The sequence below is a fragment of the Chenopodium album genome, chromosome 13, assembly GCF_948465745.1.
Source record: "Chenopodium album chromosome 13, dcCheAlbu1.1, whole genome shotgun sequence".
NCBI lineage: Eukaryota > Viridiplantae > Streptophyta > Magnoliopsida > Caryophyllales > Amaranthaceae > Chenopodium > Chenopodium album.
Genome location: NC_137846.1, coordinates 16,865,527 through 16,937,615, shown reverse-complemented (window position 1 = coordinate 16,937,615; position 72,089 = coordinate 16,865,527). Strand labels below are relative to the sequence as shown.

The following is a 72,089-nucleotide window of genomic DNA, read 5'->3' as shown; positions in this document are numbered from 1 at the left end:
GCTACGTCGACCCATTTTGTAAAGTAATCGATTTCTACTAGGATGTATTCGTGGCCTCCTGTCCCAGGAGGAATGATTTTTCCAATGATATCTATTCCCCATGTTGAGAATGGCCATGGTGATGTGTAGGTGTAAAGGAGAGATGGAGGAACATGTTGTAAATTAGCATATATTTGACATTTGGGGCATCTTTTTACATAATGATGGCAATCCCTATTCATGGTAGTCCAATAATATCCTTCGCGCATTATCTTTTGAACTAGCATTTTGCCATTCACGTGAGTTCCACATACTACCCTTTGGGCTTCTTTTTTGCCTACACATAAAAGAGCTCGACCTCTAGGTACCCTTTTGTGTAGCTCATTGTCTATGACCACATATTGGGAAGCCAAAAGTCTTAATGCTTGTTTTTCTCTTTTGTCAGCGTGGAGTGGATATTCCCCTTTGGCGACATAGTTGAGGATGTCCGTATACCAAGGTTCTTCTTCCTCTTCTTCTTCTTAGACTGCTTCATCGTCTTCTATAGCTTGAATGTAAGCGGGTTTATGTCTCTTTTTTATTGTCAAAGGCATTTTCTCAATTTCCGTGGGAATTCTAACCATTGAGGCTAGTCTTGCCAAGGCATCGATGAATTGATTTTCCTCTCTTGGTAATATGTGTATTCTACCTTTTCTAACTGATTAGTGAGAGTTTCCAGATATGTTTGGTAAGGGGCCAAGCTTTCACTCCTTACTTTCCATCTTTTGGAAATTTGGTTAATGATCAAAGAAGAGTATCCGAATATTCGAAATTTCTTTACTCCCAATGCCAAAGCTGTTTCGAGGCCTGCCACACATGCTTCGTATTCCGCAGCGTTGTTGGTAACGTCAAAATCTAACTTTATGGAGATCGGGATATGTTCCTCTTTTGGTGATACTAATAATACTCCTACACCACAACCCTTTTGGTTGGATGCTCCATCGAAGTATAATGTCCAATTATCATCCTCTGTAAGCATTAAGTCTTCGTCTGGAAACTCATTTTCATGTATTGGCGTCGGATCTTCTATTGGGAAATCTGGCAAGAAGTCCGAGACCACTGATCCTTTGATAGCATTTTGAGGTATAAACCTTACGTCAAATTGGGCTAAGTTGACTATCCATCTCGATATTCGCCCATTAAGTGTAGATTTTTTGAAGAGATACTTTAGTGGATCCATCCGAGATACTACATAGACTGTATGAACAAGCATGTAATGTCTTAACTTGGTTGTGGCCCACACTAATGCGAGGCACAATTTCTCAAGTGGTGTATAGCGTACTTCATACTCGAGCATCTTTTTACTTAAATAGTAGATGACATTTTCTTTTCCTTCTACTTCTTGTGCAAGCATAGCCCCCATTGTTTCGTTTGTGACTGTTAGGTACAATCGAAGAGGGATTCCTGGAAGTGCTGGTGCTAATATGGGAGGATTAGCAAGATAGACTTTGATTTTCTCAAAGGCTTTTTGACACTCATCGTCCCATATTACCGGCACATTCTTTTTAAGCTTCTTGAATATTTGTTCACATATGGTGGTTAGCTTGGATATGAACCTACTTATGTATTGCAACCGGCTAATAAATCCTCGAATCTGTTTCTCGGTCTTGGGCTGCGACATTGACATGATTGCCTTAACCTTGGTTGGGTCTATCTCTATTCCTCTAGAGCTAATGACATACCCCAAGAGTTTTCCTAAGGTGACTCCAAAAGCACACTTAGATGGATTTAACCTCATGTTGTATTTCCTTAGTCTTTCGAAGAATTTTCTTAAGGCTACTTGATGTCCTGGGCGGTCTTTTGATTTTACAATCATATCATCCACATAGACTTCAACTTCTTTATGCATCATGTAATGTAGTAAGGCAGTCGTTGCTCTTTGGTAAGTGGCACTAGCGTTTTTCAACCCGAATGACATCACCGTGTAACAGTAAGTGCCCCAAGGTGTTATGAATGTAGTCTTTTCCATGTCTTCTTCAGGCATGAGAATCTGGTTATACCCTGCGTATCCATCCATAAACGAGAGAAGTGCATGATTCGCTGTATTATCTACTAGAATGTCGATGTGCGGTAAAGGGAAGTTGTCCTTTGGACTTGCCTTATTTAGATCTCGATAGTCGACACACATTCTTACCCTTCCATCTTTCTTTGGAACTAGGACCACATTTGCAACCCATTCGGGGTATTTGGATACCTTGATAAAACTTGCAGTTATTTGTTTTTGAACTTCTTTTATTTTAAGAGCCACGTCGGGTTTCATTCGACGTAACTTCTGTTTTACAGGTTTCATTCCTGGAATTAGTGGTATTGTGTGTTGAGCTATTTCTCTATTTATTCCTGGCATATATTCATATGACCAAGCGAATACATCGATGAATTCTTTTAGTTGATTAATTAAATCGGTTCTTTCTTCTTTATTAAGAGTAAGTCCGATTTTAACTTCTCTTTTATTATCCGGATCCTTTGAGATATCAACCATTTCAGTGTCCTCAATTACTGGTGTTTTATTCTCAAGTGTTTCCATTGCTTTAATTATTTCTTTGTCACTTTCATTGTTAGTTAAGCAATGCTTGTCATCTTGGGTTAGAGAATGACACGAGGAGTAAGCGGAAGAAGACATATTATTGAACTCATAAACCATTACATCAAATAAAGAAACGTCCGTTCGGACTTGACTACTACCTATTCTAGGAGTAGATGCTAAAATAGAGGAACTAGGGAGAGGTACTACAGCTTTAGAAGACTCGATAGGGGAAGACTCAGATTTGGACTCCTCGAACATAGGTCCTTGTCCTGTTGTTATAGAGATCTTACTTCCGCTGGGAGTAGTTACTTTCACGGTCTTTTGCCATCCTCGGAATAATCCCTCTGCTGGAGTGATAAGTTTGAGGGGTCAAAACTTTCACTTTGTCATGGATAGGAGTTGGGATGTTGTCTAAAAAGTTGCAATCCAGGAAGATTTTGAACCCAGGTTGTCTTATCCCATTTTTGACAAAGGGCTCGGGAAATTCATAACATGGATAATCTTCACCCTTTCTTATGAACTGTCCATTTAGAGTAAGAGGATAGTGATCCATTGGGATTGATTTCTTTTGGTTACGAGAATTTCTCCGCGCATTAGCCTTTTCCCGGACTTGCTTATAGTCTTTCGGAGTTGGTTCAAAACCAAGTCCAAAAGTATCTAATTTAGGAAGGCCAGGTAGTCCAATTCGTTTCGCTATCTCATTCTTCTTTCCTAGGGTCATTCCGGGAAAGTGCCCCTGTTTTCGGAGTATAATATTAACTATCATATTTGAATTGAGGTCTTAGCAAAGAGGGGTCCTTTCATCTTCCTCGATTAAGGAGACCTCTTCTGCGTTAAAGCCCCATAGGTCTTCATCATTTTCATCATGCTCCACAGTTATGATTGGTTTATCAATTGTCTTGATCCTCATTGAGGAAGCATCAATGGTAATAGGAATTCCTCCAACTATAGCCTTCACTTGCTGATGAAGGGACGGCCTTAAGGTCATGAAGCCAAGGGCGTCCCAACAATAAGTTGAAAGAAGCTTTGATGTCTACCACTTGGAAAGTAGTAGCATGTTCAATAACTCCTTCAGTGACATTCATAGTAATAGTCATAAGAGCTTGGCTATGAGTGTTGTCATAAGCTCTTATTCCTTGTATAGATGGAGACAAGTCTTCATCCCTTATTCCTAACATCCTCGCAGTTCGAAGTGGGCAAACATTAATTGTTGATCCGTTATCTACAAGAGTCATTGGGACATTCATTCTCTTGAAGATTACTGTGAGGTTTAAGGCCTTGTTGTGTTTATCACCTTCTGGAGGTAGATCTTTGTCAGAAAAGGTGATTAGGTTGATGGGACTAGGAAGATCACTCGTGAGAAAGTTAGTCAACCCCTCAGGAGTGGTTTCAGAATCTATTCCTACTTTAGCTAAAGCATTTATTACTGCAACTCTATGCTCATGGGAACTTGTTAGGTAGTAGGAATAGGTTGTGATGTGGTGATGGAAGGTTGTATTCTCCCTAATCTTGTGAGATCATCTATGGGTGAGTCCTCTTCATCCCAAATGTCATCTACTGGGTATATCGTGGAAAGGGGAGTTTCTTCCACATCTTTGAGGTAGACGTCCTCATCATCACTTTCCCAAACTCCGTCGATGCTAACATCCTTTTCCGGTGGAATTTGGACCAACTTTTTACTATCAATCAATCCTTGGATTAGATCCTTGAATTTGAAACAGTGTTCTATGGTATGTCCTCTTGATTGACGATATGTACAGTAGAACCTATCTGTCCTTTTCAACGATTCAAATGATCTTGGCTCGAGAGGTTTGATCTTCCCACTCTCGAAGAGCATTTTGAACATATTTGCATAAGAGGTCCCAATTGGAGTGTAAGGCTTGTTGATCCTTTTGGGTGTTTCCACTACTTGGAGAGGAAACGATTTTCTCTTAGTAGTCTCCATGGGTGTTGTTTGCTTGTTTTGAGCCATTTTTGCGTGGTCAAGAGCCTCGCGACACAAGTCTATTCATTATTTGTATGAGGACCCATACTTATTCTTTAGTGGCCAGTTGTTGACCTGTAGGGAAATCACTCATGGCATCGAAAAAGGTTTTTTCCACTTCTTCGATAGCATGGGCTTCTTCGATTGGTTTGATGAGGGTTGATGGGTCAATGTGACTTTCCTCATCAGAAATAGCCAAAGAATCTGAGAGTGGGGCGTTATTGATGCTTGGCTTCTTGCTTGCAGGAGGTAATGGAAGTTTGTTGCTATCAATTAGATCTTGAATAGCTTCCTTTAGTTTCCAGCAATCTTCAGTAAGATAGCCCCTGCCTTGATGGTATTTGCAATGTGAATTGGGATTCCAACTAGCCTTCCTCCTTTCGACTGGTGGATCTCCAAATGGTCTAATAGGAGTTATAAGACCTTTTGCATGAAGACGATCAAATGCGGTGTCATAACTCATGCCAATAGGAGTAAAGTTTCTCCTAAATGGTTTTTTTTGTCCTTGATTATTCATGGCTAGGACCTCATTCAGATTAAAGGTGTTAACGTTATTTGAGTGGGTGGTTTTGGAAGAAGAAGGATTGTCGTTCTTCTTTCCTTTCCAGCCACTGTTGGTATTGTTAGCAACTTTTTTGTTTGGCAAGGTCGTCTTCAATGTTAATTTCTACGTCATATACGGCCTTGAAAGTTCTCAAATTGCTTTGATATTTGAGATGGTTAGAATATTTTTTCTTGGAGGTTCTTAATGAACATCCTTACAGATTCTTTCTCAGTAGGCACCTCAACCATCTTAGCGGAAGTTTCCCTCCACTTATTAAAGAAAGAAGTAAAACCCTCATTCTCTTTTTGTTTTAACATTTCAAGTTCTCTATGGTCAGTTTCAACTTGAATATTACATTTGTATCTATCAATGAAAGCGTTTGTTATTCCATCCCAAGTAGAGATTTTCTCTTTATCAAGAGAAAAGAACCATTGTTGACACACGGTTTCAAGAGATAGTGAGAACAATGAATGAAAAACTTTTCTATCAATCCCCTTAATGTTCATTATAGTTTCAAAAGCCCTTAAGTGGAAGTAAGGATTGTCAGTTGGTTTGAACCTAGGGATGTCATTGGCATTGAACTTTTGCAGAATAAGCTCTTTGTCCACTGAGACCCCTTGTGAGCTAATGCCCTGGAACTTATAGTCACTGGAGAGCTTGCTCAAGCTTTCCTCCATTCGCTCCATCTTCTTGAGTTGTCATTATTGCTTTTCTCTTTTGTCGAACCGGTTTATCAAAAAGTAAGACTTGAACAAAGGTGTTGTCCTTGATTAGCCGCCCTTCCTTTCTTGACCAAGTGCTGTAAATTAAACCATTTTTGTTTTAATGACTTGACTCAAATTGACTTTTACTTTATTGGTTTTTAAAAAGAAAAAATAGGGTGCATATTTTTGGGAATCAAGTATAGGGTTCAAACAAGTATGGTTTAATTGGAGGATTAATATCCGACTTACCCCCCTAAAAAAATGACGGAAAACACGCGCACACAAGACTCTCTAGACATGGTCAAGGTGAAACATATATACAAAGTGTGTGCTTTAATAGTGAGTGATGTTGACATGCTTTGACACTTGTGTAAGACCATGGGACTTATGTGCTTTAGACTCAATTAAGGACTAAATATAGCTTCTTTCGTTAATAAACTGATTAATAAGACTCGGCGTGAGGACTCGAGCAGAAAATTGGACCGTCGCCGAAGCAACAGGACTGTTGCAAAACGCTAGGACCAGCGCGATGCGACAGAGCTGTCGCATAACGCTGGACACTAGGGTGTCGCGCCACAGATCAAACTTTTGCGCCATAGCTGGAACATTAGTTTGGGTCTGTTTCCAGTGTTTTACTCTAAAAGGACAAGCCTATAGTCGTACTAAGTCAGGTATGATCAATTTATTTAGACTTTAATTACTCATATTAATTAATTAAGAAAAGTCCTTTAGTCATTAATTAGTTATATTTAGACTTAATCACAAGTAAAACAAACGGTTAGTGTAAACACATATAGGTTATGCACAAGCAAAGAATGCACAAGTAGTCAAGTAAGCACAATATGATGCAATGAGTTTGCAACCTAACCATGGCTCTAGTTCTCTAAAGTTCAAGGATAACGGTTAGTCAAAGAGGGTCCATGTTTATGAGTCCGGATGCATCGTGCGAAAGCCTTACCTTTAGAAGGGTTGGCGTGTATGGATGGAAACCACGGGAGTTAAACTCGCTTCCACGGTTTGGTGAATTCACAAACTCGGATGTACCCGTTGTTGCAATGAGCGTTCGATTGGGTAGATGGAGCGTGAATTCCCAGAGGGTTATAGCCATATGTAGAACACATATGGGTTCAGGAAAGTGAGAAAAACTCAATTAGGAAGTTGAATCGAGCGAACGGTACTAGAATTGGTCGAAACAAAGAAGGTAGATTTCTGGCTCGGTATTGGAAGAACATAGCGCGAGATTGTTGGGTTTCGGTGAGTCCGACCCACCGCGGAAGGAAACCCAACCCCAAAACCAAACTCACAATAATTATAACCATAAGCATAATTAACATAAACACAAGACTAAGTAAGAGATTATTACCTTTGAAGCGTGCTTCGCTCAACAAAACGAGCTCTTACTTGAAGCGCTCAAGTCCCACTCACACGGCGACCTCCTTCGAAGTCCACCCGCAACGCGAGCACCGAATTGGTCTAATGCCTTGGAGTTAGCAAGGCCCGACCTCAAAACCCGAGTAATTAGTGTTTAAAGGTTTTCACATTGTGATGCCTTTTTCAACACTTACTCAAGCAAAGAATTCCCAACTCTGTAGGTTGGTATTTATAGGCAAAGGCTCTCAAAATTCCCATCATCTTTCCATGTGGGAGATTTTGATTTTATTCATTTTATTTTAAATATAAAATAAAATAAATAAACAAGCTACTAATAAATCAACAAGTGTCAAGCTCATATGAGGAGTTAAGTGAGGACCATTTGGAGAAGGGGGGGACCAAACTTGCTCCCCACTCCTCTCCTAAAAAACCGCCACCTCACACCACTCACTCTCCCTTGCTAGCCGCCACATGGAAGCCCCACTTGGGCACCAAGGCACCCCAAGTGGGCTGCCATGCTGCCCCATTTGCTCGTGGCTACCCACGACCAGCAGGCCCAACACGAGCGTGCGGGCTGCTGCAGCCGTGGGCTGTTGCTAGCTCCCTCGGCCAGCATGCCTAGCACCATATGTGTGAGCTGCTGTCGAGGGCTACTACTGGCCATATGCGCACATGGCCGCGACAGCCATGCTAGCTCAGGTGCGTTAGCACGCACCAGCCAGCCTTAGGCTCGGCTTGGTGCGTTTGCTAGCCACCATGCCCCTAGCACTCGGTTTGCTTGGGGCATTCCGATGCTAGGGGTATTTTTGGAAATATGTTGATTTATTAGTTTTTCTCATCTCGTCTTTTATTATTTTTGACTCGACTTCCGGCGCTCGATCGGTTTCGACGCTCTAAGCTCGAATTTCCGACGTCTAAATATTAATTACTCGGGCGACTCATTAATTCCTTCCGAATTAATTCATCGCTCCGGTTCGCTAGTTTCTTGGGTGTGACCCGAAGGGTTCAGTCAAGATTAAGCTGTAATATTAATTATTCATTAATATTACTGATTGGAAGCGGCCTCCACCCAGGAATTCCGATCACTTGACCTCACTGAATAATTAGCTTTCTAATAATTTCGAACCCTCTATCAGAATTATACACTTGTTCGAAGAACACCATTCCTTTCAATCTCCCACTTGTCCTTCCGGACAAGTGCACATTTAGTGTATAGCCTTTTTCCTATGTCGCTTAATGTCTCTTCATGACTTATAAGGTAAGATTTATTCGTCATCCTTATTATGTCCAGAAGTGTTTCTCGATCCTGAGTCCGACTGTCAATAAACAGATGATTTTTAAAATCCATCCAAGCACGGCCATGCATTTTACAGTCTCGCTCTTCGAGAGGCCTTGTAAACAACAAAGACATGTTCCCTTTTTTTTAATAGGGGGACATTCCCAGTCTTGTAATGTAGCTTCTATTACTGAGAGGACCTAGCCGCCCGAGTGTTGCCGTTATAATCCCCTATTACGGCAGACGTTTGACAACATCAAAGCGGACTAGTACTCAAACAAGAAAGCTCACAATACTCATGGTCGAGGAAATAGATTCCGATAGCCATAACGAGAGGTATACTTATGACGATTTTTAATCTCTTAAAGTATTCTCATAGGTTGATCCAATATGGTTCTAAACCAATACATGTGCAAATGATTTATGACGATCATGTCCTTGTAGCACAAGAAACGGTGCTATACATCAAACTACACACTAATCTCAAAAGGTCATTAATCGTCCATCGTTTAAATGACCTTAATTAGGGATAATTCTCGATTATAATATTCAATGTTCACTTAATAGGTGTTTCCTTACCAAGACTGGTCTTGATACCCTATTTTGAATATTCTCATAATCAAATGGACTCATTATTTAATCCTAAACCATAATTAAATAGCAAGTGGAGTGATAAAATTGCATGAAATTTAAATTACTCCAAAACCAGAATGGTTCATCTTATGATAAATGGTTTTTCCAAATGTTTTAAGAGTAATACTCTTTATAAAACATTTATAGAAATCACACCCATATCTAATATGCTTGATTTCTTTTGTGCAATTGTGAATGTTGTCGTTCACTTATTGCACAGGTTTAGTTATGATTACTTTGCAAATCTTAACATCTTCATTATTGACCATTTTCATAATAAGACGATAAAATTTTAGAGTGTTTATGGATTATATGTGATTTAGGATTTATTGTCCAAGTGATAACTCCCACTCATTTTCATGATTTGAGATCTTCAACTTGACAACCTACAATCATCAACGTTCAACAACGAATTTTCCATTCAACATCTTCCTTATTATTGCCTTTAAGGCAACAATATTCTCAACATATATTTTAGTACACTTCCCTGATGATGCTTTGCTTGGGTTTCACTCTAAATGGCTCACAATGATTTGGGATACCCTAATCACTTGTGATCATGGAAATTTACCTTAAATTTCCGCACATTACACATGGATGCACATCCATGCTACCATTCTAAAGCCACGACGCTTCTTAGCTCGTGCTTACAAATGGCATCCTTGTCAAGGATCTGATCCTTGTTAAGGTTTGTGCTTGCAACATCAATTCTCAAATTGTATTTGTTTCCACAAGTCAATAACTCATCCTCTTACTTATCCAAGTACTTTGGATGTTCTTGATCATAATCTAACGATCTATTACATAGAATCAGGTTGATTGGTATTATATACACCACATGCTCTAAGCAAGTAAGTCGAGTGACGATTTCATATCATAGCATACATGATGGATTTAATTGTAGAATGATTCTCAATCCTTTCCATCCACGTTAAATTTTAGCTCATCTAGTTTCACTGAGTCTTGCTAAACTGTTTGCTATGTGATACGTTTGAAAGTCTTTACTAGAGTCTTTCTTGTTTGACTTAGTATTTAGCCTAGCTCATACTTAGTTCAAACAATTACTTAGTTTTATACATACGGGTCTAAAGCCTTTCAAAGTCCTTCAATTCATGTTTAACACGGTAAATTCCTTTACTCGTTTAAACATTTTATTAAGTCTGTACAATAGATCTTAATTCCCAATATGTACTAAGTATCGTCATTAGCTTGGTCCATTGTCGAAATACTTTCAAATCTAAGCATTTAGCATTTGATAATTAATTTACAACAGAGTTCGTAAACTTCTTGTTGGACCTTATGAGATTGACTCTTGCTCCCACTAAACTTTGTATTCATAAGAATTTCTATGTTTCTTCATAAGTCAATCCTTTTATTGACTTTATGAGAAAACACGTTCCAATTCCTTTATGCAATGCTTCCTTCAATCCCATAATGGATTTCTTGAGCTTGCTTTCAAATCTAGCATTATTTAGATTTTCAAAACCCTTAAACCATTTTCATTGTCACTTCCAAAATCCTATTTTAGGAAGGCGGTTTTGGTTTCTATTTTTCCATATTTCATATGTGCAATTTTTCTAGAATAACCACGAAATGACTTGAGCATTCCGATTGGTGAATAGGTTTTTATTAAAATCAACTCCGTGAATTTAATTATATCCTTTTCAACCAATCTAGCTATGTATGTATATACATTTCCATATTTGTTAGTTTTCTCCTTGAAAACTTATTTGCAATCGATGGGTCTTTCACCCTTCATGCAAATTAATCAAGTTTTAAACATGATTTTCAAACATGGAGTCTATTTCGGATTTTATGGCCTCTAACCATTATTTGGAATTTGGATTTGTCGTAGCTATCTTACAAGGCATTATTCCCTTACTATCTAATAGTAAATAGTATGCTTGTAAGTCTTAGGTTTATTTCTAACTTAATAGAAAATTTATAGGATTCAACCCAAACCTTTGGTGAATTTTATACCTATACGGGGTTATTGCATCAAACATTGAGTTTCAAGGCACTTCCAAAGCCCTTTGATTATCTTGATCTTACTCCAACTTTTTCAGAAGTTTTGTGAGTAATGAATTCTCTTTTAAGGCACTTGTAAAGTCCTTTTGAGTATTCTTGATTAAGTATTCTCACGAAGCCCTTTTAAGGTCTTCCGAGATTCTCATTTCTAGTTTGTTGCTAATCTCGATGGTCATCGAGTTCATTGTTCTCCCACTTGTCGTTTTGGAAATGTGTTACTTTCCAGAAAGACACCACTTCGAGCAACAAACATTATGTTCTCAATTAGGTTGTGGAGGTAATGCCCGTAGTCTCACTTGAATGCTTACAAAGAGACCTGTATATTGTCTTTAGGTAAAAGTTCGTTGTGAAACAAACAGTTAAATTAGCTCCTACTTGAGCTATCTTAGCCTTTAATGAGCCATTAAGCTCCCACTGAGTCACCTACACTAGTAGAAAAAACAAATTGGCAAGCGGTTCAAACCCCCCAATGGCAAGCGGTTTTGAACCGCTCCCTAATGGGGGGCTTGCCAATGGCCATTCAAATGGCAAGCGGTTCAGAACCGCTTGCCATTCCTTTTTTTTTTCCAAAATTATTATTAATTTGTAATAATATAATTAGTGACCTGTTTTAATATAAATAGTCATGTCTTAATTATAATAGGGACCTGTCACAATAATATTAATATTATTAATAATAATATTATTATTATTAATAATAATATTAATATTAATATTATTAATAATAATACAATAATAACATGAAATAAAAATTACATATATATATATCATATCAAAAGTAACATCATTGTAATATTGAATTAACAATAATATGTAAGTACACCAAAATGTGTAAAGATATATAACACCATCAATAGCTACGTACTAATCATAATTAATGTTAATATAAAAAAAAAACATATACTAACTAAAATAATGTTCATCATACTAATAACTAAACTCAAGCTCACTAATTAATTTGGTGTGTGTGCACCCACTCCGACAATACTAATAGATGCCATCAAATGTCACGAAATAAGCCCACATGTCGCGAATTTCATCGATTTCTTTGCTTGTTAACGGGCCTTCCCTTTGAATCGCGCAAACCTTTAGGAAAAAAAAACAAACATTATATATATAACACTTGACTATTATAAAAAAATTCAAATAATTAGCTAGCTAGGACTAATTGATGCCATTTACAAATCACATCAAAAGAGCATTATGCCATTTACAAATCACATCAAAAGAGCATTACGCATTTTACCCATTGATGCCCCACATAAGTCCTATATGACTTGTACTTTTTCCATTTTCTACATTTCATATCATATGCACTAATTCTCTATAAAAACAAGTCAATATTACCTAGTATTAGGTGTCTAAGGCTTGAAATCACATCAAAAGAACATTTTACTAAGTTTTAGGACGCATTTTATACAAGATGCCCCAAATAAGGCCTATATGACTTCTACTTTGCCCATTTTTTATATTTTTTATCAAATGCACTTATTATTTATCATAACATGTCAATATTACCTAGTACTTGGTTTCTAAGACTTGAAATCACATCAAAAAAACATTTTACTAAGTTTTAGGGTCTATTTTATCCAAGGATGCCCCAAATAAGGCCTATTAGACTTCTACTTTGCCCATTTTCTACTATTCTAGTCAAATGCACTAATTCTTTCTCATAACATGTCAATATTACCTAGTCTTAGGTGTCTAAGGCTTGAAATCACATCAAAAGAACATTTTACTAAGTTTTAGGACGCATTTTATACAAGATGCCCCAAATAAGGCCTATATGACTTCTACTTTGCCCATTTTCTACATTTTTTATCAAACGCACTAATTCTTTATCATAACATGTCAATATTACCTATTACTTGGTGTCTAAGACTTGAAATCACATCAAAAAAATATTTTACTAAGTTTTAGGGCCTATTTTATCTAAGGATGCCCCAAATAACGCCTATTGGACTTCTACTTTGCCCATTTTCTACTATTCTAGTCAAATGCACTAATTCTTTCTCATAAAATGTCAATATTACCTAGTCTTAGGTGTCTCATGTTTGAAATCACATCAAAAGAACATTTTACTAAGTTTTAGGACGCATTTTATACAAGATGCCCCAAAAAAGGCCTATATGACTTATACTTTGCCCATTTTCTACATTTTTTTATCAAATGCACTAATTCTTTATCATAAAATGTCAATATTACCTAGTATTTGGTGTCTAAGACTTGAAATCACATCAAAATAACATTTTACTAAGTTTTAGGACACATTTTATCCATGGATGCCCCAAATAAGGCCTATATGACTTCTACTTTGCCCATTTTCTACATTTTGTATCAAATGCACTAATTCTTTATCATAACATGTCAATATTATCTAGTACTTGGTGTATAAGACTTGAAATCACATCAAAAGAACATTTTATTAAGTTTTAGGACGCATTTTATCCATGATGCCCCAAATAAGGCCTATATGACTTCTACTTTGCCTATTTTCTACATTTCTTATCAAATGAATTAATTCTTTCTCATAACATGTCAATATTACCTAGTCTTAGGTGTTTAAGGCTTGGAATCACATAAAAATGCATTTTACTAAGTTTAAGGACGGATTTCATCCAAAATGGCCCAAATAAGGCCTATTTGACTACTACTTTGCCCAATTTCTACATTTCTTATCAAATGGACTATTTCTTTCTCATAATATGCCACTATTACCTCGTCTTAGGTGTTTAAGGCTTGGAATCACATCAAAATGCATTTTACTAAGTTTTAGGACAGATTTTATCCAAAATGGCCCAAATAAGGCCTAGTTGACTACTACTTTGCCCAATTTCTACATTTCTTATCAAATGGACTATTTCTTTATCATAACATGTCACTATTACCTAGTCTCAGGTGTTTAAGGCTTGGAATCACATCAAAATGCATTTTACTAAGTTTTAGGATGGATTTTATCCAAAATGGCCCAAATAAGGCCTAGTTGACTACTACTTTGCCCAATTTCTACATTTCTTATCAAATGGACTATTTCTTTCTTATAACATGTCACTATTACCTAGTCTTAGGTGTATAAGGTTCGAAATCACATCAAAATAACAATTTACTAAGTTTTAGGACGCAATTTACCCAAAATGGCCCAAATATGACATGTATGACTTCATTACCAAATTCCCTATCAATTACGCAACAAGTTCAAAAAATTTTACCACAATGGCCAAATTCACTTTTAATTACGCACCAAGTTCATAAAATACTACCACATTCCCCGGGCTGCTACCAAGGCTGCTGCCATATGGCTGCTGCAGCTGCCTGGGCACCTGCCTGGGCTGCTGCTGCTGCTGCCAAGGCTACTGCCGTGGCTGCTGCAGCGGCCTGGGCACCTGCCTGGGCTGCTGCTGCTGCTGCCATGGCTGCTGCAGCTGCCTGGTCTGCTGCCATGGCTGCAGCAGCTGCCTGGGCACCTGCCTGGGCTGCTGCTGCTGCTGCCGTGGCTGCTGCAGCTGCCATGTAAGCAATTATTGATAGGGAAAAAAAACCCAGGCAACTGCCCAGGCAGGCAGCAGCAGCCCAGGCAACTGCAGCAGCAGGGATGTGCAATCTAAACCTCAAATGATGGTGGAAGATGTATCCCAAGGATCGAGGTCATATATATAATGCTTTTTGGAATGATATATGCCTATTAATTGGTCATGACACGAAAATAGATAAACTCATGAATGCATAATTTATGTAAATATATGTATTATATATTTAGTATATAATATATACAAAGTATATGTTTAAAAAAGATTAACTCACTAAAATGTATGTTAAGTAAAAGATTAGCACATGAATGCATTATTTATCTACTATTTTAGTATTTTACAGCCCTAAAAGATTAGCATCAGCAGCCCAGCCCAGGCAAGATTAGCATCAGCATTTATCTACTATTGTAAGTAAATAAAAAAAACAAAAAAAAAAGGAGAAGCAGGCCCAGCAGCCCAGGCAACTGCCCAGGCAGCAGCAGCAGCCCTGGCAGGCCCAGGCAGCTGCCCAGGTAGCTGCAGAAGCCAAGGCAGCTTGTAGGCAGAAGCAACAGGCCATGGAAATTGCCGAGGGGAATTGCGGGTTTTGCCTCTTTCTTGTACTACATGATTTGTAAGCCAAAATAAAACAGCAAATTCAAAAGACTTACCATTGTATCGTCCCAAGCCGTTTGAAGCAACCCGGGTGGTACCTTGGCCCAATCAAGTGTAATAGGTATTTTACGAGTTAGTATGCCAACGTGTTGGGAATATTTGCATTTATATGACATTCAACTAACAATACACAAGTTCATTCATTCATATATTGCTAATTAAATTACCTAAAATCAAACTAAGGTTAACAATCCATTCATTCATTCATAGCAATCCATTCAAACATTATAATTTACTAACCAAATTTAACAAACTAACATGTTAACTAATAACTATTCTCTTCAAAAAATTAACTTTAAAGCTACTCATATTCAAACAACATATATATATATATATATATATATATATAACATTTAAACAATTAAAGTAACAATTAACATTATGGAATAAAAAAACAATTAATAAACACAATTAAGATAAATGTGCTCACTAAATTTGAAACCCTAACTTTAAAGTTTGGAATAAACAAACAATTAATACATATTTAAGTAAAGTTTAGCAAGAGCTCACCCTAATTTGAGAGTGTGAAAGAGAAGGATTGATATTGTGGGGTGAGAGTTAGACTTGTGGTGGCTTTGAAAGAAGTAGTAGCTTCAATTAGGGCAGGGAGAGAGAGAGGTGTGGTGGTGGGGCGAAAAATCAGAACACACACCACCAGCCACCCATGAATTGGCAGCCGCACCCCCACGAAAACAGCAGCATGCAGCCACGAACACCACCAGCGACCTTGAGCAACACCTCCCCACGAACGCTGCAAATTTTCGCACAGGAGCAGCTACAAACAAACCCACGAAAATTAAAAAAAAAAAGAGAGAGAAAAGGGAGTGAAAGGAGTGGTGGTGGCGGCGGCGGCGGCGGTGGTGGAGTATGCTTGAGAGTGGAGTTGGAAGCAAGGAGTGAGAAAGAGAGGGGAAGTGAATTAGAGAGTACTGTTCGAATTTTTGGGGAAAAATTCGACTAAGTGCCACTAACTGCTGAGTTTCAATTCCCGCAAATTTTTTTTTTGAATTGGCAAGCGGTTCGGGGTTGAACCGCTTACCATTATACCAAATGGCAAGCAGTTCAATCCCGAACCGCTTGCCAATACATGTAATGGGAAGCGGTTCGCGCCAAAACCGCTTGCCATTCTAAAAAAGAGTTTTTTTTTTTCTTTTTTTTTAAATAGGGTCTTTCGAAGCGGATTTGAAAAACCGCTTGCCAATTGGGGCTTCCCATTTAGTTTTTTCTACTAGTGCTAGCTCTTACTAAGCCGGTGAGCTCCCACTGAGTCACTTAGTTCCCACTGAGCCAGTGAGCTCCCATTGAGGCTAAGAGCCTTAGACATATACTTGAAAAGACGTTTAGAAGTTAATTCTATCCATAACTGAATATGGTGTCCTTTCTTAGCTTCGACATCTTGTTTAGTGTAACATTAGTCATTTGAGCAAATCTTTAAGAACTTTATAGGAAGGGATGTGATCCATCATCGTTTGAGTCATTTTTAAATGGCATCGAGGTCTCCGTGAAGACGCACTATGTTCTTTGTGGAGTTATTTATGAAAATTTCAATTTCATAATTTTGAGATGGTCACGCTTGGCTCAAGCAAACATCGCTCGATCTAATCTAGACGTTTTGATATCTTGCCAAGTCGATTCTGTACTTCATTGAACTCTAGAGCTACTCAAGGTCAAGTTTTGTTCACATTTGATGAATACAGCCATATTCTTTCAAATTCTTCGTGAAACATTAAAGTAATTGAATCCTCTTTAGCTTTCGGAGTCAATTGTCTATACTAAGAACAATAGCTCTTTACTTTGTCGTTTTCAACAAGTAAGACTTGCTTGTCTCAGAACGATTCCGAACCGATCAACTATCAAGAGCCTATCTAATAGAGCCTTGAGTACGTTCTTGTCGATGTGACATCGCTAAAGATGTTTGGAACACAAATCATGCCCATGACTTGTACTTTGTGAGTCTTCATGTTAAGAACATGTTTGTTTATAATCAAACATTCTTGACTCATGGTTTTGATAACCATGCCATTCAAATAAATTCGCAACTATTGCTTTTTACTTTGAATGTGAGTCTTTCCTTGTGTTAACGGATTGTTTGCTGATTATGGAACACAATAACCACTTATTTGTTCCAGCCTTAGCTTAAAAGGTCTTTAAACAAAGCATACGACCTTACAACTAATGTAGCCCGTCTTGCTTCATTCTAAGCTTGTAAGTCAGTATCTTAGCTTTTCTTCAATGGTTTGAGGTCACTTTCAAAGTGGAATTCTCAAGCAGTATCTGATACTTGTGAAGAAAATGACTTGCTAAGTTAACTATAATAACATGAACTCATTGGTAGAAATGGAATTTTATTCCTTTTCTTTGTTCCTCGTTTCCTATATTTCTTATCATATTACATCTCATAAACTTTAAGAACCATTTCTTTAAGAGTCTTTGACTTTTATACTTTGTTAGGCATAATTAAGCATCTAATGCGCCGTATAACAAAGTTCCATCTTTTCCTTTAATTCGTACTTGAATTAATACATCAATGAGTTGTACTCACTAGTGTATAAAGCGAAAAGATATGTTGATTGTCAAGCTCTGACAATTTTGAGTTTCCAACTCAATACTTCATGTTTATCAAAACTACCTAGTATTTTGAATACATGATGTCCAACCGTCCTTAAGGACTTAGTTACAAAAGTCATTTATGAGAATTGTATTTTAGAAATGTGTTTCCTTTCTTTGAGAACTATTCTCAAAGATTTCCTTTACCAATCATAAAAACAATATAGTTTGATTTAGAATTCTACAAATATAAGTGCAAAGTATAACCATTTACAAGAAATAACATAATAAGTTTGAAGTTTAAAAGCATTCATGCAAACTTTCAATCTTATTACTCGTCTTATCCACGCATTAAATTTGTCCCCATTTGGCGAGAATAAGGCGATTCCAAGATCCAAAGAAACCAAGAGTGGTTAAGCATGCTTTGGCTTGTCTTAACACTCAATCTCCTAAGGTAAGCAATGCTTTGCTAATGGCTCCAAGCCACTCTTGGTTGAATAAATCATCGCATCTAATGCTCTCTCAACAATTTATCCACTTTGCCACGACATGTTAGGACTCCATCACTCATATTGTTGAGTACAACCAAAACCAACTTGCATACCCGGTATGCCTTACGTTCCTTGGAGAAATGGTGATGCCTCGCTTTGGCGTAGCCCATCACCACCCTCGTTTGGTTGGTAAGTGTTGTTTTGGAATGACAAGTTTTAGGGACCTAGGGTTTCTATGTTGGTTGATTTAAGTGAACTTAATTAATCATCACAACATTCGAAATCCTAAACATGCATCTAACATATAATTCATATATATAAATAATTATAAATATATATCGAAAAACATAAATAGCGATGCATTTGGCAACTAGTATGACCCCTTGAGATTTTCAAGTCCTCAAAAGGTCTTCTTTTGCAAATTTACGGCTTCGTCTTCCAAGAACCTCCGTCTTCAAGACTTGACCAAAATAATGCAACTAGTAGTATCTACGATTAGGACTAATCTAAATATTAAGGTACAAAAATACTCAACGGTTCGCAGACCGTATTTAGATTTACAAAAATACGTCACGAAACGCAGTCCGTATTTTCTATCCTAATCGGGCCCCACTAGTTGCCATTTCATAAAACCTATGAGAGAATATACATTCCATTCATCCATTCACTATTTGTGAATGGCCCATGCATTTTACAATGACAAACAAGTAACAATGCATAAAACACGGGTAAACTAGTAACTAATTTAGGTCGTTAATCCAATTAACAAGCCTAATTAAAATTAGTCAAAGTTGTTTAATTGATTATGTAATTAAGCACAATTAATAATGATGCTCCCACTAAATTCCGCATCCAACTTAATTAATCCAATTAATTAAGCCGGCAAACCCAATTATTTTCCAAAATTAAATTTTGCAAATGCCACTAAAAAACCGAGGCCTAGCCTCCTTCATTTATTAAATAATTAAAACCAAAACTAAGCAAAAATTACGTAGTCCAAATGTCCAAGTGCCTAGAACTAAGACTTGGAGTGCTACTACTCGCACAACCGCTTGATGCTCAATGAACGTGGGAGTGGGTCACGATGTCGCTAAGCGTTACACCGCCCACATCAGCGAACTTTCACGCATAAAAAACGTGGCCCATGATGGCCATGTTGCACGATCTCATTGCACCACATTGCTTCGTAAGCAATGTCCACACATACTACCCCTATTAAGTACCAAGCATCAAGCATGCACTAGCCCACGACCCACGCATCACAGCAGCCCGTACGGCCACAACACGCTGCTCCTCGCCCAATGCTGCCATGCGGCTGCCGTGGCTGGGCACACACACACAGCCACGCTGCCATGTGTGGCGCGCACCAAGCAGCCCACCTCGGCAGCCACATGCGGCCTGCACAGCAGCCCGTCTATCCCAGTGGTTTTGCTTAGTTTTGCGTGCCACACTCTCGGAATTAAATCCGAGTTTTTTGCGTGACTAATTTATTAATTCTAAATCAATTTTTAGAACTAATTTAGTGAGCAAAAATGAAAAATTAAACAAGTCCAACTTTAATTAAAATTTCACAAAAGGTGCACACAACCAAAATTATTTCCAAGAACCATTCTTTAATAAAATTGGTTTAACTTGGTGCAATAAAATAATAAGGGCAATCACTCACTATTAATTTAATTAATTTAAATTAATCATGAGATTTTGACAAAATAAAAGGGAGTTGGAAATATGAACACAAATGTTCAAAGAAAGATTTCAACTTTTACACTTGTGAATCCTTGAAAAATCATCTTCCAACATGAAGATTTAATGAAATTTCTATCACAAGATTGAAACTTTATGATTTCAATCAACTAATAAATGATTAAATCAACAAAGTTTAACAAAAAATCATGAAATTTAGTAACTCAAAGTTTCTATCACTTAGAACAATTAAAGATTGAATCTTTAGTACTTGGAAGCAACAAAGAACTAATTTTTCACACTTTAATGCAATTAATTTGCAATTATGTGAAAAATAAAACCAAACTTTCAAGCACCAATTACTATAAAGTAACCATGCTTAAAGAGGTTTTAAATTGCATATAAATTAAGGAATGAACCAAATAATAACCACCATAAATATGCCATAAAGATTCAAGGTTAGAAAGACTTAAAAATTTTCGTTAAAACAAAAAATCCCTCGAAAAAGGCATTTCTGGTCGTTTTTTGGCTAAAAACACAGGCCTAAAGGGTAAAACCATTTCCAGAACGCCTTTTTCACCAAAAATTCACTATTTTTGGGCGAAAATCTGGGTTCTGGGCTGAAGATAGCTTTAATACGGGATTAAAATTAATAAAACCGAACTACTAATCTAATTAGCAACTTAAAACCAGAAAAAATTAAGCCATAAAAACACCTTGAAAAATATGATTATAAAAATAAATGAGCAAGGCTCCGATACCGCTGTTGGGTTTCGGTGAGTCCGACCCACCGCGGAAGGAAACCCGACCCCAAAACCGAACTCACAATAATTATAACCATAAGCATAATTAACATAAACACAAGACTAAGTAAGAGATTATTACCTTTGAAGCGTGCTTCACTCAACAAAACGAGCTCTTACTTGAAAGCCTTCAAGTCCCGCTCACACGGCGACCTCCTTCGAAGTCCACCCGCAACGCGAGCACCGAACCGGTCTAATGCCTTGGAGTTAGCAAGGTCCGACCCCAAAACCCGAGTAATTAGTGTTCAAAGGTTTTCACACTGTGATGCCTTTTTCAACACTTACTCAAGTGAAGAATTCCCAACTCCTTAGGTTGGTATTTATAGACAAAGACTCTCAAAATTCCCATCATCTTTCCATGTGGGAGATTTTGATTTTATTCATTTTATTTTAAATCTAAAATAAAATAAATAAACAAGCTACTAATAAATTAACAAGTGTCAAGCTCATATGAAGAGTTAGGTGAGGACCATTTGGAGGAGGGGGACCAAACTTACTCCCCACTGTAGGGAATTATAGGTACTACGCAGCGGAAAAACATGAATCATATTCATAAAAGTACCTAATCCCAAGAACACATGCATAACACACAAGACACATAATCATACCTTTGAAGCGTGAATTCCACGTAGCAATTTGATAGGCAAATCATGGAGAGAATAGAGCCCCAAGCGTTGCTCCTCTACTTAGTCCACGAGATTCGAACGAGCCGTCCACCAATACTAGATTGGTCGAGTGATTGTGGAAAACCGCGATCACCACCTTTATGGACAACCGACCACCGCATGAACCATTACCACCACCACGAACCATCACCGACGTGAGGAGGAGGAGAGAGCCGTGAGAGAGACAGGAGTTTGAGAGGGTTGGGCTTCGTGTTTGCTAATTAGGGTTTGATCAAATGATCAGTCAATTGCTTACTAGCAAACCCTAGGCACCTAGTCTATTTATAATCCCATTATAATTAGACTAGGGCACGAAGCCCACAACCCCTTTAATTCCCCTCATGGCCAGCCACCTAGAGAGATAAGGCCCATGATGGGCCTTGTCCTCTAATGCTCGATTTAGCCCCTTTGTGTGACCTTATAGGATCCGTTCAATTGGGCTTTGGGCTATTTTACTAGCCCAAAGATCGTTAGTACCTCTAGCAATGATAAAACAACGACCCAAATGTCCGAACTTAATTATCTCCATAATTTGATCCATTTATATATCTAGTAATTGCACACGACGAAGACATAATTCCTTCACCCACTCCTCTCCTAAAAAACCGCCACCTCACACCACTCACTCTCCCTTGCTAGCCGCCACATGGCAGCCCCACTTGGGCACCAAGGCACCCCAAGTGGGCTGCCATGATGCTCTATTTGCTCGTGGCTACCCACAGCCAGCAGCCCAGTACGAGCGTGCGGGCTGCTGCTAGCTCCCTTGGCCAGCATGCCTCGCACCATATGTGCGGGCTGCTGCTGGCCATATGCGCACATGGTCGTGGCAGCCATGCTAGCTCAGGTGCGCTTGCTAGCCACCATGCCCCTAGCACTCGGTTTGCTTAGGGCATTCCGATGCTAGGGGTATTTTTGGGAATATGTTGATTTATTAGTTTTTCTCGTCTCGTCTTTTATTATTTCGACTCGACCTCTGACGCTTGGTTTCGACGCTCTAAGCTCAAATTTCCGACATCTAAATATTAATTACTCGGGCGACTCATTAATTCTGTTGGACTTAATGATTTTGATGGTGACACAACCTCACTTACTTACAAACTAATAAGAGCTTGATTGTTTGAGTGTGTGATCAGTTGCAAAGACTAGGAGAACTAAGTGTCTTGTGAAGATACCATGAGGAACAAAAGAGCCAGAAGCAGAGCTATCCAAAAAGAAGAGTTTGCAGGAACTGGTGCTTCAGAACTGAAGACTTGAGAAGAGAAGGTTCCCCTCAGGGAACAGAAGCTTCAAAGCAGAAGATTCACTAGAGAAGAGAAGTTCCCCTTGAGGAATAGAAGCCTCGGAGTAGAAGCTTCATTAGAGAACATGAAGACTAAATATAATTTTATGTTTTAGGATTTTTCGAATTTGCTGTGTGGAATTGGTCTTAGGAGATAAAATAGTGCAAGCATGTTTTTAGGAAAGTAAGTTAAGTTTAAACGTTTATCCTTTTCCTAACTAAAAAGATTTTATTTTTATTCTTATTTTCAAAAATATCTTTTCCAAAAATAAAATCTGAGTTATGTCTTCCTAAACTTGCGGCCTACTCCCCATGATCTTTCTCAAGTCATGGTCTTGCACATTGAGGAGTTCGTGTCCCTTGAATTTAGGACATGATCGTCTTAGTGGGTTGGAGTAGTGACGTTATGGATTTGCTTCACAAAGAGGTTTTTCCCAAATGAATTTTGATCTATAAATAGTCATTGATTTTAGTTAGAAAAACTCACCCTTGCTCAATTATGTTTTCAGCTTTTTGCTTTCTTTATTCGAGTCAAGAGTCCAATTCCACATTAGTGAAATAGAGTGTTCTTATGTTCTTATACTAGAGTTATTTCTTTCGAGTTGTATTTTGGGGAATGGAGAAGTTTGAGTGAACTTCTGTTAGTGAGAAAGAGAAGAGAAAAAGAAGAGAGATAGAGAATAGAAAGAGAAGAGAAGAGTAACAAGTTGGGTGACTTGTTCCTCGGGGCTTTGAGTTCGTTGAGGAATTTGAAGTTAGAGTCTTTAGTTTGTAATAGGTCCATTTTCCCTATTCTAGTGAAGATTCTTTTCCTAAAATCCCAAGTGGTCGTGGTTTTTCTCCTTGTTAGGGCCAAGGAGTTTTCCACGTAAAAATCTCTCTTGCACTTTTTAGTTCCTTTAGCTTATCTTTCTGTTCCTCTAGCTTACTTAGTTTAAATTCCGCAAAAAGTTTGACTATTCTGTCATACTACAATTCAACCCCCCTTCTTGTAGTATTCATTGAAACAACAAATTCCTTTTGAATTAATTCGTCGCTTCGGTTCGCTAGTTGCTTGGGTGTGACCCGAAGGGTTCAGTCAAGATTAAGCTGTAACATTAATTATTCATTAATATTACTGATTGGAAGCGACCTCCACCCAGGCATTCCGATCACTTGACCTCACTAAATAATTAGCTTTCTAATAATTCTGAACCCTCTATCAGAATAATACACTTGTTTGAAGGACACCATTTCTTTCAGAGACAACAGGGCATGTCGCCAGACAATGAACCTGTCGCCAAACGACATTGCTGTCGCACGGCGACAGAGCCATCGCATGGCGCTGGCACTGTTTTCTCGGCGTCGGTTCCTACATGCCTCAGCAAGTTTCTGTTCTTCGAATTTTCCAATTTTTCGTAGCGTTTTTTCAAGTCTAGTTGTGAAAGATATTTCCCAAATTTCCTACGTGTAAAAATCCTATGTTTTTGACGCACTACGGATGGTCTTTCCAATGCGGACCTTTTTATGCTTATGCCAATAATGTTAATCAAAATTACGCACATGAATACTTAGAACTTTTCAAGTCTCATCCACTCATTCTAAATTATTGCCAAAATAAATTTTAGGAATTAAAATAGAAATCCTCCCCAGTGGAGTCGCCAAAAACTGTAGGGAATAATTCAAGCCATCCCAAACTTGAACCCCACTGTGATCATATTCTTAAGCATGGTGGCGTCCCAAGAGAAGGAAGCTAGAGCAAAAGAGTCGCCAACAAGTTTTAGGAACTTGTAAACCGTTCACAGAGTGAAGGTTACACCCCTTCACGATCCATGAGATCGCTAACTCCATAGTGGTCTGGAATCATGACTGGATATTCGGGGATGAAGGTACGAATCCAATCTAAAAGAGAAAGAATTCCCCCTAAAAATAGGCCTCTATTTTATTCTTCTCATATTCATGTGCGCATTCTGACTAACATACAATCAATAGGTTAACCCTAAACCTGTTTAATCTATGTTGGTTGAATATTAATGCACAAACAAATCTATTATTGGCGACCACTTGAATCAAAATCATATTAGCCTAAACAAGATTATTAATTATCTTATTAAGCGTGATTACAAGTACAAATTTCCTTTAAACATGCATAAAAGGCGTGATCAAGCAATAACAATAATATATAATATCAAGCAACATAATAATCATCATAACAATAATCTCAATAAAGCATAACAATATTAATAGTAAGATCCTAGGCATGATACTAACAAGATTAATAACAAATCCTAGCATGTCACTAAACATTAAAGATCAAAACTTTAGCCCTAATATGGTACTAGCATGATAGAAGGAAAGAATAGGAAGCAACCTAAACATGATACTAGAAAGCAATACATGATATTAGAAATATTATTTATTACCCTAAACATGATACTAGGAATCATAAAGACATCCTAACATGATACTAGGAATTAAAATAATCTGAGCATGATTTCTATATCAAAAGAATAACAAAGTAATTAAATTACTTACTTGGATGCTTCGTATCTCTTTCTAATAACAAAATACACGCGTTAGTAACTTCAAGGAAAATAATAAATAATAAATCTAATCAAAGAATTGAAATAGGATTTGGGACCAAACCCTCAGAAATTATCAACCTTTCACGTCTAGGGCGAAGGCAACTTCGAACTTGGCTAGGTGTGTCTAGAACTTGTGAATGCGAAATTGTGTTTGTAAAAAGCTAGTTTAGAAAGAGGGAGAAAGAATAAGCTATTGCTTAAGAGAGGGAAGAGAGAGAATTGTGATGATTATTGATGATTGTGAATGATTTGAAAACGGGGGAATAAGGACCCTATTTATAGAAAACAGTCCGAAAATCGATAGAAAAGAGTTAGAATTTAAATCGGAATAAAATTGGTTATGTCGTAGAGCTGTCGCTGTGCGACAGGCTTTGTCGCCGTGTGACGAACCTTGTCGCCGTGTGACACACATGTCGTTTGGCGCTGGTTAAAAGATATAAACACACTTGTACGTAATCCTTTTCCTAATATAATTAAGTAATTGGACTCCCCGTTTATCAGTTTTAAAATCAGATTTATCATAAAACACTTATTTTATTCCAAATAAAACTCTTTAAAATATAATTATCAATCCTAATTCCATTAGAATTTAAAAGAACCTTCTAGATTATTCTAGAAGACCAAAGTCAATCCTAATAACTTTAGGAATGATAATTAATAGGCCCTCCTCTAGATCATTGGGCCGCTCATAAAAATCATTTCGGGTCCAATTTAGTATTTTGGCCATAACTTCCTCATTATTCATCGGAATTGGGCTTATAATATATCGTTGGAAAGCTCTTTTTGAGCCCAACCCAACTACACTATTATTGGACCCTTATCATGGACTAAATCTAATTGGACTGGCTATTTTCATAAATAGAGTAGATTTTGAAAATAGAAAGAAGAAATTTTAATAAAAACAACCGCATCACTAGACTTTTCACACTTTTACTTCGTTCGATAATCAAATGATGTGAAAGATATTCATCACTGGGTTTGGTTTTGGGGAGACACATTTGAGTGTCTACATTGGCGATCACTTGAATTAAAATCATATTATCCTAAACAAGATTATTAATTATCTTATTAAGCGTGATTACAAGTACAAATTCCCTTTAAACATACATAAGATCCGTGATCAAGCAATGACAATAATATATATCAAGGAACATAATAACAACAATCATCATAATACATTCAATCTCAATAAAGCATAATTATATTAATAGCAAGATCCTAGGCATGATACTAACATGATTAATAACAAATCCTACCATGTCACTAAACAATAAATATCAAAGTTTTATCCCTAACATGATACTAACATGATATTAGAAAGAATAGGGAGCAACCTAAACATGATACTAAAAAGCAATAAAAACATGCTAACATGATACTAGGAAACAATAAAAACATCCTAACATGATACTAGGAATTAATAAAAACTAAGCATGCTTTTTATATCAAAAGAAGAATAAAGAAGTAATTAGATTACATACTTTGTTGCCTCGTATCTCTTTCTAATAACAAAATACACGCGTTAGTAACTTCAACGAAAAATAGTAAAAATCAAATAATAAAATAAAATAATTGAAACAGAGATTTGGGATCAAACCCTCAGAAATTATCAACCTTTCCCGTCTAGGGAGAAGGCAACTTCGAACTTGGCTAGGTGTGTATAGACTTTGCGAATGTGGAATTTTGTAAAAAGGGTAGGCTTAGAAAAAGAATAGAGAGAGAAAATAGAATTAGATGATTGTTAGTTGATAAGTCTATTTTATATATATTTTTATTCCCCGTCCCACGGTCATATTTGTGCTTATTTGAGCTCTGCGGAGCTATTTTTATTACTACTATACGTTTTCTAGTGTTTTTGTAGAGTTGATATTATTTTGTAGGAATTTGCAGAATTATGACAATTCTCGAGTTTTTTTTTAGCCACTACAAAGATATTGAAATATGATCGTATTTTATGATCGAGAATTTAGAGTTAAGGGCCGTACTAAATAAATTTAGTTCGGTAATTAAAGGCTTGATTGGTAAAGAAGTGTCCAAGTTTTACAAGCTATTATTACAAACCAAGCTAGTATGCGGGCTAAGTTATGAGGCCAGCAAATCACAATACAATATAAGTTCAGTTATAAGCCCAAGGGAGAAAAGGCCCACTATCAGAACTACTGGGCGTGAAGGAAGCGGGCCCGATCGGGCGGCCCAATGCCCGATCGGGCGAATAAGCTGGAATGTTGCTATGTCGGTTTGTTGGGCTATATAAACACCCAAATCCGTGGCAACGAAGGAGGGAGTTTTGGGATATAATTCTTATATTAGTTTTTAGACTTTGTCAGCTTTCTTTAGTTTTGATAATCATTAGGTTATATTTTAGAACTTCTTCCGCAGCTTTTATTGGAGTAGCTTAGAATATTAGAGATAGTTGACTTTGTTTTATGTTGCTTCCAACTTCCGTGAGATAGTTCTACTTTAATTTATTTATTTATTATCGCTTTACTCTAATTTTGTTATTTATTTTCAATACGAGTTTATTTCATTCTTGTTATTATTATTATGTCTCCTTTAATCGCTTTATTTAGTTTAGATTTAATTATGTCCGAGTAGTTTTCTTTCTAGGGTTTGTGGGGATCCATAAATAATATGAAGGGGTAATTTATTATTGTTAATTGTCAATGCTAAATTAATTTCCTATTGATTGATTTAATGCTCTGCAACTAGATTAGCGCTGGTTTAATTGTATGAGTTTAGCAATATTGATTCGAGATTCGAGAAATGAAAATTGATATTTAGGCCTAGTTTCAATAGGCAGGTTAATTTATAAATGGTTAAGTCGAGATTCGAGAGATGAGATTTAATACCGGTAAATTAACTCTGTGATTGTAATACGTAGCGAAAGCCCTTTATGATCTGATTAATTGATACATTAATGATTGATTATTATGTTTTACCCTGAATTATTATTTATTGGTGAACCTATGCCCTAGGCCTTTTAATATTTTTTTTCTTCCCTACTTTATTTTCCTCACTCATATTCTTCGTAGTATAATCTTTAATCACAACAACATTGGTTACCCTGATAATTTAGATTAAATTAATTAATTAGGAATAGAAAGACCAGTTTCCCTGTGGATTCGACCCTACTTCCCTATCTACTTTAGTTAGAGGACTTAGGTAATTACTTTTGATTAGGGGATACGACTTTACCCTGTCAAAATTTGGCGCCGTTGCCGGGGAAACGGTTTTATTTTTATTTCTGATTATTTTTGTAGTCTAGATTATTATTTTTATTTTTTTTTTTATTTTTTTTTTCTCGTCTCAGAGAACGCAAGTTCTTTGAGATAGTTTCTCATATATGCTTGTTTAGTACAGATCAGGAATCAAGCATGAATCCACCGCCACCACCTCCACCTCGCAAGCTTAGCGATTATTCGCAGCCGTCCCTAACGGATTTTCCACATCTTTCTCCTACACCAAATCTCGAGGGAGTACAATTCGAGATCAAACCCCAATTTATTACTATGATTGAAAGAAAGCAATTTAGTGGAGCTAAGGGTGAAGACCCAAATCTTCATATTGCAGATTTCTGTCAATATTGCAACACCATTAGGCAAGCTGGGGTCACACAAGACCAAATCAGGGAGATTCTTTTTCCTTTTTCTTTGTGTGGTAAAGCTAAATTATGGTATAATGGATTGAATAGAACTGCACTTGGTATTACTAACTGGGATACTCTTGTTTTGAATTTCTATAATAAATATTACCCTGCAGAGAGGACAGCTTTGTTAAGGAGTTCAATCCTAAATTTTACCCAAGAAGCGGATGAATCTTTATATGAAGCTTGGGAAAGATTTAAGGATTTGCAGAGAGAATGTCCCCATCATAAACTAGAACAGTGGCAGATAATCCAAGCTTTCTATAATGGGCTTGGATATAATTCAAGAATGATTTTGGACTCTGCAGCTAACGGAAGATTTATGAATTTGGATGTGAATATATCGAGCAATGTTGTCGAAGAGATGGCTATTCATAATTCCCAATATGGGAATCCCAGAGGATTTGCAAATAAGGGAAAACATCAAGTCGATTCTATATCCTTTTTGCAAGCACAATTGACTTCTATTAGCCAGAAATTAGACAATATTAATAATTCTAATTCATCTTCCGTTGCTAATGTTTCTGCTATTGGTACTAACCCTGTAATATTTTGTGAAAATTGTGGACTTGTAGGTCATTGGGCGCAGAATTGTAGGAGCTCACTTGAGAAGGTTAATGCTTTTCAGGCATATAAGCAAATTAGTCCATACTCTAACACCTACAATGCAGGGTTGAAAAATAACCAAAATTTGTCGTACAATAGTACGAATGTGCCTAACCCCCCACCACAGGTACAACAACCACAGCAGAGGTACTACCAACCTCCACATCAGAGACCACAACAGGTTGTTACTCCTCCATTTGATTTTGACCTATCAGAAATCAAAACGATGTTAGGTACTATGCAGAAGCAGATGCAGAGTAGAGATGCGCAAATTGACTCATTGATAGCACATAATAAAATGATAGATACTCAGATTGCGCAACTTTCGGCTACTCTGCAAACTCGCCAACAGGGAGCCCTACCATCACAGCCAGTACAACCTACAGAATATGCGAGTGCAATTACCCTGAGGAGTGGTTCACACTATGATGGGCCTCATATGCCCAAAGATGATGAACCTGTTATAACAAAAATTGCTAATCCTGATTCTGTTATACCAAATGATGTTGTTACTAGCCCTGCAGGGCTCCAGGATAGTACTAATATTTCTGATAATTCTTTGCAGGGTAAACCCCAGGATAAGAGTGGAGATGTGCAGGGTCCAACTATCAAACTTCCATTCCCTAATAGACATTTAAAGAGTAAGTTGGATAAGCAATTTGGTAAGTTTTTGGAGATTGTGAAAAATTTGCAGGTAACGGTTCCTTTCACATATTTAATTACTCAAGTTCCTGCATATTCTAAATTTATGAAAGAAATACTAACTAGAAAAAGATCTATTAGTGAGGTAGAGACAGTTGCTTTTACTGCAGAATGTAGTGCTATATTACAGAATAAATCTCCACCTAAACTAAAAGATCCGGGTAGTTTTTCTATTCCATGTCATATTAGTAATCTGATGATTGATAAAGCTTTATGTGATTTGGGTGCTAGTGTAAGTGTTATGCCATTATCTGTGAGCTCTAAATTAAATATAGGTAAATTAAAATCTACCAATATTACTCTGCAAATGGCCGACCGTTCTGTTAAATATCCTTTAGGTATTTTAGAGGATGTTCCTGTTAGAGTAGGTAAATTTTATATACCTGTTGATTTTGTTGTTCTTGATATGAAGGAAGATTTGCAAATTCCGATTATTTTGGGTAGACCATTCCTTCATACTGCAGGGGCAATAATTGATGTGAAAAGTGGTAAACTTACATTATGTGTAGGGGATGATAATATTACTTTTAACCTGAATAATGTTCCTAAAAGCCCCATGTTAGAGGAAAAGTGTTATAGTGTTGGTGTGGTTGATGTAAATAATTTTTTTAATAAGCCCCAAGCTCTCGTTAGAGATCCCTTGGAGGCGGTATTTTGTCTTGCATCTTCCACAGGAAAAACTAATACATGGAAAGATGAAGTGGATGCTATAGAAAGAGCTCTAAATTGTGTAGGGTTCGAGTTTGAGGATGAACAAGCAGAGAAAGAGGAACAAATTGCAAAAGTTGAGCGCGTGGTGAAAGTCCCACTCGATCGGGTGATAGATACTCAATCTTGTGGAAAAACGAAGAAAATCAAGTGTAAAAATAAATGTCGAGCAGCAAGCAAGAAGAAGACGCCAGCTGGTCGGACGTGGGAGACGGGCCCGGTCGGGCGCGAGACCGCGGCAGCAAAACTGGGCGACTTCAAACAGCCATAACTTTTGCGTTTCTTAACGAAATTTTGCGTGTGACCTATCATTGGAAATATCTTCAAGTCTACTTTCCAATGCAATTGGAATCACGTCATTATCATTTGTATAAAAAAAGTTATGAGCAAAATAGTGGACCTGACTCGTTTTTGCCTTTTCTCTTACTAACACTTTGTTTCTATTTTGTCCAAAATTGTACCAAGGTGATGCATTGCAATGTTTGGGATGGTGGTGGAGACAAGTTTGATGATGAAGGGTAGTCACTTGGATTACAAGCTTCCCTTTAAGCCATGAGGACATTGTCTGATTTAGCTTGGGGGGGATTTCTTGTATATTTAGGTACTCTTTCTTTCCCTTTTCTTTTTATTTTTCTTTGGTGTGCTTAGTTTAGTTTTTAATGCTTTCTTAGACTAGATTTATTGCTTTCTAGTATAGTTTTATTGCTTTGCTATATAAAAAAATACAAAAAAAATTGAAAAATTAAAAAAATCCAAAAATACGTTCCAATGAATTATGAATCATGCTTCCCTGTGCCCCTTGATGAAAATTTTCGAAATTATTTTGATTCTTGGTTATTGATGATAAATATTGTGGATTATTTGATCATGATTTGATGTTTGATTACCTTGGATTCCTTAACATGCGTCAATTTTGTCCAACTGCTTGTGAATATAGTGCTTGACTAGTTGATTTGGTTAGGAATGTGTGTTTAGTTCCTGGTATGTCAATGAATTTGAGTATTGGTTTGAAACTATAAGTAGTATTTCATAACTCACTATTATGCACATGTGGAGGACGAAGGCATTTGTTCTTTAGGTAGCCTTCAGATTTATTTAGATACATTTGTTCCCTTCTTGCTACCCATGTTGTTGCCTTGACTTTTTGTTGTTTAGTAGTCACATTACAAGCCATATTTGCCCCATTGGTTACTAGTCCCAAGCTTGGCTTGGGGGAGCTATTAGTGAGTGAGGTGAGGGAGTTTGTAGTGTGCACATTATTTACACAGTTTGGGTGGGTTTGAGAAGTTATTTGTTCTTGATCGTATTTTATTTTTGATGAGTTTGAAAGTTAAATTATCTTGAGAAAAAATAAAGTATGATGATATGAAAAAAAAAAAAAAGAAGTTCAAGAAAAAAAAGTGAGAAATTGAAAAAAAAAGAAAGTGAACTTCTAAAAAAAAAAAGAAGAGAAAAAAAATTGAAAAAAAAGAGCAAAAAGAGAAGAAAAAGTGTTTCATGTTCAAATTATCTAAGTGAAGGTTTATCAAAAGAAAAGAAAGAAAAAAATTGAGTTTCATTGTAAATATTTGAGTTTGATGTTCAAAGTTTGTTTATTCACTCTAGTTTATATTATCATATTTTTGGGAGTGAAATTTTGTAAGTATTGGGTTTGGTTTTTATGATTGGAGTATATTTGGTGGATTTGTGTTGGAGTTAGTTTTGTTGGAGATGTGTATGATCATTATATTTGGTCATGGGTTTATTAGGATATGGCTCCCTTTTAGCATAGCTTTTCTCTCACATATTCCCAAATTTATCCTACCCTTTCACCCTAGCCTTACATTACAAGCTTAAAAGACCTTTTGACCTTGTGCATAGAGTTGTGTGGATGTGAAAGTGTTGTTTATCAATGCAAGTTATGACTTGACATATTCCGAGTCGACTATTAGGTTGAGTGTATGTCTTTTTAAACACACGAGTGTGTGAGTTTGGGAGGACATTGTTCACATAAAGGGGTTGGGATGGAGAGCGATCGAGTACATCTTTTACTCGCCACATAAATGAGAGTTGAGTGTGTGAGCACTAGTCTTGAATTCTATATGCTCTTGTGGTTTGCTCTATTTGACAATTGTTAGGGAAGCTTGGTAATTGAATGGATTTGATTGGTTGACTTTGATACATATTTGTCGTATTTACCTTGAATCATATTTATTGAGTTTAACAGTATTTGGGGTGAAGTATTGATTTATTTATTCATTGCTTTGCTTAAGGACAAGCAAAGGTTTGGCTTGGGGAGTTTGATAAGTCTATTTTATATATATTTTTATTCCCCGTCCCACGGTCATATTTGTGCTTATTTGAGCTCTGCGGAGCTATTTTTATTACTAATATACGTTTTCTAGTGTTTTTGTAGAGTTGATATTATTTTGTAGGAATTTGCAGAATTATGACAATTCTCGAGTTTTTTTTGAGCCACTACAAAGATATTGAAATATGATCGTATTTTATGATCGAGAATTTAGAGTTAAGGGCCGTACTAAATAAATTTAGTTCGGTAATTAAAGGCTTGATTGGTAAAGAAGTGTCCAAGTTTTACAAGCTATTATTACAAACCAAGCTAGTATGCGGGCTAAGTTATGAGGCCAGCAAATCACAATACAATATAAGTTCAGTTATAAGCCCAAGGGAGAAAAGGCCCACTATCAGAACTACTGGGCGTGAAGGAAGCGGGCCCGATCGGGCGAATAAGCTGGAATGTTGCTATGTCGGTTTGTTGGGCTATATAAACACCCAAATCCGTGGCAACGTAGGAGGGAGTTTTGGGATATAATTCTTATATTAGTTTTTAGACTTTGTCAGCTTTCTTTAGTTTTGATAATCATTAGGTTATATTTTAGAACTTCTTCCGCAGCTTTTATTGGAGTAGCTTAGAAAATTAGAGATAGTTGACTTTGTTTTATGTTGCTTCCAACTTCCGTGAGATTTTCATTACTACAGTATAGTTCTACTTTAATTTATTTATTTATTATCGCTTTACTCTAATTTTGTTATTTATTTTCAATACGAGTTTATTTCATTCTTGTTATTATTATTATGTCTCCTTTAATCGCTTTATTTAGTTTAGATTTAATTATGTCCGAGTAGTTTTCTTTCTAGGGTTTGTGGGGATCCATAAATAATATGAAGGGGTAATTTATTATTGTTAATTGTCAATGCTAAATTAATTTCCTATTGATTGATTTAATGCTCTGCAACTAGATTAGCGCTGGTTTAATTGTATGAGTTTAGCAATATTGATTCGAGATTCGAGAGATGAAAATTGATATTTAGGCCTAGTTTCAATAGGCAGGTTAATTTATAAATGGTTAAGTCGAGATTCGAGAAATGAGATTTAATACCGGTAAATTAACTCTGTGATTGTAATACGTAGCGAAAGCCCTTTATGATCTGATTAATTGATACATTAATGATTGATTATTATGTTTTACCCTGAATTATTATTTATTGGTGAACCTATGCCCTAGGCCTTTTAATATTTTTTTTCTTCCCTACTTTATTTTCCTCACTCATATTCTTCGTAGTATAATCTTTAATCACAACAACATTGGTTACCCTGGTAATTTAGATTAAATTAATTAATTAGGAATAGAAAGACCAGTTTCCCTGTGGATTCAACCCTACTTCCCTATCTACTTTAGTTAGAGGACTTAGGTAATTACTTTTGATTAGGGGATACGACTTTACCCTGTCATTGGTTTTTTGAAAACGAGGAATAAGGAGCCTATTTATAAAGAAAATAGTCCGGAAACGATAGAAAAAAGTTAGAATTCGAATCGGAATAAAACCGGTTTCTGTCGTCAGCGACAGGATCCAGCGCCATGCGACAAAAACCACGCATGGCGACAGAGTCTGTCTTTTGGCGACAAATTAAAAGATAAACGCGCTTTGGTACGGAATCCTTTTCCTAATATAATTAAGTAATTAGACTCCGCGTTTATCAGTTTTAAAATCCGTTTATCATAATAAAACACTTGTTTTATTCGAAATCAAATTCTTTATTTTTCAAAGATATAATTATTAATCCCAACCCTATTAGAATTTAAAAGAACCTTCTAGATTATTCTAGAAGATTAAAATCAATCCTAATAACTTTAGGAATAACAATAAATAGGCCCTCCACTAGATCATTGGGCCGCATATAAAATTCATTTCGAGCCCAACTTAGTATTTTGGCCATAACTTCCTCATTATTCATCGGAATTCGGCTTATAATATATCGTTGGAAAGCTCTTTGCGAGCCTAACCCAACTACACTATTATTGGACCTTCATCATGGACCAAACCAAATCGGACTGGCTATTTTCATAAATAGAGTACATTTTTGAAAACAGAAAGAAGTATTTTAATAAAAACAACCACATCGCAAGACTTTTCACACTTTCACTTCGTTCGATAATCATTGACATGAAAGATATACATCACTGGGTTTGGTTTTTGGGGAGACACATTTGGGTATCTACATATTGAAACAAAGATATATAATTGAATAAAAATTAAAGTAAAAAATGTTGAAAAAACAAATTGGAACATATATGAAAATCAAACACATTCAAACAAAGTTGAGTAAATCAAATGAAAGTCAAATGAATTCTACAAAAGCTAAATGTATCAAATGAACGTCAAATGTATTCAACAAAACTAAAATAAATAAAACTAAAATAATCAAATGAAAGTCAAACACTTTCAAATAAAGGTAATTAAATAATATAAAAGTCAAATGAATTCTACAAAAGTTACTTGAATCAAATGTAAGCTAAGTCAAACACATGCAAAGAAAATTAAATGAATCAAATTAAATGAACGTCAAATGCATTTAACAAAGCTAACTAAATCAAATGGAAGTGAAATACATAAAAAAAACTAAAATAATCAAATGAAAGTCAAATACTTTCAAACAAAGGTAATTAAATCAAATGAAAGTCAAATGAATTCTACAAAAGCTACTTGAATCAAATGTAAGCTAAGTCAAACACATGCCAACAAAATTAAATGAATCAAATTAAATGAACGTCAAATGCATTCAACAAAGCTAACTAAATCAAATGGAAGTGAAATACATAAAAAAACTAAAATAATCAAATAAAAGTCAAACACTTTCAAACAAAGGTAATTAAATAAATGAATTCAATAAAGCTAATTAAATCATATGAAAGTTAAAAACATTATACTTCGTATATTAGTTTGGTTTCGGTTTTACTTGTTTTATGGTGTTTTTTTAGTTCATATTATTTGTCAAGTACATACAATCCGAGTTTATCCGAGACGAGTTCGAGTTTGGGGTGGGTCTAATCCACTCGTAAACATATTGAATTGAGCTGTAATGGGTCCAGTTTTGACTGAGTCGATATCGAGAAGCTTGTTCTTTTTCCATTTTTTCTTTTTAACTTTTGTATATATTGCACTTTTCACTTTTTTTTTAATGTAATTCATGCACTTTCTCCTCCCATTTCTTAAATACTCCCTCCGTTCTACAATGATGTTCATGTTTGGAATCTTTCACTTTTAAAATAAGATAGAATTTTCTAAATTTCTCTCAATCTATAAGAACAAATATAGTCATATAAGATCTACTTTGATTCGTCTTGGTGAGTACATTGTTACGGAGTACTATCTTAACTTTTATTCCCTTTGTGTTTTAATAAGTGTTACACTTTTACTGACACATAATTTTAGACAATTTAATTAATTTAAATAAAATAAGAGGTAAGTGAGGTAGTTAAAGTACTTAAAAAATTGTAAAAGAAAGATAATGAGGCAAAGTGGTAGTGGAGAGAGATATAATATTAAAATGTAGGTTTTAGCCAAAGAAGGAAATGTAACACTTATTAAAACACGGTTGCATTTAATAAGACCCTATTTTGTTCACCTTATTTTCATTTATTTCAGGAAAAATAAGTTTAGATAAGTTCAAATCAGGTTAATAAGTTCAGGTAAGTTCAAATAAGATAAGTTCAGGAAAATAAGTTTGGATAAGTTAAGATAAGTTGTGATAAGGGTTAATCAGGGCTATCCAATTTCAGTTTATAACTAAAATAAGTTCTAATAAGGGCTAATAAGTTCTAATAAGATTAGATAAGTCCAAATAAGTTCAGATAAGTAAAAATCAGGTGAACAGAATGCTCCTTAAATGTAGCACTTATTAGAACATAGAAGGTGTATAATTTTTGCTAGTGTGACATTAAAGATATTTACGGTCAAAGATGAATAAAACTTACATCAATTTACGTAAATAGGAACATCATTTTGACACGGGCGAGCATGAAAAAACACAAATAGAAACTATAATGAAAAAAAGAAGATAAAATAAAGTCAACATTATTAATGTATACGTTGCAGAAAAGAAAAAAAAAAAAAAAAAGAAAAATTAGCTTTCACGTAAGAGAGTGGGACTTTGGGAATTGGGAGAGCAATAGGTAGTAATATTTAAAGTTTAATTTATTTTTTAATTTATAAAAAACTTTATTAGTTGGCAACAATTACGTCGGTGATATATAACTATGGCTGCTTCTTCCTATTTTCTCTCCTCTCACGCTACAGCCCGCAACACAATCAGACGGCCACCAAAATCATGTCGGTGATATATAAATATGGCTAGAGAATACATCGACCGACTCACATGACTTAGGCGAGAAAAACCCCTATATATTTGGGCTTGGTAGATGTCTCATGATAACTAACGCCGTCTACCAGGTTAACAGATGGTGTTGTGACGATAGGCTACAGTTAATTTGCGTCCATACTGACTTGACAGATGACTATGATAACTTATGTGCTGGCAACATTTACTGTTCACCAATATTACCAAATGTGCCATTAGATTAACAAGTCTTGTTGATAAAAAAGATCAACTGGGGCTGGCTCTCAGCATAAATATACTCAAGAACATCTATCAGAAAGGATATAAGGTGTTGCAGTGACCATAAGAGGATCTCGTCTGCGAACTGTAAGACCTGTAATTTCTGTCATGTCTATCTTCTGAAACTGCAAATCACCAGGAAGTTTCAATTCAAACTCGTTGACAAGAGTCGCGATCACGAGTTCAGCATTAGCCAAGGCAAATGATATCCCTGGACAAATTCGGGAAATTCCCTGTTTCTCATGATGGCATTTTCGTGAATAAATCAACAACTTTTTCAATATTGTGGGCTCCACAGTTGAATAAAGTTGAAAAGTTGTTGATTTATTCACAAAAATGCCCCCATGAGAAACGAATTCGTTTCTCACGGTGAGAAACTGGGGCTTCCTCGACAAATTCTTCTGCCTGCTCCAAAAGGAATGTATCTGAAATCCTGCCCTCTGAAATCAACTGAATTGTTGCTGTTCAGGAATCTTTCAGGACGAATTTGCTCTGGTTCTTCCCAATATATTGGGTCTGTCTGAATTGCCCACGCGTTGATGATCACTAGTGTTCTTGCATTGATGTCGAAACCATTTACTTTGCCATCTTGCAATGACTCCCGAATCACCAACAAAGGACCTGGTGGATGTAGCCTAAGTGCTTCCTTGATCACAGCTTTTAGGTAAGTTAGTTTCTCCAAATCGTCTTCACTTACCTTTCGTCCTTTCCCTCCAACAATTTTTCTTAACTCTTCTTGTAGTTCTTTCATCACTCTAGGGTTTCTAATCAACTCGATAACCACCCATTCTACCAGGGTGTAAGTTGTGTCAGTCCCTGCCGCGAACATATCCTACATAGTTGATACATATATGTGAGTAATGTAATTAAAACTCTGTTATTTGAGCTATCTAGTGTATAGAAAAAAAAATTACAACAATTTCTTACCAATATAACGGCTTTGATGCTATCTAGTGACACATCATGTTTGTTGTCCATATGAACTCTAAGCAAAATGTCTACAAAATTATCTGAAACAATATTTTTGTTAGTGCTTAGATGAAATTGATGTTCTTTGATTACCTTGTGAACAAATGCATCCAACTCTGGTGCCACTTTTTCCAATCGACTTTCCAAACCTTTTACTCGATCGATCAAACTAAGACAAGGTACAAAATCTCCCAAAAAGAATGTCCACAATCAACTTCATACCTTCATCTAAGCAATCCTTGAAATTGATGCCACCCTCATTATCGCGATATTTCCTTACAAATGATGCCCTGCATATCACGTCATATGTGAATGACACAATAAATTCTGCTAAATTCACCACTGAGCAGCCTGAACTAGTTAACTTATCAACCATTACAGAAGCCTCCTCTTCTCTTATTTTTCGAAAAGACTGAACTTTCTTGTTACTTAACAGCTGCATAACGCAGATACTCCTCATCTGTCGCCAGTATTCTCCACAAGGAGCAAAAGCCACATCCTTACCATCGAACAATCTAGTGGCATTACGCAAGCTAGGCCTGTTGTAGAAGATCAAGTCATTAGTCTTCATAATTTCTTCAGCTGCATCTGCTGATGATACGACAAGGGTCGGTCTGCTACCCAAGTAGAGCAGCATAACCTTACCATATTGTCGAGACAGTGACTGAAGAGAACGATGAGGTAACAGACCAAGTTGGTGGAGGTTCCCTATGATTGGCAGCTTTGGTGGTGAAGGCGGTAAGTTTTTGCCAGTGCTAGGATTTGAAGCGAGACTTTTGTATAAGAAGATTACAAAGAACATGAATGGAAGGAATAAAGGGTGGAAAATGAGTTCTTGCAGGAAGTTTATTAGATATAAACTACTTAGAGTTTCCATTTTTATATTTTTGGAAGTGTTTCTGCAAGAGCTTTTTGAGTGCTGAAAAATGAATACATGAACACCACAGAGAAATTGGAATCCTCTTATCTATTGAATTGAATTGCTAACAAGTAATATTAAAGTCGAGGCTAAAAATTTAATAATGTTGTACTGTGAGTGATGCCAACATGTTGAATTCTAATATTTCAATAGTACAAGTATTAAAGAGACAACAAATTTTCATGTAACGTCAAAAAAAATTGTATACTACTTTCATTTTAAAATGATGTATTTCGTATTTGTTACAGTTCTCAAGATTTACCTTTAACCAACAATATCTTCAAGTATGTATTAACAAATTATAAAAAATTGAGATTGAGATTAATTTTATAATATCTTACATGATCACTAATTGTTCATATATATATATACTGTATTAATGAGAATTTCATATCAATGTTTAAGAAGTTTGAACTTATAAAATATATAATGAGCACATGATTTTGAGATAAAGGGTGTTCTATTTTAATCTTAATCAACTAGTTTGTGGTTCGGACGATGCCCCAAGTTTTATTTAAATATAAAATGAAAAATTACCTTAAGTTTAATTATGGAGTAATATTTTGATAACATTATCTTAAGTTTAAAATAAATTCAATACACGAAAAAAAAATATGTGTTGGTTAGATTGAAAGATAGATGCAATAGTGTACATGTAAATATTACATGTGTAATTGCTGAATTGGTATTTAATATAGACTATTACTCGTAACATTAATAGAACCAACAACCATCAGTATGTTATTAAATCTTACAAATTAAATTGTAGTTTATTGCGCAATTACTTAGAAATTACCTTCTAGAGGAAAATTAAATACAAAGGTTACACATATGAAAAGTTTTGGAGTGTAATACATAAATGACATGTAAGGACATAACAATGATATGACGTCAAACCATATTGACGCAATGGTGACACATGGTGTTATTATGCTATCCCTTTGTGTTTTAATAATATTATAAATTATAGATATTGATTATAGATGGCTAATTGGTTACAATTAGTGTAGCAACGGAAGCTGCATACCGTCGAAAAGAGTGGTAGGACCCAGTGGCGGATCCAGGATTTTTTAGGTGCTAGGTCACCACCGACTACTAATTAATAATTAATGCAAGAATATTAAAAAAGCTAATAATTAAAAAAAAATTACATTCCAAAAGTAATAAATATCCATATTACAACCAAATAAAGGAAATTACAATTGTTCTCTACGAGTTTTCATGTTTTGATATCGATCTATAATATCATTTATGTCAACATTCAAAAACATATCTCGCTCTATAAAAGTAACCAAGCAATCATTCAACATTTGATCTCCCATGCTATTACGCAATTTATCTTTCACTTGCGTCATTCCTGAAAATACCCTTTCTACACTTGCCGTTGCAACGGGTAGAGTTAGAACCAACTTCAAAAGCAAGTACACTTGTTCATGGGTTTCATGCTTTCCCGTCTCAACAAGTTTCACGGAAAGCTCACTAAGACTCTTCAAATTCTAAAACCTCTCATCATTTCTCATAGCAACGATGAAATTATCAAGAGAATAACCAAAAAATTTCAATTCATTACTTGGATATTCATTAGGATAGAATTTGGCAAGTTGAATCAATTTATTTTTGTCAAATGAAGCAAAACGATTAGTGGGATTAAAGTAAGACATACATACAAGTAGTTCCTTACTTACCTCCGGGAATCTATTTTCCAATTCTTGTAGTTGAAGATCAATGACACTAAGAAAAACTTCAACCCGGAAATGATGAAGATTTGTCACTTGTGGGCCATTACCTCTATACATTCTTCTCCCGGGAACATGATATCTCCCCTCCATATTAGAAACCTCAATTCCATGTTTATCCATAAAAGAAGTAACTTCCTCCAAATGAGAATCCCATCCTTCATCTCTCAACTTTTGCAGATTAAACTTGGTTACATCAACCATTTCCATTGCATTTACAATATCCTGATCATGTTTTTGCAAAGTCACATTCAACTCATTTGTAATCCCAAATATAGCAACCATCAAATGTGCCACAAATACAAAATCAAATGACATCAACAAGTGTGTGATCGATTGTGCTTTATTTGAATCAACTGTATCAGAAACTTCAGCAATGGAATCAAGTGACTTCAAGATTGTAGGATATAAATCAAGCACATTCAAAATTGTTTTAAAGTGAGACCCCCAACGAGTGTCACAAGGTCTACCTAAGCCATGTTCTTGATTCAAACCAGATTCAACTTCACCTAAGGATAATGCCTCAACAACTTGATCAGCTTGTTTTTCTCGAAGAAATTCTTTCCTCTTAAGTGAACCTCCCACAAAGTTCAAGAGAGGTGCAAGTATATCAACAAATAGCCAAGCACAATCTGAATTTTTTTTAGCAAGGGCAACTTGTGTCAATTGAAGTTGATGAGCAAAGCAATGTACAAAGTATGCTTGTTTACATTCATTCAATATTAAAGTCTTGAGACCATTGATTGAACCTTGCATATTACTTGCCCCATCATAGCCCTGACCCCGAACTTGAGAGAAAGTCAAAGAATACTCCATGAGTAATGACTCAATAGCAGCTTTAAGAGTCAAGGAAGTAGTATTAGCAACATGCACAACACCAAGAAATCTTTCACACACTTCTCCCTTTTTACCAACATATCTCAAACAAGGAGCCAATTGTTCCTTATCGGAAACATCGGCAGACTCATCAGCAAGGATAGCAAAAAAACCACCATTAAGATCTTCAAGTATTGCTTTAGTTATTTCTTTTGCACAAGCATGGATGATATCTTTTTGGATAGTTGGAGAAGTAAGTTGACAATTACCGGGTGCCATTTTGAAAACAACTTTGGAGTATTCAAGATCATGTTTAGAAAGAAGAGTCAATAGAGAAATAAAATTATCTCTATTCAATGAACTTTCTTTTTCATCATGACCATGAAAAGGTAGCCCCTGAAGTAAAAGCCACCTAATGGTTGTGATTGAAGCCTCCAATCGCTTACGATAAGCACTTCTAGTTTCTGTCGTTTGCTTTGATAGAGCAGTGATAATGCTACCCTTTTATTGTTTGAATAACTCCATGGCAGTCACAGCTTTATGGTGAGCACTCATGTGTTTGCTTGCATGATCTCGAATTGTGTTCAATCGATTTCAACCACGAAAACCATCACAAACAAAAGCATCACCTCCAACAGTGTTATCATCCTTGAATAGATAGCAAATGAAGCAAAAAGCAGCATCTTTGGAAACACTATATTCGAGCCAAGACCCCCAAATATCAAACCATTTGACATTAAATCGACGCCTCTTGGTTCCGAAAAGTGTTTGAGGATAAACAAAATCATTAGGTTGGCAAGGCTTTCTTTGAAGGTATGTCCTCCTCACTAAATCTCTATCATCAGGATGAAAATCACTCATTTTTCTCCTTTGTCCCGGGTCTTGTGGAAGATTAGCAATATCATCTTCACTTAATCTTCCATCATCAACCCGAGCTCTAGGACTTGAAGTAACTTTAGGAATAAAATGTCCAACTTCATTGAGAGTAAAGTTATGTGATGGAGAAGAATGTTGTTCACTTTCTTGATGTGGAGAAAGATTTTGAGGAGGTGGAGGAAGAGAATTTTGTGGTGGAGGAGGTGGAGGAAAAGGACTTTGTGGTGGAGGAGGTGGAGGAGAAGGATTTTGTGGTGAAGGAGGTGGTTCTTGTAAAGGAGGAGGAGGTGGAGGAGAAGGATTTTGTGGAGGAGGAGGATTTTGTGGAGGAGGGGGATTTTTCGGACCAAAGAAACTTGTGATATCACACATTTTTTTCCTTTTCATTCTGAAAATTAAGTTACTTTAACAATTACAATAAGCAAACAACAAATGCTTCAAAAAAACAGACCACAGATGCAATTACCCAAACTAATCAGTAATCAATTCCCAAAAAAAAAAAAAAAAACAGAAACACTAAGCTAGTAAGCTCTAATATGAAATCATCAATTAATCAATTTTACTAGCCCATTGTCAATTTACAAATTACAATATCAATTTACAAGAAACAAAAAAAATCAGCAATTCAAATAACAATAATATCAACTCCTAAAAAATCAGAAACCCTAACTCCCTAATTTGATAAATTTAACAATTCAATATCAATTTAACTCAATTAAGCACAAACTCTGAACTCAATCCAACAATTCAACAATTAAACAATTTGTTTTACTAGCCCATTGTCAATTTACAAATTACAATATCAATTTACAGGAAACAAAAAAATATCAGCAATTCAAATAACAATAATATCAACTCCTACAAAAAAAAGAAACCCTAACTCCCTAATTTGATAAATTTAATAGCAAATCAACAATTTCAAAGAGCAATATATAGAACATACACACTAGTTGACTAGATTAAATTACATAATCAACTCAATTAAGCACAAACTCAACCCAACAATTCAACAATTTGTGTATAATTTAAGAATTTAAAAGCTTAAAAACTTACCTAGAACACTAGAAATTCGAAGAGCTCAGTGCGAAACTGCGGGCTGCGGACGTGCGGGCTGCGGCGGCCGTCGAGGCGGTGCGGCGGGAGGCGAGTGGCGCTGTGGGCTGTGGCGGTGACTCCGGTGAGGCCGTGAGTGAGAGTGAGACAGTGAGTGAAGGCGTGAAGCTGTGAAGAGAGAGAATGAGACTTGTTGTTTTGTTTTTTTGACTTTTTCCCCTTCCTGCCTTCACCCAGTCCGTGTTTTTTGTTTTTAAAAAATTTAATTTTTTTTTTGGTAGGTCACGTGACCCACCAGGACCAAGGGTGGGTCCGCCACTGGTAGGACCGTAGAAGCTAGTATGTATGACAATTGAAAGAAAATGTAGAAGAGATAATATTGTAATTGTGTGCTCTAAGAAATAATGAATTAAAACTAGGATTTGCATGAGAAAAAGTATTTGTCAACATATTAATTGCAATATTAAGGTATGCATATAAATTTAAGAAAAATCAATCAATCAATATTAATGTATGTAATACTAAAAACACACTGGGAATGACATATGTCATTTGGTGTTGTTTTTCCCTTCAAGATCATTTTTTTTTCACAAATTTTCATATGTGGTTGAGGTTACTTATTCAGGGATTACTTATTTAGAGGTTACTTAATTGATCAAGGGTTACTTATTTTTGGGTTACTCAGTTGGTTAACACGTATTTTTTGTGTGAAAAGAAAAAAAGAACAGAAAAACTTAGCAAAAAAGCCACCACCCACGAACTAACTTCCCCACCACCCACGAACCACCTTCCCCACAACAACACCGGCGGCCGGAATCCCCTTTCCCACCCACGCGCCGACCAGAATCCCCTCCCCAGCACCAGTAGCTCCCTTTCCCTCAAAACCACCAATCCCGCAGCCCAAAACCCCCAAAATCCCATCCACGACCACGCAAAATCCCTAAATCACCTTCCCAACTGCATAAAAACCCCCAACCGTCTATCCATCATCATCTGCCAGTGGTTGGGGAAGGGCCATTTGGGGTTTTATTTTTTTTTTTTTTGTGGTGGGGTGGTCATATTAAGGTTTTCGTGGGTTTTAGGGTGGGCAAGTTTGGTGGTTTTTGGGGAAGGGGAGCTTCAGCGCGGAGGAGGGGCTGGGCACGATGGTTTGGGGTGGGGGGAGCTTCATATTAAGGTATTTTATTATTATTTTAAAATCATATGATATATATCATATAATGAATAAAAATTAGTCAAACTTATTAAAATCAGGATAATTTTGAAAATTGACAACCAAAAAGTGGAAATACCTTTTTCTTGTTTCATTTTTTTGTTTTTAGTTTTTTTTAAAAAAGAAAACTAAAAACAAAAAATAATGCCAAACAAGCCTAAATGATTCCTTTCTTCCCTTTTACCAAGTATTTGTTTCCTTTCCACTCCATTACCATTTTTCAAACCAAATGACCCCTTAATTCAGCTTAATTTCAATTCAATTCTGTTTCATTTCTAATTATAGCTCAATTCATTTCAGGCTTATTCAGTTCAATTAAGTTTAGCTCCAATCAATTTACTTCACCCATAGTGGATCAGTGGAGTCGTCCATCACGTACGTACCGCAGATCTTGCCACACAATCTGGTATCCATGTGTCCAGATGTCTTCTCCAACTCCCTCCACTATTAATTAATCTACTTTAAATTTAGGTACCAAGTATATAAATAATCTCCCACATTTTTAATTCATCCTTACATCAGCCCACAACTCCAGAACACTCTCAACTCTTCTCAACTCTCAAAAATGGCAGAATCTAAATCAAAATCTGAGAAAAAGTTCCTCATAATTTGCGGTGATTACATGGAAGATTATGAGGTTAATACTTAATATTCATCTTTCACTGTAAATTCAAATGAAATCATATTAAAATAATTTTTGACTTTTATTGTTGTTTAGGTGATGGTACCATTTCAAGCACTTTTAGCTTATGGTGTAGCAGTTGATGCTGTTTGTCCTGATAAAAAGGCCGGGGATGTTTGCCGCACTGCTATTCATCAACTTTCTACTCATCAGGTTTCTGGGTTTTATTTATTTAATTGGTATTTTTATGGGTTTAAATTATTCATCCTAATTAAAATCATCTAGTTTTCTCTTACTATTGCTTATTGATTATAAGGAATTTAATCACATAGTGAGTATTTCTTGAGAGATATCTTGATGATTTTTTTTTTTTCAAAATTTCTCTGGAATTTAGTGAATTAAAAGTCTCTTGCTAATGTTTAGTATATTGTTATAACTTTTGTAATGCGAAAAGATTAAACGAATTCAACAAACAAGAACACACAAATTTAGGTTGGTTTACTGCACAATGTGTTAGCTATGTCCACCAGACAGAGGAATTTTATTGATTGTTTCAAGGTGTATTACATATCTCCGACAATTACAATTTCTTTTTTTTTTTTTGGTTGGTAAGGAGAGGGGCCCTACTGGGCCGGACCCTCTCACAGGTCCTCTCGACCCGGGTTAACGGGCTAGACACTTTGGAAGTGAGGGGGAAGGGTAAGGGAATCCCCACCCCCAAAGTGTCTCCAGTGGGGTTTGATCCCACAACCAAGCTTGACCACTAGACCAAGCTATGCTTGGTAATTACAATTTCTTTTGATTAGTTGTTTTTCTTCAATGAAATGCTAATACTGTATTTACATTTACATGGAATAGTTCATGAGTAGCTTCATATATATAGTTAGCCGGGAATCAAATGGGTGACATACAAGTTCTAGCCGTCAGTAAAAAGAAAGTTACAGATAATTAGCCCCTCAAATACATAATTAAACCGCCCTCAGAAGCATTTAAAGTAAACCTAGAACTGACCACAAGACATTACATAGTAAGAACAAGGGGTCTTATAATAGCATACTCTTACAAGTTACAGTTGCTTGAATCCCTTGAGAAGATATCTATTAATGCTGTAAAACCCATAACACCTCTCAACGATCATTAATGTGCGCTTGTTCTAGTTGTTTAACAGCCATGCTTTGGGTTTAACAAATGCTTGAGATGCACATGGAGGCATTGACCTCCTACCCACATTACAAAATTTCATCTCCGGTTTTCCTTTTTCTATCTGACAGTATGATGTCATGATTTCAAGGATGTCACAATTTCAAAGGGGTAATACATTTATTTTAAGAGAGGAGAAATATTAATAGTACAAGCAATAGCTTCTAACTTTTGAATAGGACTTTATACGTCGTTCTTTTCCAATAAATGAATAAAATGGATTGCTAGTTGAGACATGATGGTATGTGACGGCTAACACTTTGACTTAATGAAGCATCAAGTCCCAAGATTATTTCCGAAAATAGTGAAGTTGTTACTAGTATTTCACTGTACTCTTCTTAGGGTAGCTTAGATTTTTAGATATTTTTTTTTAAAAAAAATATCACTACATTTTCAGGTGAAAGAATTTTTAAATGTGGTTAGTTAACGTGTCTGGTCTGTTGATTTCTACTCCCTTTGGACCCTCCCTAACTTTCCTTTTAATTTTCCATGTTCAATCTTCTTAATATGGTGTCAGCACCATTGCATCAAAATGATTAGCCTCACCCTTCATAGGGACAAGGCCACATACATCCAACCCTACCCACCTTGCCTAGGCAGGAGCCTCTTACTCTCTAAGAGGCATTAGGGTAATGTTCATGTCGATGTATAGTTATTTTTGTATCTAGGGCTTTCATTTAATGAATATTCAGTTAAGTCACCAATGCATACTTCAATTTGGTTTGTCATTTCTTGACTTTTATCTTGCTTGCAGACTTACTCTGAAACTCGTGGACACAACTTCACCCTGAATGCAACCTTTGATGATATTGATGCAAGCGTATATGATGGTTTGGTCCTTCCAGGGGGAAGGGCCTCTGAATATCTTGCAATGAATGGGTCTGTTCTGGATGTGGTATGCAAGTTTCATTCATCCGGGAAGCCAATTGCTTCTATATGCCATGGGCAGTTGATCCTGGCTGCTGCTGATTGTGTTAAAGGTCATAAATGTACAGCATTTCCTGCAGTGAAGCCCGTGCTCATTGCAGCTGGGGCTCATTGGGTAGAACCAACGGACATGGGAGCTTGTGTAGTTGACCAAAATATAGTAGGCATCATAAGTGGGTCAGATAAAAGGATCCTGAGTTCATTCAGCTTTTTGTAAAAGCACTAGGAGGCATCATAAGTGGGTCAGATAAAAGGATCCTGTTCCTTTGTGGGGTAAGTATTGCTTTACACTTGATTAATGAGATAGCTGTTGATTTGGATATCTGAAATGACTTAGCAAAGTGAAAGTCTATGCAGGATCAAATTTACTGATGTATTAGCGGTTTATGAAGCTTTTTTAATATTCTTTACTATTAGTAGGCAGAGGAGAAGGGATGTAGGGATGAGAGGAAAGAGAAGAATAGAAGGGGAACAGAGGGAAGCAAGACAAAAAAAACATTAGGCAACGTAGAGATGTACAATCTGAAAATTTTATTCTTGAGATCCTTATTGCAAATGCAAAGGGAAACTATTTTGACACATATATCCACATGATATGGTTGTAGGTTCTTTATATATGGGTAAGTGGGTAACTGTTTATCATCCTCATATTATTTCTTTTCTGTTGGAGTAAGATTTCATGGAAGATTATGAGGTTATGGTCCCTTTCCAGTCCCTTCAAGCCCTGGGGTGCCATGTCGATGCTGTGTGTCCAAAGAAGCAGCAAGGAGATACTTGCCCAACTGCTGTACATGATTTTGAAGGTGATCAAACATACAGTGAAAAGCCTGGTCATGATTTTACATTGACCGCCACCTTTGAAGGTATAGATGCTTCAAGTTATGATGGTCTTGTGATTCCCGGAGGGCGAGCACCTGAGTACCTTGCTTTAGACGAGAATGTTATCACCATGGTGAAAAGTTTCATGGAGGCTGGAAAACCAGTTGCATCCATTTGCCATGGCCAACAGATTTTATCTGCAGCTGGTGTTCTCAAGGTAATTTCTTTTTCTCCTTAACATTATTCTTTCCTCTGTTAGTTCACATCACCTTGAAAGCTAGGAGTGTTATTTTACCTTTATTTTTTAAATCCTGACACAAATACATGCATTTACCATTAGAAAGTCTGGTTTTTAGGAGCTTTTACATTTCTAAATTTGTTCAGACTTCACTACGGACTTGTTTTATATTTTCAATGGCTTATGCTTGTTCCCATTGTAATCTGTTAAGTTGTAATACTACCAGTTTCAATGCCATTCCTTTTTTATTGCTAAAAGTTTCTAACACCTTAGTCCCAACACAATTGGGTGTAGTCTACATTCCTAATCTAGTGTGTCCCAACAAGTTCAGTGTCGTAAAAGGTTTAGTACTGAAGGATAGTTATGGATTTTAGCTATTATTTTCTGTTAAAATTTTGATATAAAGTGGCCTTATTGATAGGGACGGCATATAAATTTTGGAGTTTGATATTTGACTTTTTAGGGTAAGTTAAAGAGCTTGTAAACTGAAGATTTACAAGAAGCTCATGCTAATTAAGCAGCTTTTTTCTGCTAATATTCCGCTCACTTGCTGTGATTCTGTGAGTATATCTGCTACCTTGCAGAGCAGTTTTATAAATAAATAAACAGAAAAAATTGAAATAAGGAAGCAGAAGAGGTGCGGAATGATTGATAGTTGACTGTGCTTGATGTGATCAAATCACCATATAGAGCATACAATGTTACAATCCCAGCTTAAGTGGCTGGACACTTTCACTAAGAAAAAGCTAAAAATAAAGAATTATGATGACCAATTTTGGCTGTTACAATCCTTGTATGCTTCTGATTGTCTTGCAATTTTGTCTAAGTCATCTGGCCTGCTAAAATGAGATAAATGTGATGCAGCTGCCAGTTGTTCAACCTTGTCACCTTTTATGACGAGCTACTGTAATGTGACTTGGTTTTGCTAAGACTTTCTTGCTACCTTGGTGAAGAATCTGATTCCTTTGTGATTTTATCTCCAGGGGAAGAAATGTACTGCATACCCTGCTGTGAAGCTCAATGTGGTATTAGGAGGGGGAACTTGGTTGGAGCCTGAACCAATAAATCGTTGCTTCACGGATGGGAACTTGGTGACAGGAGCTGCTTGGCCAGGGCACCCTGAATTCGTTTCACAGTTCATGGTACTTCTTGGTATTCGTGTATCATTTTGAATGCTCTTAAGATCCAAAGTACAGTTGCACGATGTCTAAAATATCTGTAAGTTGTGTGAATTCTAGTAATGTTATGGTGAATAATTGTCTTAGAGTGTTTCTAGGCTTTTTAAGAGGTAGTTTTGCTATTTCTGAGATATGGTGGTTAATGTGTTTTCTGTATCATATGATAATACATGAAGATTAAATGATAAATGGCAAATGCAGAGTTGCTCTAATGATAGAAGCACCACGCGTCCTTTGCACAAAAGGCCCCAGCTTATTGTTTTCCCTCCTCTCCATCGATTCTAGTCTCCCAAGTTTTTGTTCCATCATATCTTTGATTGGTCCACCATAAGAGGGAGTGAAATTATTGATTCAATCACCCACCTCGCCTTTCCTAAAGAACGCCGCCTTCACCACCAACTTGTCATATTCCTAGACCCTAGTCTTGTTGAGTTCCAGCTCTTGAAGACTCTCGATGCTGCATAATTTTTAATTATATCGTCAATGACACACACCATTCATTTCCTCTCTTGGGGAGAAAGGGCAAGCCTATGTAAATTTAGCCAACGACTTCAAATGAAATGTGGAATCATTCCTCAAATCCTTGGTACTTTCAAAACGATACCCTATTCAATTGCTCTAGACCTTGCCTCAAATATCCAACTTCATGCTCGAAATAAGGCTCATCTTGAAATCTAACTTAGACAAAATTTGTTAAAAAAATCTTAGTATGAAGTTGAAACTTTTGGCATCCCGGCCCATTGGAAATGATTTTGGCACACCCTTAATTGATCTTCTCACATAGTGGTGTGCCAAAATCAATAAGGGTGTGCCAAAATCGATTTTCCGGCCCATTGACTTCTTTAAGTTTTTTGAGTAAAAGTATGCCAATGTAAAGCATAAGTCTCTAAACTCTGAAGGGTTATTTGGAGCACTAATATTCAAGATCTTACATGATGAAACTTTGAAAGATTTGGGAAGAGAGGCGTATGCAAAAGCCTCGTTGATGGGAGATCTTGAAGTTGGTGAGGACGCAAGAGAATGGGTTTTACCACACATTGCTGTAAATCACGTAAATTTGTGTCGTTTCTGTGTTGATTTCATTGTCTTTCTTGCATTTGTTGTTACATAAAGCTCTTAGAGTCGTATATAAGGAGCTAAAAGTGGATATAATAAGTTAAATAAAACATTAGTTACACTAATTGACACATGATTTTGTCACGTATTTTAAAATTAATACCAATTTAGAAAATATATTACGGAGTAAATGATTATATAAAGCTCTAAAAGACTACATATATTTTAATTAATCCTTAAGATGAAGTAAATAAATTAATTTTCAACCATTAGATTAAGTTTTTGGTTGATTTGATCCTTTAACATAATAACAGGGTCAACGTGACTCAAATATTATAGGTATGAGGAGGACCATGTTGCATCTCCATTTTAAGTAATTATTTATCCTTAGAATCTAGTGTATGTAGCTCTACCTACACTCCCTCTTAAACGATGTGTTTAGCCTACCACTACCCCTAGTACCTACACCCATCAAAATGACACGCTTCACAAAACCATCGAGATTATCGCTCGCCCACATTGAGATTTCTAGCAAGTAATGATTTGACAATTCAACACTCCCTACACGACGCACCACCATGGCTCCATGGTTCTGAACTTCTGCATTCCCAAACCTCCATGTGTGACTTAGAAGTGTGTGATTCGTTCTTCTACTAGTCATTTCCATGGAATATTCAATCAACACAAACCTCGTTGATCGATTTTCCCATCAATTTTTGTTTCTCTTAAATTTTAAGTCTCTAATATTACTTTAATTCCTCTTTCTAATAGACAGTTATCATAAGCATAGCTGTTTTTTTTTTCTTTCCTATATCTGGAAAGAAGAATTGTCGTAATTTGTAAATGGGGGAAAAAAAATTAAAGTAGTATTTATTTATTTATTTATTTATTAATGTTCATTTTCATATTGGTAAATGTTCATTTTCATATTGGTAAATGTTCATTTTCATATGGATACATGATCAATTCATTTAATATATGTAGTATATCTATTACAATATTGATAATTTTCGTATTAATAAATGTTCATTTTCAAATTGATATATTTTCATTTTTATTTTGATAATTTTGTTATTTTAATTTTGATAGACATTCATTCACATTTTGCAAATAATGTGCATTGATTATTACTAATACTTTAAAAAAAAAAAAAAACAACGATAGTCACTTATTACACAGAATAATAAATTATAAAGTTGAAGACGAACATATGCATAAACGAAAATACACAAAACGAACATCTTACGGCTATAAAATGGTACAACCATACAAGAATATGATTCTATATTCCTTTTATTTATACTTAATTTATCAAATGGTGATGTTCATTTTTTTTTTCTGAGAGAAATGTTGATGTTCAAATGGTAAGAAGGATATGTACACTTTAGAAACGTGTTTTGTTAATGTTATGATTTCATTTTTAATTTTATTTAATATTGAATTTTTGACACCATTTTATATAAATTAACATAATATTAAGATGTATTTGAAACAAATAAAATTCTACAAAAATGTGTAACAATTCAAAATATAATTTGAATACAATACTCTTTAGAAAAGAAACTGAACATTTACGCTTATAGAAATGAACATTTACAACGCTTATAAAAATAAACAGTTTATCAGTTATAAAAAAATAAAATTTGAAATATAGAAAAAGGAATAACTTTATAGAAACTTTGCATAATGCACCAACCTAAATATTTAATTGTATGAAACTAATGTTCATTTTGATATTAGCTAATGTTCTTTTATAACTATTTTTCTCGTACAGAAAGATATTCATTTGGCTTTTAATATTTTTTATTTAGATTTTAATACTTGTTCATTCCTATATTTAACTATGTTCATTTTCTACCAATGGTATTTCATAAATTATATTTGTAAATGTTTATTAATTTTGTAAGACACATATGTTCACTTTCAAATAATTATATGTTCATTCATAGACGTCCAGTTTCATTTTGGTAGATATTTATTACGGAGAACGATATTAATACATATGGTTATTCACATATTAATGAATATATGTTCATTTTCATTGTGATAAATGTTCATTTTCAATTTGAAACTTGTGTTATTATATTTAATAAACAATCCTGAAAGGCACTCAATTAAATTACTCAGTAATACCAATAAGATAGTGTTCCAACCATACGCTACTCCCAAGTCCCAACCTCCAAAGGTTGAAGATGAGCTAAAGTACTAATTTTAACCCACTTCCACATCTCTTAGCAAAATATCAAACAGTACAATGAAAACTATGAACTAAGCCTAAAATATCTTTAATTATTAAGAAAAAAATCACTGCAATCTGACGGTCGAATCTCCAAGGCGTGAATGACCTCGACAATCACTTTCCTCTAAAACATGCTTAGCTGCAAAATTGACTCTCAAATAAATAGCCTTGCAACCCAGAATATATATTTTCCTATTTCAATTTAGAGTTCGATATTTTTGCCCCCATTTTTTGCTTGATCTAGGTATCCTTCTGCAATATTTTACGGATTTATGAAAATGCAGTTTTTTTTTCTTTTGATATTTGGATTATATGGTTATTATTAGTGCTCATAATTTTTTTTTATTTCTCTTATTGCATTGGTGAGTGGAATCGTGGAGATCGGATTGTTGTTGGGTGTGTGAGGTGGTAGAGGCAACAGTAAAACGACGTAGTTTGATGGGGGTATAGGGAAAGCTTCATACACTAGAGTTTAGGGAAAATTTGTACATTTTTAAGTCTAATTAAAGGGCTTTCATGTAAGAGGGCATGATAGAATATAAAGAACTTCAACGGCTGAAAATCACATACAAAGACGTCATCCGAAACATTATTATGTATGACAAAATCAACACTACACATCCATGCATGCATGCAATAATACGGCAAAATTTCTGTTCCCTAGACTTGTCTCCATGCAAGTGAGACGTGACAAAGGAGAACTATTAATAAATGAACACATTACATATAATTATATATAGATCAAACATTGTATTATACTTCAATTCCATAAACCACAAACATTAAACTTATACTTCAATTCCATAAACCACAAACATTAAACTTATTAGTGAAATCCAAAATGAGTGAAATCCAAAAGGAGGAAATTTACATTAAGGAAGAAGAAGTTGAAAAGCTAATGCAATGCCTTCCGAAGGCTAAATTGAGAACTAGCCAAAAGTTTCACATGGTCTTGTATGAAGGTTTTTGGTACTTTGTCAATAAATCTTCATTTAGAAATGTTCTCACCTTTCAAAAACACTTTGTTGCTCAAGATAGTGATATATTCATTACAAGTCTCCCCAAAACTGGTTCAACTTGGTTAAAATCTCTATTGTTCATGACAGTTAATCGCGCTAATTATCCTATTGATCAAAGCCCTTTGCTCACCCATCATCCCCAAGAACTTGTGTATAACTTAGAGACCGATGTCTATAACAAAGCCTTTGATTATCCTCACCCACACCACCTTAGTGAGCTTCCGTCGCCTAGGCTTCTTAGCACTCATGTCCCTTACACATCCCTTCCCGAGTCAATTAGGAATTCTGGGTGTCGGATTTTGTATATTTGTCGAAACCCTTTAGACACTATAGTGTCAAAATATCACTTTGTTGTTGATGGTATGAAACACATGGAAAATTTCGTAAAACCTTCTTTAGAGGATTTCTTTGAAGATTTTTGTGATGGAAAAGTCGCATTTGGGCCTTTTTTCGACCATGTTATTGGGTTTTGGAAGATGGGTTTAGAGCAACCTAATAAGGTGTTATTTCTTAAGTACGAAGACTTGAAAGATGATCCCGTATTTCACTTGAAGGGATTGGCGGAATTTATAGGTATGCCCTTTTCCACTCGAGAGGAAAATGAAGGTGTCATACAACAAGTCATAGAGTTTTGCAGCATTAAAAATATGAAGGAGTTGGATGTTAATAAGAGTGGGGTAATCAACAACATGTTTGAGAAGAAGAGCTATTTTAGGAAAGGAGAAGTTGGGGATTGGGCCAATCATTTCACACCTTCCATGGTTGAGAGGGTCAACAAACTCATGCAAGAAAAACTTGAGGGCTCTGGTTTATCCTTTAAACTATTTTCTCCTAATTAGTTAATGCTTTGTCTTTCTTTGCTTGATTTTCTTTTGATGAATTAATTGCTTTTAATTTGTATGCTTTCATTTTCTTCCTTTCCTTACGAAACAATTGTATCCCCCTTTCGAATATCGCTTATATTTAGACTTTCTTACTTTAAAATTATCAACCCGTATTATGTGCGGCTAGTCATACAGTCATACTGACATAGTAACATACTGTGTGGCCACTAGTAAAATAACAAAGTAATCCCTATAATATTGTTCGAATAACCCCATTAACACTGGCCGAGTAACCCCTATAACACTAACAAAGTAGCTCTTGTAATAACATTAACCTAGTAGTCCCCATAACACTGACAAAGAAACCCCCAAGCCGAATATTACCTTGTTCATGCTCAAGTTCATTTAACTTAGGCGAGTTTGAGCATGATCCCGATCCTTCAAGCGAGCTCAAATTTCTGTTCAAGCTTGACTCATTTAGTACACTATATGTTCATGAACGGTTCGTGAACAACTCGTTTATTTAACGAGACTTTCATGAACGAACTTAATAACAATCGAGCTTCTCCAATAAATGAGCTTTGTACTTTTGATATTTGAAAATTTCAAAATTAGCATAATAATTTAATCTTAATTATAAATTTAATAACTAATTTAACAATTGTAAATAAATCAATAACTCATGAACATTAGTAAACGAGTAGTTCATGAACATATAAATAAACGAGTTGTTCATGAACTTATCTGAATGAGCATGTATATGTTCGTGTTTAAGCTCATTTATTAAACGAGCTTCAAAATTAATCAAGCTTGGCTCATTCATTAAATAAACATACATGAACGAGCTGAGCTTCAACCGAGCCCGAACACGAGTAGTTTATTGATCGGTTTGGTTCATTTATACCCCTATGTAAAACTATATAAGTAAGTTGATTTTAAAAAATAATACTATGTTCGTTAATATATTTACTTATTTTTTGTTAGATTTTGGAAAAACTCCTCAAATTAGAGTGTGTGTCATTGATCAATATATATAGCGTTTATAAGACTAGTCCTAATCTCGTTAGGAAACCTAGAAAAATAAGGACACAAAATATATACAAAATATATCCTAAATCTACGACATATATTATCACAATAAATATCCATCATAGCGAAAGGAGGTCGTACACTAAGACTGAATCTTAAATTCAAAAATAAGTCTCGTGGAAGGCCTTTTGTGAAAATGGCCGCAAATTGATATATAGTAGTAGAAACGTGTAGAACCCGAACACTACTAGAAAATAGGGAAATAGCGACAGACTGCTTTCGACAAACCCATTATTCCGTTGGAAAAGACGAAATTTCAGACGGATTTTTAATCCGTCGGATATTTTCGACGAATTCAATAATTCCGTCGGAAATTTCCGACGGAAAATAAATCCGTCGGAATATATGTACGTTTCCGACGGAAAATAAATCCGTCGGAATATATGTACGTTTCCGACGGAATTTCCGTCGGAAAGTACCATTTCCGACGGAATTTCCGTCGGAAAGTACCATTTCCGACGGAATAAAAATCCGTCAGAACTTTCCGTCGAAATATAATTAAAAAAAATTCAAAAAACCCTAATACCCTACCATTCTTCCGCCTCCTCTTTTTCTTTTTCCCCTTCTCTTTCTCTTTCCCCTTTCCTCCTCTTTCCTTTAAGCGTCTGTCTTCCCCTTCTCTCTCCTCTCTCTATTCTCCTTCGTTCTCTGCTCTCTCCTCTTCATTCTCCTTCTCTTTCAACTTCTTCTATCTCCTCTTCTTTCTTCTTATTCCTCGTTCTCCGCCTCCTCTTCATTCTCCTTCCCCCTTCTCTCTCCTCTTCTTTCCCCTCTTTATCTCTCACCACCACCGTAAACTTTAACCATCTTCGTACTACTACCACGGACACCAACAACAACACCAACATTGACACCAAAATCAACTACAATTTCCTCCTTTTCGCCCTTTCTCTCTCCTCATGATGAAAACAAAGGTTTTCAGGTCAAATTTGACCATAAAACTCTAGATCTAGAGTTTTCATGGTCGAATTTAGCCTTGTAAACCCAATTTCAAGTTTTTGTGTGGTCGAATTAAGGTATGTGTATTTTTTTGATTTTTTTTGTTGTTTTATCAGATTTTTTTGAATATATATGTTGTGGTGGCTGTTGGAGTTTGAATTTTGGGGATTGGGTTGGGATTTTATTTTATTTTTCTCAATTTTTTGGTTGTGAAGGTTTTTTCGGCGGCGGCAGTGGTGGTTTTAGGTGGGTGGTGGGGTGGTTGGTTGTTGTTCGACGGCAGTGGTGGTTAGGGTTGTATATCTCGTTTTGTTTGGGTGGAAGATATGTATTTGGGTGGTTTAGGGTTAGGTGGGTAGGGGTTCTGGTGTAGTTTGGTGGTTTGGTAATGGGTGGTGGTACGGGTTAGGGGGCTGGTGGTGTGGGCTGGTGTGGGGGGTGGTACGGGATGGTGGTACGGGTTAGGGGGATGGTGGTGTGGGGGGTGGTCAGTGGTGGGAGGCTTTTTTTTTTATTTTTTTAAAGCATTTTCCGACGAAATTTCCGTCGAAAATTTCCGGCGGAATACAGTCCTTTTGACGAACTATTCCGGGCTTGTAAATCACTTTCGGCGGACTGAATTCCGTCGGAATAGTGGTTCCGACGGAAATTCCGTCGGAAATGAGTTTTTCGACGGAAAACAGGATGTTTTCGAGGGGAATTTTTTTGTCGTTATTTGCCTGTTTTCTAGTAATGGAACATGCCCAAAAACAACCTTTTCTCAAACAAAAGGAATGTACATCTACACATGTTTGGTGCGCTTGTGGACATAAATAAACGAGTAGTTTGTAAGCATAAATAAATGAATAGTTCGTGAACGTAATTAAATGAGTAGTTTTTGAACATAATAAACGAGATGTTCATGATCCTATATGAACGAACATATTTGTATTCGTGTTCAAGCTCATTTATTAAACGAGCTTCAAAAAATGTTCAAGCGTGACTCATTTATTAAATAGACGGATTTTTCACCATATACCTCTGAGTTTTTTTTATTCACCATATATCCAACTTTTTTTTTTCAAATTCACCAAAGACACTTGAGTTTCAAAACATTATCACCAGATGCCCTTAATGACTAACGGTGACAACCTATGATTGGTTTTCATTTAAATTAAATAAATTTAAAAAAAATTATTTTATTAATTTTCAAAAAATAAAAAACCCAGCCACCATAACCCAACTGCAGCCACCACCACCATCATGTCCCCGGGGCCGAATTTTCCGGAACCCCGCGTCGGCGCTTGTAGGCGTCGTTTGAAGTGCGCCTACGTTAAAGCATGTGGTGAATATGCTTGGCACTCATAGGAAGTGGGAATTGACGTAATACGATTAGGGACAAGGAAAGTAGGGAGCCGCCAACAAGTTTTTAAAGAACTTGTAAACCGTTCACGGATCAAAAAAGGCAACCACGATAAGGGACAACGACAGGCAACAACGATTGACCCCTGAAGGTTGCATCCCATTCATAATCCATGAGATTACTAACTTTATATGGTTCGGAACCACGAAAGGAGGATCGGGGATGATGGTACGAAGTGAGTCATGGAGTCACATTCGCTCGTATTGGCCTCTACTCGATTCTTATAGTGAAAAGTGATTCCTGCGATCTCAAAGGCATGCAAACAAAGATTCAATTTGCTCTAAACTATTATTATGCTAAATTGGTTTAATATTAATGCACACATAATTCTAATTATTAGTGATCACTTCGATTTAATAACAAGATTAAAGGAACCTAAACCGGTTGTCCAAATTATCTTATTAGGCGTGATTTTCAATTACATATTCCCTTTAACATGCAATATGGTGATCATAAATAATAACAGAATAAACATTAATATTGGAAGCAATTTAACCATAATAACGTTAGTCAAAAATTTAATCATGATACTAGCAATACTAAAAATAAGAGTAATTAAGTGAATTAATTATTCACTTTCCGCGTTTCCTTGAAATACTACATCATGAATAAACTGTTAGTAACTTCAATAAAATATAAATCAAATGGAAATTAAATAAATGTAGAGTTGATTTGGTCTAAACCCTTAGTTAATTCTACCTTTCACGCCTTGATTTAAGGACAAAACCTCGGGTCAAGTATGAACTCCTTGGAGTACTTAAGGGAAGAATGGTGTAATTAAGAATATAGGTTTAAGGCTTAGAATATGAGAGAAAGAGAAGAGAATGATTTTTGGTGTAGAAGAGAGGAAGAGAGAATGATTTTTTTTTTCTGAACTTCAGAAAGGAGGGGGGTATTTATAGGGAAAATGAGCTGAGGGAACGCACGTAACCCTAAAAAGATAAAAACCCTAAAAAATACTGTCGCGACACGTCAGCTTTTTGCCGCGACACGACAAGTAATCCCGTGACACGGGGGAAAATAGTATGACGTGGGACAATTTGGTGTGACGCGGGACAGAAAATAGGCTACAGAAGATAAAACGCGTTTAGGGATGGGCACCGCGACACAGGAAAATACGCCGTGACGCGGCAAGAATTCCCATGGCGCAACACCTGTTTTTGTGACACGGTGGATTTTATTTCTATTTTTGCATCCAGATACATAAGCGCGTTAAAAAAATGCGGAAAAAGCACCGTGACACACGGTGAAGAATACCGTGTCACGGTACTAGGCCCCGTGCCACGTCAACATCCTCGCGACGCGGCGTTTTTACATTGTGCGCGGTAATTTTAATTTTTTACGCGTTTTAAAAATCATGATCACTTTTGATCCGTAACTCGGAATAAGGCATATAATATATCGTTGGAAAGCTTATCAAGTCTACTTTCTAAACCAATTAGAATCAGGTTAAAATAATTTGAAGATTTTAAGATATGGCCGTTTTAGTGAAAGGGTGTCGATTTTGGGCCGAGTTTAGTATTTTGCTCATATCTTCTTCGTTTTAAATCGGAATTGGGCTTATGATATATTGTTGGAAATCTTATTTAAAGCCCTATCCAAAAAAATAATAATTGGATCAAAATTATAGGGCCACAAAATCAGTTTCTCTCGGTTTTGTGATGTAGATACGAAAAGTTGAAAGTAAGTTATGGTGTGGGGAAATGAGCTAGGAATTGAGTTGGTTTATGAAATTTATTGAATGGGATATGGATTTAAGCACTCCAAAGATTAAATACTCAACCCGACCAATAATGGCGGTGAAAGGTTGTACATCATCGGGTTTGGTTTTGGGGAGACATTTTTAGGTGTCTACAACGCCACCTTGACCCCGACACCCCAAACTTCCACTAAACCACCATGCTATTCATTCGAAAACCCCATCCTTTCTCCCTCGAAAAATGTACTACTCCCCATCGCCGGCGTCCAATCACCCTTCCTCGCGCCGGCGAGCCCCATGACATCTCTCCCTGCCATCTTTACCTCCTAAACCACCACGCCAAAACCCTAACTTAAAAAACCCTAAAATCGAAATCTAGGGTTTCGATTTTGGGGTTTTTGGGTGTCAAGGATGGTGGTTTAAGGTGGGAAAGTGGGTGAGGATATTAAGTAGATGAGCAAATTAGCTTAGCTTCGCCGACAGCGGATGGAGTTTGGGCGCCGGCTGGGCGCCGATCGATAGGAGGCGAGAATGGTGTTTTCGAGTGGAGGGAGGGATTTTAGGATTGCAGAAAGGTGGTTCTAGGAAAGAGAAGGGGCGGCGACGGGATAAGGGGAAGGAGGGTGACCGCCGCCGGCGAAGAGAATGTTGGTCGCCGGTGGGGGGGCAAGGTCTGGCTGTCGTGGTGGTGGTAGTGCGGTGGAAGAGTGGCTGGGTTTGGGTTTTATTTAAAAATTTTTTTGAACCTTTTTTTTTAGCCAATTAGAACATGTCACGTGGTATAATTAGCCTTAATGACTAATGGAGTTAGTTGTCGTCAGTTATTAAGGGCATTTGGTGATAATTTTTTAAAACTCAAGTGTTTTTGGTGAATTTGAAAAAAAAGTTGGATATATGGTGAATAAAAAAATTACTCAGGGGTATATGGTGAAAAATCCGTTAAATAACTGAACATGAACTCGAACCCGAGTAATTTATTGATGGGCTATGTTCATTTACACTCCTTAACGACCTACCTAAATGTTTATTCTAATTTGAATGATCAATTAATCTTGTCTTTAAATCTGTGTTGCTTTGTTAATCATAAATTACTCGTACACTAGCAAAACTTTTAACTCAAAGGTTAGTACTTTTTAAATTCACGCCCTTGAGATATTCTTGCCAATCGCCAATCGCCAATCGCATAGGTATCATTAACTTGTTTGCATTTTTCTCACCAACACAAGTTGATTCGTTTTTATTATCATATCAAATTCAAATTTCTCTTTCAAATAAATTTAGGTCATGTTTGTAAGGCGAATAAATGAGTGAGCTTCCATAAGCAATCATACATTGGAAAGTTTGACAAATTGTCCAAACAAACTCCATAAAAAAAATTAATAAATAAACTGAAACAAAAAAATTTGTGGATCATAACTATCTCTTGTCCACGAATTGTGAGAAATTTCCAGACTTACTTCGTATAATGTTACGACAATGAACAAGTAGTCATTAAATGATCTTCACTTCTCAAGTTGTCTCAACAAATAAACCCCACACACACCTTTTTTCTTACTGTATCTTTGTGTACTTTTTGCCAATTGCCCTCAACTTGATCGAGATCGAGATCTTTGACGACCATAATATAGCTTCGAGAAGTATAAATGGCAAAAATGGGCCTATTTGTTATGAACATGTTAGTAAATATGTAGATACTATCTCCGTTACATGTTATATGCAACTATATATATATATATATATATATATATATATATATATATATATATATATATATATATATATATATATATATATATATATATATATATATATATATATATATATATATATATATATATATATATATATATATATATATATATTCCTCTGTCTTTTTATTAAATAGATGTATCACTTTTGTAATTGCAGGTTGTGAGACAATTTTTGAAGTAAAGAGAGATAGAAAGAAAAAATAAAGAGGTGACATGTAATAGGGGAGAGATAGAGAGAATTTATCTACTAAAAAAAGAGGGAAACTGATGCATTTAAATTGAAACTTCGATTGATAAAAAATGATGCATCTAATAAAAAAACAGAGAAAGTAACTTTATTGAGTTCATTTATTTGTTTTTACTTTCACATTTGTTGGACCCTTATGTGGGCCCAACTCTGAAAGATGGTGAAATTACCAAAATATCCTAAGAGGGTAAAATAATCACAATGCTCCAAGTGTAAACCGTGCAGCGGTGCTCTCCAGAGGTTGACCTACGGTCAAAATCCTGAGAAACCTTAATATAACCAACCATCCAACATCATCTAAAACCACAATCAGGTTAATAAACCTCCACTATAAATACTGATCTAATTAAATCAAGGTAATTAACTCTCTCTCTCTACAAACACCTTCTCTATCTTAAAATTGACTAATTTGACCGTTGGAAGGGCTATCTCGAAAGCACCTCCGAGGCAATTAAATTTTGTTGCTTTGCAAGAGTCAATTTGACTAGACGAACAGGTTTCCCGCTTTCACATATCGATTTATTAGTGCAGAAACAACAATTTTACATCAAATATTTATCTCGACATACATGTAATATACCATTATGTATGTAGCTACGCGTTGAGAATGACTCGCTTAAGTTCAAATAGTTCTATACTAAATAATGAGAATCTTTCTGCATTTGGGGCCTGTTCTGATTTACTGAATTGAACTGGACTGTTTATGAGAGAATGAAATTAGGAACTGAACTGCATTGAATTGATTGGAGCTGAACTAATTTGAAATTAAGTTGAATAGAACATACCCTTGATCAAGCTTATTTTCAGTTCAGTTCATTTCAGCTCCAATAAGTCCAGTTCAGTTCAGTTCTTAATTTCCTCATAAAATATTCAGTTCAGTTCAGCTTTAATAAGTTCTGTTCAATTCAGCTCAATTTAGTCAATCAGAACATGCCCTAAATCATATAATTTTGAATATTTTTCCTTTAGGGACCAAATTAAGCTGAATAGAACAGACCCTTGATTAAACTAAGGGCCTGTTCTCTTCAGCTTATTTTCAGTTCAGTTCATTTCAGCTCCAATAAGTTCAGTTCAGTTCAGTTCAGTTCAGTTCAGTTCAGTTCTTAATTTCCTCATAAAATATTCATTCCAGTTCAGTTCAGCTCAATTTAGTCAATCAGAACATGCCCTAAATCATATAATTTTAAATATTTTTCCTTTAGGGACCAAATTAAGCTTAATAGAACAGACCCTTGATTAAACTAAGGGCATGTTCTCTTCAGCTTATTTTCAGTTCAGTTCATTTCAGCTCAAATAAGTTCAGTTCAGTTCAGTTCTTAATTTTCGCATAAAATATTCAGTTCAGTTCAATTCAGCTTCAATAAGTTCAGTTCTGTTTTGGGTAAAATTACCCTAGCCACGTGGGCCAATCAACGGGCGACACGTGTTATTCTCGCATTGGTCTCAAAGGGACCAATGCTCCTTTGACACGTGTCACCTCGCAGGCTTAGGGGAAAAGGCGGCCTTCAGGCCCAATTCCCGAGGCAGCCGTAAAACGGCGCAGCCCACCAATGATTAGGGCAATGACTTAATCATGGACACGTTTTCCCATGACCCTATAAATAGGGAGATTTACCCCATTTTGGGGACATCTGAAAATTATTCAAAAATCACCTGCTTTCTCGAAAACAGAGAAAACTCCTGATCTTCTCGGAATCCGAGACGATCTCACCTTAATTTCCGCACCTTTTTCCTTCCTGTTCGAGTACTAACTTGATCGTCGGAGGCGGAGCTCCACCACCCGGAGTCTTCGTTGTTTTGCAGGTACAGGCGCGTACGGATCATACCTTCTGTTGTAACTCTCCCGAGGGACCAGAAAAACCCCAAAACATTTGGCGCCGTCTGTGGGGAGAGTACCTCTAGGATGGTTCAAGAGTCTGTACCGCCTCCTAATCCTAGTGATCTTCAACCGGTTATACATCCGGTAAACTCTAATGATCCTCAACCAATAGTCTACACAGACCATGAGGATGATGACCAAGTGGAAACGTATGTGGCCAAAGATAAGTCATTCGTTTCAAGATACGTTCGCTCTAGGGAACAGCTAGAGCGACGTCCAGACCAGGCGGGTCCTAGCGGGCCCCCTGAGCAGCCGGAAGGGGAAACCCGAAAGGCAAGAGGATCAGCTCCCGTCACCAGAGACGAACTCATGAAATTCATGACTAGTTTCAAGGGTGAGATCAAGGACCTGATCAACAAGGCTGGCTCAAGCAAGGGTCAGTCGGCAAGAAAGACTCCTCAAGCTGAGAGGAGGAAGCCGATCAAGGACAGGCAGCCAACTCCCCATCCAAAGGAGAAGGCAGCCGGTGCTCTTGATTGGTCAAAGGTCCTTCTCCCAGAGAAGGGCCCAAGGAAGCCCATTCGGCAGCAGCAGCCGGGTGGAAGTAAAAAGTCAATCCCCGACGCTCGGGAAATCATTGAGCGCCGGAGGAGCCAGCAGCTGTCTGAGTCGGCATCTACTTCGAACTTTCCAGACAGCTTCTGGAATACATCTGCAAGGAATACTCAGTCCTTGCATGAGAGCTATAGAGGCGGTAATACCGTCCTGTCTGGACCTCAAATGATTGGGAATGCCCCGTATGTACCCCCTATGGTATACGGGCAGTATTCTCCTCATTTCATGCAGCCTTCCCTCTTCGGGGGTCTGGCGGCATACAACGTCCCTCCGCCGGATTGGCAGCTCCGTCTGCTCAAACTTGGTGAACATACTTCTGTGTTCACCAAGGAAATAACCGAGGCGGCACAACCGTCTAAGGTTAAGAATGTGTTGGTTGGTGCTTATGATGGTACCACCAACCCGGAGGATCACCTCATGGCCTACACCAACCTCATGCACATGCAGGGGTTGGAAGACGCCATGTGGTGTCGGTGCTTCCCAGCTACACTGAAGGGCATAGCCCAACAGTGGTTTGGCAATCTGCCGGCTGGGTGCATCGACAGCTTCAGGAAGCTTGCCTTCCTGTTTGCCTCCAACTTCTCGATGAACATCCCTGCCAAAAAGACCAGCTTAGACTTAAGCACCATCCGGCAGGGAGATAGAGAAGGGCTGCGTTCCTACGTCAGGCGGTTCAACCTGGTTAGAATTCAAATCCAGGGGATGTCTGACGAGGTCGCCTATACAGACTTCTTTAAGGGTCTGAAGGACGGGTCAACTTTCAAGTTCGACCTTGTCCGAAAGAGGGTCTTCACCCTTCAAGCGGCGTTGATGGAGGCGGAGAGCTTTATTCAAGCTACCGACCTCTGCTCGTCCAACAACCAGTCGGACTCTAAGAAGTCTGACAAAAAGAGGGTCGGTCTGCTCAGCCGGCTAAAAAATCTGATGAGAGCAATAAGAGAAAGGAAGTTTGGGCGATTGAGGAGTCTGACCAGCCGTCCAAAAAGAAAAAGGAGTTCAAACCGTATGTCCCACGGTACGAATTCAATAAAGACTTCAGCACCATCTTTAAAGAGGTGAAGGATCGGATGACCTTTGAGAAGCCGAATCCTATGAAGAGTTCCGTCCAATCCCGGAACAAGAAAAAATTCTGCCACTTCCATGAGGAAGTGGGCCACGACACCAACGATTGCTATAGTCTCAAGCGGTCGTTGGACCGTCTGGCTGACAAGGGCTTGCTGAAGTCCTATGTCTCGAAGTCCAAAGCGACTTCTAAGACAAATCCGGGGCAGTCCTCCAAGACTATCCAGCCGACTAGTAGCTCGGATACCGACAAGGATCCGGTCTACACCATAGCCGGTGGATTTGCAAGCGGTGGCCCGACCATTCGTGGCACCAAGGATCATCTCAAGAAGATGATCCACTCAGTTGATGATGGACAGGCGTCTTCAAGCGGGGTATTCCCGGATGTCCTCATCACTGAGAAAGATCGGGGCAAAGTCCGCCGACCGCATGACGACCCAGTCGTCATCGAAAGCAAAGTGGCCAACCAGCTGGTTGGTCGCATCCTGATAGACACTGGTAGCTCTTCTGACCTCATCAGCTACAAGTGTCTATCCAAGCTCAACTATAAGTTGAGCAATCTGCAGCCGGTCTCTCACCCTCTAGTTGGCTTTAGAGGGGGAGTCGTCCACCCAGTCGGTCAAATTGATTTACCCATCCGGCTGGGGCAGAAAGGCCAAGGGCGCCATCTGGTCGTCCGGTTCTTGGTGGTAAAAGAGTTGACCGCCTACAACATCATTCTTGGCCGACCCACTCTAAACGAGTGCAAGGCCGTCATCATCCCAGCTCTAATGCTTCTGAAGTATGAAAGGGACGATGGCTCAGTTGGCTCTCTTTACGGGGATCAGAAGACGGCTCGGGAGTGTTATCTCTCGGACTTCAGACCAACGGCTGCTGCAGCCGGTCCTCTAAAGGAGCCAATCAATCTTGACGATGTCAAGGATCCTGATTCACCTCCACCAGCAGCTGGAAAGAAAAGAAAGGTCGATCAGCTGGTAGAGGTGAAGAAGGAGAAGAAATAGCAATCACTGACCGAGGAACGGTCAGATGATCTCCGTCCTCAGCCGGCTGGTGAGCACATTGATATTCCTCTGGATGAAGCCCATCCGGAGCGAACTGTTAAGGTGGGGACGGCTGCTCACGAAGAGTTGGGTGCAAATTTGCACCTACTGCTGAAAGAATTCAAAGACATCTTTGCCTTTGAAGTGGAAGAGATGCCTGGCATCAGCCCGGATCTTGCTTTCCACAAACTCGCCGTTGATCCAAAAAAGAAGCCCATTTGGCAAAAGAAAAGAAATCACGGTGAGGAAAGAAGTCAGGCGGCAAATGCCGAGGTTAAAAAGCTATTAGACGCGGGGTTCATTCGGCCATGTAACTTCCCGGATTGGGTAGCCAATGTTGTGCTTGTAAAGAAGCCGAATGGTACCTGGCGCATGTGTGTTGATTACACTGACTTGAACAAGGCATGTCCAAAGGACAGTTACCCGCTTCCAAAGATCGACAGTCTGGTCGACTCTACAGCCGGGCATGCTTTGATGAGTTTCATGGATGCCTATTCAGGCTTCCATCAGATACCCTTGTGGAAAAAAGATCAAGAGAAGACGGCCTTCGTCACAGATCAGGGGCTATTCTGTTATACGGTGATGCCGTTTGGGTTGAAAAATGCGCCTGCTACTTCCAACGGATGATTAATACAGTCTTCATTAATCAAATTGGGAGGAATGTAGAGGCGTACATTGATGACATGATAGTCAAATCCAAGCTACAGGCGGATCACCTTGCTGACCTCCGAGAAACCTTCACCACACTCAGGCGGCACAAGGTCATGTTGAATCCCAAAAAGTGTGTTTTTGGTGTTGAGTCTGGGAAGTTTCTCGGATTCCTGATTGATCAAAGGGGGATAGAGGCTAACCCCGACAAGATTCAGGCGGTAATTAACATGAAGTCACCCCGCTCTGTCAAGGAAGCTCAGAGGCTTACCGGTTGTTTGGCTGCGCTTGGGAGATTCCTCAGCCGGTCAGGTGACAAGTGCCTTTACTTCTTCCAGGCAATCAGGAAGAAGACTAGATTTGAATGGGGGGATGATGCTGAAACAGCCTTTCAGAAATTGAAAGATCACTTGCATTCTTTGCCACGGCTGGTTAGCCCTTTGCCAAAGGAGACGCTATTCATGTACTTAGCCGTTTTAGATCATGCCCTCAGTGCCGTTCTCCTTGCTGAGAGAGACGGTGTACAGCTCCCGGTCTATTTCATTAGTCATGTTCTCAGAAATGCTGAACTCCGGTACCCCATGGTTGAAAAATTTGGCCTCGCTCTTTTCATGGCTGTTAAGAAGTTGAAACCTTACTTCTTGGCACATCCGGTGGTGATCTATACAGATCAACCACTCAAGCGGCCAATGACAACCCTGGAGTCATCCGGTAGAATGCTCAAATGGGCTATTGAAATGCAAAGTCTTGAAATCACCTATGAACCAAGAAAGGCAGTGAAGGGTCAGGCGTTCGCCAACTTCATTGTCGAAATGACAAGGCCGGTTGCTCCGGATAACCTTGATCAGGTTTGGAAGGTGCATGTAGACGGGAGCTCTACTATGAACGGCTGTGGTGCAGGCATTATCTGTCAGTCTCCGGAAGGAGATAAATATGAATATGCACTACGGCTCAAATTCCAGGCTTCAAATAACGAGGCAGAATATGAAGCCCTGCTAGCCGATATCCGTATGTGTAAGGCGGCAGGGGCAACTAAAATTGACGCCTACTCTGATTCTCAGTTGGTTGTTAGCCAATACCATGGTGAGTATGAAGCCACCCATTCGGCAATGATCAAATATCTGCAGGCGGTAAAAACCGAGGTTGGGACACTTGAAGAATTTCATCTGAATCAAGTGCCCAGGTCGGAGAACAATCAGGCGGATGCTCTGTCAAAATTGGCATCCTCCGCCTCTTGTGATACGCCTCGGTCAGTCTTCTAGGAAGTTATGGAAAAGAGAAGTATATCTGATGAAAATCCCATTGGAGTACTTGACCGAAGCTCTACCTGGATGGATCCCATCCGGGTTTATTTATCAGACGGTACGCTCCCTGATTCATCACGGGAGGCGGCCGTGCTGAAAAAGCATGCTGCAAGTTTTGAGATGAGAAATGGAGAACTCTTCAAGGCGGGTTTTCTAAAACCTCTTTTGAAGTGTGTTACCCCTGAAAAGGGAAAAGAAATTCTCGAGGACTTGCACCCGGGATATTGCGCCTCTCACTCAGGCGGCAGATCATTGGCCGTTAGAGCCAGGCAGCATTATTTCTGGCCCACTCTTAAGTCAGATGCTATGGAATTTGTGAAAAAATGTGACAAGTGCCAAAGGTTTGGCAAGTTAATCCATCGCCCGGCTACTGATTTGACGGCTATCCACAGCCCAGTCCCGTTTACTAAATGGGGCATGGACATTTTGGGTCCTTATACGCCTGCTCCAAGCGGAAAGCGCTACATATTGGTGGCTGTGGATTACTTCACTAAGTGGGTGGAAGCTGAGGCGGTGAAAGGTATCAAGACAAAGGGTGTCATCTCCTTCATCTGGAAGAACATCATCACCCGGTTTGGGGTACCTATGTCTATGGTGTTTGATAACGGCCCTCAGTTTGAGACGTCTCAGCTTAAGACTTGGTTGGGAGACCAAGGGGTCTCACATTGTTTTGCATCAGTCGGCCGACCCCAAGCAAACGGCCAAGTTGAAGCCTTCAACAAACTCATCTCAGACGGTATAAAAAAGAAAATAGAAAGAGCCGGTGGTTTATGGGCTGAGGAATTAATTCATGTCCTATGGGCCATTCGGACAACTGAAAAAGGGGCAACCGGTGAAACCCCGTTTCTCATGGTATATGGTGCTGAAGCCGTCTTACCCATCGAGCGTTACGAGCCGACTCTAAGGGTCATGCTTTATGATGAAGAGGCAAACTGGGAGGCCATGCGGCTTGCATTGGACTCACTCCCGGAGCGCAGGGGCAATGCCGCCTTGCGTCATGAGATTTATCGTCTGCGGATGACCCGTGCCTACAACAAGAGAGTGCACAAGCGTCCTCTGAAAACTGGGGATTTTGTGTTACGAAAAATGGAGGCAACCGGTAGGGCTAATGAGCTGGGAAATCTTACTCCTAATTGGGAAGGCCCTTACCGGATCTATGATGAAGTAAGAAACGGCACCTACCGCCTGGAAACTCCAGACGGCAGGCAGCTGTCTAGAACTTGGAATGTAGACAATCTGAAAAAGTACTACTTTTGAGGATTTGTAAACTTTTGTAATTGAGTTGTCTATTAATGAAAGAGTGGCTTTTCATTTCAATGTTCTTATCTATACATACATGCGGTGATGTGTGCTTTCCCATCTGTGAAATTCACATACGGGCAAACTAAGTTAATAACTTAGTAATTTTTATTTCACCATCTGTGTAACACACAGACGGGCAGACTAAGTTAATAACTTAGTAATTTTTATTTCACCATCTGTGTAATACACAGACGGACAAACTAAGTTAATAACTTAGTAATTTTTATTTCTCCATCTGTGTAATACACAGACGGGCAAACTAAGTTAATAACTTAGTAATTTTTATTTCACCATCTGTGTAACACACAGACGGGCAGGCTAAGTTAATAACTTAGTAATTGTTATTTCATTTTACCATCTGTGTAATACACAGACGGGCAAATGAGGCCAATGGCCGGATTAAAATTTATAAATTCGTCTGCTCCCCTATGAGTATGGCGTCCGGCGACGCCCCTCCGGGTGTTATCGTCGCAGAGAGTATTTCTATTAAATTCTCTACAAACGTATACAAACGACAAAAATTGAACGGCCTAATTGGTTACCTCATAGTTGTCTGGCCAAAAGTCTAAAAACCGGGTGCTTTCCGAAAGCAGCCGGTAGAGATCCTAAATCAGAATTGGACTATTCAACGAAATTGCACAAGTTATCCCAATGGGGCAACTGAACAAGTGCAATGGATTGCAGGTATCACAGGCGGCCTTAAAGCTGTCCTGGAACCATTTCTTAGGCGGACTAAATGTCCCCTACCTCACCTAGGGTCAGGCGGGCAATATGCCCCCGGCTGTACCATGAGACCGCAATTGGTCTTTGAATGTGGTAGATTATATTTGAATCAAACTACCGTCTGAACAGACGTATAAATTTTTAGCTTCATGACGACTGTGTGTTGGTTTGGGGAAATCACCACTGTGATTGATTGAACTTGGAAACATTCCATACTCCTTAAAGTATCAAAATTTCCAGGTCCAATCAATCAAAGTATTGAAACCAACCACCCAGCCGTCAGGGGCAAGATCAGCCGGTGTACTGACTGCCGCATGCTCTAAACAAGTTAGGCAATTTCAAACACAGGCATATTTAAGCAAGCTTAAAAAGCAAAATTCAAAAACAAATGGATGGAAATAAAACCGACTCAGTCGACACATTCATAAAATATCCTGGCTGAAAAGACCGGGAGATGGAAAATATAAAGTATACCGGACCCTTGTCTGGGAGAAAAATTGAGTTACAGAGATACTCGGCACGCAGGCCGGAAATAAATTAAGGAAGCATAAGATATGACATACTGCCGCTGAGATCAAGGTTGGCTCGGGGCCTGCTGGGTCTGCTCTGAGACAATTTTTTCTGCCGGCTCAGATTCCGGCTGCGCACCAGCCGCCTCGACACCCGCCTCAGGCTCCCCCCACTGCGCAATCGCCCAGGCCTCAAAGGATTCTGGCAGAGGTTCTTTTGTGTCCCGTTTGCGCAGAAGTTCTTCGGCATACTCCATTGCCTGCTCCCAATGGCTATATTCGCTGTCGGGGTGGATGGCGTTCCAGGCCAGCTGCATACGGAGGATTGTGTCCTCCTCCTGCTCAGTTATCAGGCGGTTCTCATTGGCCCTGATGGTCGCCAGG

The 72,089-nt window shown here is 37.4% G+C and overlaps 1 protein-coding gene, 1 non-coding gene and 3 pseudogenes across 4 annotated transcripts; 2 read left to right on the top strand and 3 right to left on the bottom strand.

The window, feature by feature from the left end:
* Window positions 1-29,065: 29,065 nt before the first annotated feature.
* On the bottom strand, window positions 29,066-29,172 carry LOC145577180 (small nucleolar RNA R71). The gene has a single exon (XR_014098659.1). It is a non-coding gene; the product is annotated as a small nucleolar RNA R71 (small nucleolar RNA).
* Window positions 29,173-37,515: 8,343 nt separating this feature from the next.
* LOC145576424 (cytochrome P450 736A117-like) lies at window positions 37,516-39,752 on the bottom strand (annotated as a pseudogene). Its single transcript, XR_014098381.1, has 3 exons — window positions 38,780-39,752; window positions 38,253-38,684; window positions 37,516-38,076 (listed from the first exon to the last, which is right to left on the bottom strand). The product of XR_014098381.1 is annotated as a cytochrome P450 736A117-like (transcript).
* Window positions 39,753-41,236: 1,484 nt separating this feature from the next.
* Window positions 41,237-42,571, bottom strand: LOC145575309 (uncharacterized). The gene has a single exon (XM_081633193.1). The coding sequence runs from the start codon at window positions 42,569-42,571 to the stop codon at window positions 41,237-41,239; it is 1,335 nt and encodes a 444-aa protein (XP_081489319.1).
* Window positions 42,572-45,963: 3,392 nt separating this feature from the next.
* LOC145574659 (protein DJ-1 homolog D-like) lies at window positions 45,964-50,563 on the top strand (annotated as a pseudogene). Its single transcript, XR_014098121.1, has 5 exons — window positions 45,964-46,071; window positions 46,153-46,269; window positions 48,011-48,456; window positions 48,854-49,219; window positions 50,224-50,563. The product of XR_014098121.1 is annotated as a protein DJ-1 homolog D-like (transcript).
* Window positions 50,564-54,554: 3,991 nt separating this feature from the next.
* On the top strand, window positions 54,555-55,571 carry LOC145576423 (flavonol sulfotransferase-like pseudogene; annotated as a pseudogene).
* Window positions 55,572-72,089: the final 16,518 nt, after the last annotated feature.

Coding starts and splice junctions, on each gene's coding strand:
- LOC145575309 (XM_081633193.1), bottom strand. CDS start 42,571: ATGGCACCCGGTAATTGTCAACTTACTTCTCCAACTATCCAAAAAGAT.